The sequence below is a fragment of the Lacerta agilis genome, chromosome 8 (genome assembly GCF_009819535.1).
Source record: "Lacerta agilis isolate rLacAgi1 chromosome 8, rLacAgi1.pri, whole genome shotgun sequence".
Lineage (NCBI taxonomy): Eukaryota > Metazoa > Chordata > Lepidosauria > Squamata > Lacertidae > Lacerta > Lacerta agilis.
Genome location: NC_046319.1, coordinates 12,874,750 through 12,946,276, shown reverse-complemented (window position 1 = coordinate 12,946,276; position 71,527 = coordinate 12,874,750). Strand labels below are relative to the sequence as shown.

At 43.0% G+C, this 71,527-nt stretch overlaps 2 protein-coding genes across 11 annotated transcripts; one reads left to right on the top strand and one right to left on the bottom strand.

Annotated features, from left to right (window-relative positions):
• The first annotated feature begins 31,224 nt into the window (after nt 1-31,224).
• TARDBP (TAR DNA binding protein) lies at nt 31,225-69,102 on the top strand. 9 transcript variants are annotated; one of them, XM_033156186.1, is made up of 8 exons: nt 31,226-31,325; nt 33,680-33,933; nt 34,620-34,783; nt 36,135-36,275; nt 37,524-37,694; nt 38,654-38,756; nt 68,245-68,323; nt 69,005-69,102. In XM_033156186.1, exons 2-8 carry the CDS (start codon nt 33,696-33,698, stop codon nt 69,033-69,035), a joined length of 927 nt encoding a protein of 308 aa, XP_033012077.1. In that variant the 5' UTR covers nt 31,226-31,325; nt 33,680-33,695; the 3' UTR covers nt 69,036-69,102. The 9 variants fall into 9 exon arrangements, 8 of the variants coding, with proteins under 8 accessions (XP_033012083.1, XP_033012077.1, XP_033012076.1 ...); XM_033156185.1 differs by having other exon boundaries at nt 38,654-38,771; XR_004427104.1 differs by lacking the exon at nt 69,005-69,102 and adding an exon at nt 41,554-41,653 and having other exon boundaries at nt 31,227-31,325; nt 38,654-38,771; nt 68,245-68,354.
• MASP2 (mannan binding lectin serine peptidase 2) lies at nt 42,940-64,564 on the bottom strand. 2 transcript variants are annotated; one of them, XM_033156182.1, is made up of 11 exons: nt 64,344-64,564; nt 62,987-63,209; nt 62,045-62,222; nt 61,227-61,358; nt 54,569-54,765; nt 53,298-53,445; nt 51,753-51,871; nt 50,066-50,144; nt 47,796-47,933; nt 46,877-46,951; nt 42,940-44,122 (listed from the first exon to the last, which is right to left on the bottom strand). In XM_033156182.1, the coding sequence occupies exons 1-11, from the start codon at nt 64,346-64,348 to the stop codon at nt 43,344-43,346; spliced, it is 2,073 nt and encodes a 690-aa protein (XP_033012073.1). In that variant the 5' UTR covers nt 64,349-64,564; the 3' UTR covers nt 42,940-43,343. The 2 variants fall into 2 exon arrangements, with proteins under 2 accessions (XP_033012073.1, XP_033012075.1); XM_033156184.1 differs by lacking the exons at nt 42,940-44,122; nt 46,877-46,951; nt 47,796-47,933; ... (2 more) ...; nt 53,298-53,445; nt 54,569-54,765 and adding an exon at nt 60,150-60,306 and having other exon boundaries at nt 64,344-64,556.
• Nucleotides 69,103-71,527: the final 2,425 nt, after the last annotated feature.

The following is a 71,527-nucleotide window of genomic DNA, read 5'->3' as shown; positions in this document are numbered from 1 at the left end:
ATTAGAAAGGAAGACGCCAAAATGGTTATCCCCAACAGAGATCCTAACGGTGAAAAAAGTAAATATGGCAGAAATTTGGATTACGTATGAAGATTTATTGGTAGATTCAGATAAAGGATGGAAGCTAAAACCTTATGAGGCTGTAATGGATAAAATGACTGGATGGATACAATATCACCAAGTGAATGAAATATTCAAGGAGGATAAAAGAAAAGGCGGTTTTGAAAAAAGCAAATCTAAATTTCAAATGGAAATTGTGGAAGGGAAGGGGAAATTGTTGACTAAAATGTATGATTATTTATTAGAGTGGTACACAAAGGATGAACTTGTGAAAGAGGCCATGATAAAATGGGCGGTTGACTTGGGGTATAACATTCAGTATGATAGATGGCAGAAATTATGGAACTATAACATTAAATTTACGGCATGTATAGTATTAAAAGAGAATCTGATGAAAATGTTATACCGTTGGTATATAACCCCAACCAAATTAGCCAAAATGTACAGAACAGGAAATAAGAAATGTTGGAAGTGTAAGACGAAAGACGGGGACTTTTTCCATATGTGGTGGGGGTGCGAGAAAGTAAAGCAATACTGGGAAGCAATATACAATGAACTAAAAAAGATGTTGCAATACACATTCCACAAAATACCTGAAGCCTTTTTACTAGGACTAATGGGAAGTGATATTACAAAAAATGACCAGAAGATATTCCTTTACGCCACCACGGCGGCCAGAATCTTGCTGGCTCAAAAATGGAAAACACCGGACTTACCTACAATTGAAGAGTGGCGAAATAAATTAGTAGAATATTTGGAATTGGCTAGATTAACAGGGAGGATAAGAAACCAGAGAGATCAAAAGGTCATAACAGATTGGAGTAAATTTATTGAGTATTTTAAAAAGTCTGGTAATAAAATGATAACACCAACAGGATTTAACAAAATACTTGCAATGTGAGAACATTCGATAATAGATTTAGATAAGAATAAATTAAAAATGTACATATCAATGGTGAATGGACAATAACTAAAGCGAGAGAAGGATGAGAAGATTGAAACCCAGGGATGGAAGGGAGGGAAGTCACAATACTCGGCAGAGTATAAGGATATACAAAGAAAATGTCTGAACTCATAATGGTTTGTAATAAGTTTTGGAACTGTTTTTATTATCTTTATGTAAATTTGTTGATGTAACGAACAAAAGCAATAAAAAACACTTGGAAAAAAAAAAGGTGTGACCATGCGACAGTCACAGCCTCTCAGCCTAACCTGCCTCACAGGGTTGTTGTGGGGGGGATGTAAAACAAGGTGGGAAGAGCCACGAACACTACTTTGAACTCCTTAGAGAAAGACGTGGGATATAAATGCAATAAATAAGTAAATAAACGAATAAGAAAGTGGTGCCTTAATGCTGCGGGCAGTCCTTTAATGGGAGGTGGAGGTCTTGGTTGACCTTCCTAGTTCCTCCTCTCAGAATATTTTGGTGCTGCTCTTTACAGTGATGAAGTTCATATCCTCAAGGAGCAGAATTATGGACATTTCCCCATGAGCAGATCCACTGGCAAGGAGCTATGGTAGGGCGACATTGTCAATGCTGGTTTCTCCCAGTTTCTAATTTTTCCAATCTTAAATTCCATTTGTATTTTTCAGGAAATAAAAAGTCCTCGTGAAAACGAACCAGCATTTTAATGCTAACTTTTCCCTAACGAGCACATTTTTGTATGAAATTTGTCCTAACATAATGCATTTTTAATATGTTGTTTTCACTAATAGATGCATTTCTAGTGATACTTTGCCAAGGCACACACATTTTGGTATGCTTTATTTGGCTGGAGAACAGCTCTGCAAAATTCAGAGGTGTGCAAATTTCGAATACAATTTTTCCTGTTGCTTTGGGAAGTGTGAATGAGGTGGTTTGTCTTTAACTGCAAACTGAATCAATCTTTCTCTGCCATCCCTACAAAGGGTGCTACAGGAGAAAATGGGACTTTGCCTAGTTGCAGATCTAACTTGGCAGCAGATCTCTTCGCTCTGTTCCAGGATATGGGCTGCTGCTGCCACTGGTGGAATCTCCACCTCCACCACTAAATCACCTTGCAAGGAAAAGCACCTCAGGCTGTTGCTTCACATGTTAGGTGAGAGGTTGAATAGGCCTCATGTTCCCAGTGGAGAACATTGTGTTCCCACACAGTTTCCTCGTCCTACTGGGCCAAACCCAGCTCCACCTGGCATTTTGCTTCAACTGAGGGATCGTTCACACTTCCACTTGTCCTGTGCCTAGAAAGCACAGATCTAAGTGGGTTTCTGCTTGAGCTGTGTTTTCTAGACAATGGTCCGAGCAGTTTCCCCCTGACCCCCCTCCTTTCCCAGGAAAACCCCCACTATTTAGCTCTAAATTGGAGCACACATCAATCCTGGAGAAAACCTGGGGGGCATGGCTAGCTGCAAAGCTAAATGGTGGTATAATCTTATGTCTCTGAACACAACAGGGTGAAAATCACATTGAGACAGACCCATCAAATGTCCTTATTTTCCAGGGACAGTCCTGAATCTATAGCAGCCTCCCAGTCTCTTATTTGATCCCGGAATGTCCCACTTTTCCTTAGGATGTCCCTATTTTCATGAGAGAAATGTTGGAGGGTATGGAGTTATGCAACCTCCAAGCCAAGGAAATAAGTAACTATACATCCTTTAGAAAACATCTGAAGGCAGCCTTGTATAGTGAAGGTTTTTTTTAATGTTTAATGTTTTATTATGTTTTTATATATGTTGGAAGTGGCTGGGCCAAGCCAGTCAGATGGGCACGTAATAATAATAATAATAATAATAATAATAATAATAATAATAATAATATTCTTTCCCTATTTTCATCGGAGAAATTTTGGAGGGTATGCTAAATGGTGACATGAACTTATGACTCTGAACACGATAGGGTGAAAATCACATTGAGGGACAACCACAGGCTTTGGAACATCAGAAATTTTAAACATCGGGAACAGTAACGATTCAAGGACTTCAAAGATTTAAAAGCAAATCTGCACATTTATTTTTAAAAGAGTAAATTGAATTGAAGGCTCAGTATCTCAGGACTCAGGCAAGTCCTCAGACACTGATGTGCCTAATGAACACTCACTTGCAAAAGGGCAGGAAAGCGGCAGCAGTTATGGAGGCTGATAGAGACTCAGGTGCCTACACAAACCGAATTTGCCAAGCCCAAATATGTGACTGGACCACCTTGTTGACACCATTTGCGCAGAAATTTGATGACCTTTCTAATCAACTAATCCTAGAGAAAACCCAAATTGTTGTTAGCCGAGACTGAGTGTAAATGAGTGGTTTTCTGGGGTGGGTGGTGGGTGGGAAGCAGGAGGATAAGAGGAAGTGTGGATAAACCCTGAGTCAGCATTTCCTTGTAAACACCTTTGGAGAAAACAAGGGGGGGGGGGAATACTGGTGCTGTGAACACAACATAACTTAACCACAAGCTTGTTGTTCATTCCCCACCCAGCTGAGGTCCCCGCTACCAGTGTAAGCAGCTCTTCTGGAAAACCTCTTTGCCCGCCGCAATGGTCTTCTTGAACCCAGTTAACAAGGCCCTTTAAAACACACACGCACAACAACAACGCTGTAAGGAGCTAATCAGAGCATCCTTATTAATTTCCACCCCCCTTCCCCACAAGCTAATCATTGCATTAGAAAGATGAATATGTAACGAAGCCGAAACCACAGGAGCTGCGATGGCAGGAGGGGAGATGGATCTTATCGCAGGTGGAAGCCCTCACATTAGAGGGAGCGCAAAGACCCAGTGCGGTTTTCACAGCCGCAGGCAAGGGAAACCTCCAGAAAGCTTGACTGTTTTAGAGCTGCAGGAGATGGAGGTCGCAGTGGGGGGCTTAGCTATATGGGTCTTTTGCCCCTGAGGGTCAGATCAGCCTGCCTCTTGCTCTGCTGTGCTTAACGGCAGCCAAACACCACCATCTTGCATTGGCTGGATGTTTTGATGGATGTGCATTGCAGCTGGCAGGTTGGACTGGACAGCCCTCCACCCCCGAATATGATGCTAGGAGCATGACATTTTCCCTGTAGAACCAAGTGTCTGTTTGGAAGAGCAAACAGCTGTAGGGTGGCAATTAACCAGCCACATTTTTGTGGGAGGAGGCCCCCCATTCCCTCCCACTGCAACCAGTACTCTGCTGCCCCCTGCGGTGTGTGTGCCATCTCTGCTTGGTTGGTCCAGCCTCTGTCTCCCCAGCGCTGTTATGAACCCTCCAGCACACATGGTTAATTAGGGAAAATATCCTTTCTAGCAATTTAAATGATTTTGGCATTTTCAGGAGGGCACATGTAATATTCAAATTACTTCCACTCTGTGCCGCCTTGTCTTTGCTTGGCTCGTCTTCCCAGGTGAATTTGCGGTCTCTGAAATGCTCTAATTTCCCCACACAAGCCATGTCAAATATAATTTTGGTGCAAAGTTGGTAATTATACCTAACATCAGTCTGATGTTAAAAACACTGAAAAATTTAGCAAGAGGAGACGAAAGGAGAGAGACACACGGCTGAGGCCAGAGAACGAAAGGCGGGTGCAAAACCCCCCACCCCCCGCTCCAGTATTTGTGCTCTTTAATTAATAATAGCATGTTTTCAGGAACCAAATGAGAAAAAAAATGAGATGAGTTCTCTTGAACTGACTGAAATTTGCTTTTGTCCCAAATATACTTTCTCACTGAGGAATCTGGTTATAAGGTAGAGCCGCTGGAGACACTGCAGACAAAAATGCAAGGCCCCAGTGAAGTCCTATGAGTGTGTGACCACAAACCATTTCTCCCCTTTGGAGATAAACCTACCCAGTTTTTTGGTGCTTTCTAGAAATCCTTTTATGAGGCACTCACTGAATTTGCTAGCATATGCACATGCATCTACAAGAAACCTGGTTTAAAAGAATAATAATCTAAGACACCCTCTCTCAAATAAACATTTTTAGCAGATGTGATGTGACTTTACCCCAAAGAGAGGACTTAACATGCAGAATGAATTATCTCGCTGTCATCCTCAGCCCTCCAGCCCTGGTTTTGCTGTCCCCCAAAGATGTTATGCCTATTTTTGTAGAGTCCTTAAAACCCTGCCTTCTCTTATTCCTGACATGACCACCCCACACTCAGATCTGCCTTCCTGTTAGGGGGACTGCCGGGATCTCTGCCATTCAGAACCGGTCCAGGGTTAAGAATCCCAGGCAAGAGATTCCTTGCCTTGGTCAGGGTGGCATGGTGAATATTGTGGTGTGTTTAGTTATGGAGGAAAGCAAGTGAAATTTCCACCCCTGGAGGCAAAAGAGGAGGTTAAAGTATAAGCAATGGGGATGGAAGAAAAGTGGAAGAGCCAGCTATTGGCTCTATTGCCAGGGCCAGCTCTGTGCAGGGAAGTTGGTTCTTAAAAGGAAATTTATGGCTTTAGCCCCCATAAAGTATGTCTAGCAATGCCCCGGCCCATTCTCACTGCATACACAAGAACAGAGACAATCTTTTGGTTTGCCACAGCTGTTGCAATGATGTGCTGACCTCAACAGAATCCCTTGGATAGCCACTGTGCAGCAACCACAGAGTTTTGCACAATTCCTGTGCTGGGCTTGTTTTGCCAGCTAGCAAATGTAACAATCTCTGGGTGGGATTGTGCCTGGGAGACCAGGCTAACAAGGTTCTGCAGTAAGCCTCGTTGAGTCCTGTCAACACCACATCTCAACTGGCGTAATCTAAAACATGCCTGAGACTTAACTCTCCCACCCCAAGAGGATCAAATACAATTGTAAAACACAAGGGTGCTGACAAGGTCTCTGGCAATATGCACTGGATGTAGCTTTAGGGTTGTGTTCCTCACATTCCCACCCGCACCACTTGTGCGCAAGAGAGGAATCTCTGCATATATCCTTTGTGTGCCTCATTTCCCTTTTCCCCCTGCCCCCCATTCTACTGAAAAAGTTGTGTTGGGGACACAGCAGTTTCCCAGGAAAACAGGCCCCTAGGTCATTGTCACATAAGTTCATCCAGAAGTACTTCCCCAAGTAGAAAATGACTCACATTTAAAGATCAAGATCACCGGCCGGGATTCACCCAGGCTCAGCAGCAAGAAAGGCACTTTTTAACATAAATTTCAATAAATGATGGTCAAAGCCTACCACCCTTTCTCTTCCCCCACTTCCAGGGACAGGTGGCCACCATAATTGCTTCCTATAGATCCTTCCTGAACTACTGTCTCGTTTGGCTGGTGGTGGAGGTACATGAGGCAAGGAATGACTTTCTGGGCTAGACAGTACTCTCCCTTCTCTAATAGCTTTATTGATAATCTGCCATGCCTTTAAATTACAGGCCTTATCCACAGGCTACCCAAGATTCTCTGTGACATTAAAGTGCTCGCTCCATCCACGAAATCCTGGGGAGCTGACTGTTTCCAATGCTGAGAGCTAGTGTGGTGCAGCAGCTAGTGGAAGACTTGGATATGGAAGACTCAGGACTGAGTCCCTGCTCCCCTGCTCAGCTTAGCCTACCACAGGGAGTCTGAAAGATGCTCCTCTGGGGTTCTTTGAGGAAGGGAAGGACACAGATAACTAAAATTTCAGGCAGCATTGTCCACACTACACCAGGGGAGTTAAAGCAGGCAACTCAGACAGCACGTTCCAGGTTCCCTACTCCCTGCACCACCAAGGCAGCTCACAGGTTGGAGGTTTCAGTGGCTGCTTCTTCCTTTGTTGCACCACCACCCTTTTAATGGCCAGAAAGGACAATGCTCTGTGGGACACAGTGACCCAGCAGGGGTTTCTCATTGACCCTTTATAACTGTTGATCCAGACTTGAACCCTCAGTTGGAGCAACTTGCTGCATTGAGTAGCAACACAGACTCACTGGATAAGAACATAAGAAGGGCACTGCTGGATCAAGCCAATGGCCCATCAAGTCCAGTATCGTCCTCAGAGTGGTCAACCATATGCCCCTAAGAGAAGCCTGTGTGCAGGATCTAAGCACAACAGCCCTCTCTGCACTAGTGATCTCTAGCATATGGCATCTGACATTGAAGGCAGAGCATAGCCTTATCCTCCAGGAATTTGTCTAACCCCTTAATCCAAGTTGTTGGCCATCACCATCGTACCCCGAGCCCACCTGAGCCCATGTCTCCTGCCTCTGTCCCTTGGTGCCTATTTGCCTGATCTGGTATCCAACCTCTTACCCTTCTGTAACCATGCACTTCTAACCCAACTTCCCACTTTAGGATCTGTAACCATGCACTTCTAACCCAACTTCCCACTTTAGGATATGACCTCCAGCTTGTCTGGCACTGTGCCACCTGCCTCTGGTACCATTGACCATTGCTGATCTGTGTCAGATACAGACCTTGCTATAGCTAGAAAGCTAGATGGTGTGTCAAGACTTAGCAACCAGTTCAGCACCCGCTTGTTGCGATGGCTCCCAATGGAACTATGGAATTTTAGCCCTATGAAAAGCTGGTGTGGGGTCTATGTGGGCAGCTAACATGGTTCTCATTAACCACCCCAAACTACAGTTCAGTTCACAGTCTTGATTTTGCATCTTAACTGCGGGTTAGGCCACATAAGAGACTACCTCTTCTCATGTGAGTTGACCCCTTTATACTGGAGAAGCTCTCCTTCATGTCCTGCCAATATGAGAGTTGCATTTGGCAGGGGCACAGGTGAGAGACTTCTTTTTAGTCCCACTTATTGCCTGCCTTGCCTCTCTCTGGTCATTTTTTTACCATCTTGTAAAGGCTTTTCTTCCCCAGCAGGGATTTGGCTTGCTGAGCTGATTGCTGCTTTGTTGATCCTATGTTCTCCTTTTTTTAAACATCTGTTCTCCCTCTTGTTTTTCTAAAATTGTGAATTATTTATTTTCTTCTTGTGTCTTATTTTAATATTTATTGTAAGCCCCCTTTGATTGGATTTTAAGGGAAAGTTGGGGGTATAAATATTTTTATGAATTAAAATAAAATAAACTCTGTCCCTCTGGGTCCTGTCCATTGTTCCTTTAACTGTTCAATCACATTAATATTTACTCAGAAGTAAGTCTGATGGAGTCCAGTAGAGATCATACCCAGATAAGTGGGTATAGGAGAGGTCCCCCAGAATATGCATGACAGGGCACATTTTGAAATCTAAGAAACTATTACAAGCACCACCAAATGCCCATTTTGAAGAAGGAAAAATTGTGTTGCTCTTTGAAGAAGCAGACAACATCTACACAGCAGATAAGCTATAGACCCACAAAAGCAGACCCTCACCAAAAAACAGGCAACCCACCCACCATGCAACAATGACCAAAAAGCAAAATAATAATTAAAAACTGGACCTTGGCAGTTGCCAGCGAGATGTCTGAGGGCACCATGGTTCCTACAGATGCCATGTTGGGGACTCCAGGGGTATAGGATCACAACATAAAACTCTTATACAAGGATAGCAAATTGCTTTCCGAACACAAGACTACACAGTTCCTGAAGATGTCTTTTTATTGCCTGAAATATTTGGCCTCGTCTGTACTGAGATCTGGCAGCTGAGCATCCACTCTATCTCTTCAGCTGGGGTGGCGTGACTGGACCACCTTTGACAGACTGCTGGCACCCTCTTCTGTATCCTTCTCAGCGCCAGCAGATATGTCAAAGTGAAATTGCTGTCTTTCTAAAGCCTCTTTCCTTTTCTCCGCTGCATCCTCCCCACAGCACTCTGCAAAGGCTGCATCTGGTATGAGTCAGGCCTCCCATTTGGTTCCAATCTGCCAGTTTCCTGCTACTGTCCATAATAAAGGGAGACCGAAGCTGTGGCTTTCCACGAGTAGAACGGCCTAATTGGTGCCTTGTTGTGTGTGCTGGCGGTGGGGGGCTGGGGGAGGGTGGGAGTTAAAAGTGGAAGCGATAGGACGGGCTCTCTATGGGAGCAGATTTCTCTGCCCAGATTACTCCATGCTCTGTGCATGCATGTAATGCTCCTTTCATTCCATGGCTCCAAACACTCCAGTGCACATTTCTACCCCCACCCCTATCAATAGCTCTTCCAGCCTCCTAATTGAATTCTTCCCCAGCTAAGGCAGGCATTCCTCATTAGGAAGAAGCCAACACATGGATCTAATCTTGGTTTGTACTGAAGAGGCCTTCAGAGGCTTTTGTGGGTGGCTGACCTTGCAGGGGGAGAAAGGCCACCACAGCTACTGTTAACACTGCCAATAAGGTCACGGTTACTGGCCCCCCAAATAGGTAACTGGGTGAGAGCAAGGCTGCCCCCCACCCTCCACTGCAACACAACAACCAAAGCTGAAATCCAAATCTCAAGCCAAGGGAAATGAGAAACTAAAAATTCCAAGCTGAGATGAAGCCACAAGACTGAAATTGAGCTTAAATGCACACTGCATTGGCTTGCATCTATCTATCACTTGCTGCCCTTGATTCTCCCATTCATCCCCACAACTCCCTTGCATCAAACTCATGCTTGCCACATTAAAGAAATGCTTTCATGGAGCTCAGATTCCAATTGATGCCCACATCAGTTTGGGATGGCCGCTACAATAGGGTTCCATATGATGGCAGACTCTGCAAATGTGGCTAACCTCAGGTGGGGGACATCATATGCTACTTGTTAATCTGTCTTTTATATAGAGATCCGAAAGACTGATTCCTGGAACGTTTGCTAACTCCGGGAAACGGGATTACTATGGCAGAAAATGGTTCATTTTTGTGTGTGTGACACTAAGAGATTTGTGACACATAGAGTGGCACTTCATGCTCTGGGTACAAGAAAGGTTAGAAAGAGAGAGCTAGACAGTATTGCAACAAGTTGTGCCAGAGATTCAGAGGTCTAATGGAAGTTAAGCTAGGTATGAGCGAACAGATATTTATGGATTCTGACTCCCTTTCTTTATGTAATTGCTGCATGCTGTGTGTCATGGTTTGTAGTGTGGCAAATTGTAATGTTTGAAATCGTTATGGCCTTTGGTTAATGCAATAAACTTTTGATTGATTGATTGATTGATTGACAACTCCTTTGCTTGTTGTCCTCCCTGCTCTTTTCACCCCACGTGGCAAAATGTATATGTTAAGTGCCTTGAAGAAGGGACCTTTCTGCACCCGCACCCCATCCTGCGCTTTAAAATAGCATTGTAAAGTGTTATATAATAAAATGCAATGGTGATTAATAGTGATAATATTAGAAATGGTGTATGTGCTTATGGAAGTGGGTGCCGTCTTAAGGGGATGGGGAGGTTGTCAGCAGCACTGCCACAGAGGCTGTTGCATGGCAAACAATCAGTATTTGTTTGCGCCTCTTTGAAGACGGGAGATGAAAGGAGTGCCCGCCTGGGCTGCCTTTGATTAGCTTCTCGTTCTTAACATTGCAGCTGCAATTCTCTTTTCCTTCCAAGTCTCTCTCTCTCTCTTCCCCCAAGTGCCACAAAACTCTGCAATCCCCCTTGCTTCTCTGGGGAGGCTCAACTTCAAGGAAATGTAACAGAAAAGGAAGGGTGGATGTAAAGGAGACTGGACAAGATGGGGACCCAACAGAGATTGGTGCCACTTTTGTTTTCAATTCCCCACCACCCTCCAGGCCCCAGGAAGGGAGGAAAAATCACTGTTTCTTCTGCTTTTGAAATGGCAAAGAAAATAGAGCGAGTCCCAAGATTTTTACAGAGCTGTCATAGAGAGAGATCACGTGCATAAGAGCAGAGAGGGATAAGATTCTAGCGTTTCCGACTTCCGGTTAGGTGCCGGTCAATGGCGGACGGGAGTCCGACGGCTCCGTCCTCCGCTAGGCTTTAGGGACTTCTGTGCCTGCGCCACGGGTCCCTTAAAGCCACGGGAAGAGCGTCCCGTGGACCTGAGCTTCGTGGGTCCCAGACGTGCCGTCTCCGTTCCCGATTGACCCTCGTAAGGGGGAAAATCGGGCGAGCGGAGCGCCGGCACGGGACTGAAGAAGCATCTGCCTGCGGAGGATCAAAGCAGCGATCCCGCCAGACTCGAGCACCCGGCACTTCCTGCAAAGAAAACTCCAAAGAAACTCTGTAAGTTAAAGAATTGGATTACTTTTACAAGTTTAAAGAGCACTACTTGCAGAGGAATTGCAAAAGGAAGCCTGTTCCCTTTGTACTGTTCGTGCGAGCTTGGTAGCGCTAAAAGATCAAAGCCGCGACTAACGGAAAAGTTTTGCGAACTCTGCCAAACTTTTTAAAAGTGGTTTAAAAGTTGCTTAAAGTTTGTTTTAAGACTTAAAAACAGTTGATATGGCAAAAGAAGACGCCCCTCACCCTCTGGATTAGGATTCCGGGTCAGTAGCGGGCTGTGATACATTGTTGCCGTTTTTTCTTTGTTGGTGTCTCAGTGACTGTTTACCAGTGGAGACATTTTGACTTCTTTGTAACCAGATACAAGTTACTTTATAAACTTTGGTGGTAACACTGCAAGTTAAGAACTGTTACTGACTTGGGCTACATGAAAGTGGACTCTTCTTGGCTTTAAGGAATTTATACTTTGGAATGTAAACTCTTTGCCTAAAACTTGGATTTTCGGGACTGGTGTGGGCTCCTGGCTCAGCAGCCTCTTTGTTCTCAGAACTGATCTGCTGGCCACCTGGTGTTTACTTTTGGGACTGTTGGCCTTCCACTGTGAATGTCTGAGATTGTTACTACAGCAACTGGAGTGACCTTGAGATTACAGTTGCAGAGCCCACAGGGAATGGAAACTAGATCTAAAGGAACTGGCTCTGAGAAAAGAAAAGGCTCTGTTTCCCTAACCCTACAGGAACAAATGGAGAAATTGGTTGCTAGTGTGGCAGAAATTGCAGCAGGACTGAAAAGCGTTACTGATGGGCTGAAGCAAACACAAGATCAAGTTTCATCAGGAAATACAGCAGTGAATTCAGCGATAGAAAAACTTCAAGCGGATATAAAAGCTGATATTAAAAATTCTACGCAGACCCTAGAAAAATCAATTGGGCAAATTGAGGAGAATGTAAAGAAGAACAGAGAAGAGATCAACAGGATTGGGCAAGAGGTGACCACCTTGAAAAAGGACTCAGAGGAAATTAAAGTGGTCAAAGAAAAAATAAAAAAGGTGGAGGAAAAATTGGACAATTTGGACTTGGAACAGATAGAGAATATTGGAACACGACAGAGGTCTGTGGAAGAGTCCCTTGCGTTTCTGCAACTACATCAAAGAGAGGGCAACATCCGCCTAAGAAATCTTCCAGAAGTGGAAGGGGAAGACCTAAAAGACTACATAGTGAAGTTATTTTCAGGATTTTGGGAGATAGAAGAGATCAACGTCTCAGCGCGCATAGTGAAGGCCTTCAGATTTGGTCCAAGAGGTTCCAGAGGAAAGAAAAGTAACAAAACAGTCAGTGACTGTTTGATTGTGTGTCACGACCGACACGATAGGGATTTCTTTCTGGACTGTCATTACAGAAACAACCTGGTGGTAGAGCAGAACAAAGTAATTTTTTATAAGGATATCCCCAGATTTTTCCTTGACAAAAGAGTTCCTTACAACGATTTGGCAACTGAGATTAGAAAAAGGAAAATCCCCTACAGTTGGGAATTTCCAGAAGGCCTGGCATTTACGTTTGAAGGGAAAAAGATAAGAATAAGGTCCCTGGCGGAGAAACAGAAGTTCTTGGATAAGCATCTGGAACAATTTAAAGGCACACCACTCGACCCAGCACAACTCTACAGGTTTCCAGAGGTATTTCCACCACCGCCGGGACCTCTACCAAGTCCACCAAGCCCAGGCAAGGATCCAGAGGAAGACAAGAAAGGAGAAGCAATTGGAGGAGAAGACTAGAGAAAGGAAAATGGCGCTCAAGTTAATGACATGGAATGTCCGGGGATTGAACCAGAGGCCAAAGAGACGCAGAGTGTTTTACAGCATAGAAAAGAAGAATTTGGATATAATATGTTTACAGGAAACCCACATAGCCCGACGTCACAGAAGATTATTACAGAATAAAAAATTGGGCCAAGAGTTCATATCATCGGACAAGGTCAAGAAGAGAGGAGTAGTGATTTATGCAAAGGAGAAATATAGCCCAAGACAGCTATTCAAAGATGAAGAAGGGAGATACATCGCAATTGAAATTAACGTACAAGGCGAAAAATTTTTGATTCTGGGACTTTATGCACCAAATGATGGAAAGTCAATCTTTTATAAGAAAATACATGACTTGCTGTTGGACTATTTGGATTACAAATTAGTTTGCCTTGGAGATTTTAATGGTGCAGTTTCCACATTAATGGACAGATCTCAAAGAACTAAATTAACGAATGATGGGAAACTCCCAAAGACCTTTTTTGAAATGGTGGACAATTTGAATTTGGTGGACTCATGGAGATTAAAAAACCCCACAGATACAGAGGCAACATATTTCAGCGAACCTCAGCAGTCATGGTTGAGGATAGACTATATTTGGATTTCGAATGAATTGGCTCCAAAAATACAAAAGGCAGAAATTGGCCCTAAAACTCTTTCAGACCACAATCCTGTACAGCTAAATTTAAAAATGATTTCCAAGGACTCTTTTAGATGGAGAATGGATGACGCTTTGATGAGAAACACCAAGCTAGTGGAAAGAGCGGCGAAAAAGATGAAAGAATATTTTCAGATAAATTGGAGCTCCGAAGTGGAGAAAAGAATCGCTTGGGATGCAAGTAAAGCTGTAATGAGAGGATTTCTTATTAGTGAAAAAGCAAAAAAGAAGAGACAACAAAATGCAGAGATGGAGAGATTGTTGAAATTAATCAAAGAAAAGGAAAAAGAACTAAGAGGACATCCCAGATGCGTTAAAATTCAAAAAGAAATTAAATACTTGCAATCCCAATATGCCAACATAATGAACCAGGATATTGAATGGAAAGTGAAAATGATGAAGCAAAGAACATTCGAATCGGCTAATAAGTGTGGAAAATTACTAGCTTGGCAATTGAAGAAAAGACAAAAGGTAAATGTCATCAATACCTTGGTAGTAAACGGGAAAAACGTGGAGAAACCAGAGGAAATCAGATGGTGTTTTCAAAGATTCTACAAGCAACTGTACAAGGAGGAGAAGATAGATGAAGCAGAAATAGACCGATTTCTGGAAAAAAACGGATTGCAAAAGGTCCCAGAGGAAAAATTAGTTACTCTCAACCACCCAATAACGACGCAGGAAATAGAAGATGCAATAAATAACATGCAATTGGGGAAGGCCCCAGGACCGGACGGATTAACAGCAAAATATTATAAGACATTGAAAGACTGGCTATCGCAGCCACTAAGAGAAGTTTGCAACAAGATATTAGAAGGAGATAGGGCACCAGAGACGTGGAAGGAAGCCTTTATCACACTGATTCCAAAACCAGATATGGATGTGACGCAAATGAAAAATTATCGTCCAATATCCCTTTTGAATGTGGATTATAAGATTTTTGCAAATATATTGGCTACAAGGTTAAAAAGAGTGTTGAAAGACTATATACATAGAGACCAAGCAGGTTTCTTGCCAGGAAGACAAATTAGTAATAATACGAGAATTATTGTGGACATTTTAGAAAAACTGGAGAGAAACATAAACACAGATGCGGCATTATTGTTTGTTGATGCAGAGAAAGCATTTGACAAAGTTTCTTGGACATTTATGAAAAAGAATTTGGAAAGGATGGGAGTTGGCGAAAAGTTTTTGAATGGAATTAATGCCATCTATACAGAACAAAGAGCAAAAGTAATTGTAAACAGTGTGATATCGGAGGAGTTTGTAGTCGAAAAGGGAACAAGACAAGGGTGCCCTATCTCCCCTTTACTCTTCATTACGGTCCTGGAAGTCCTCCTAAATATGATACGAAAGGACAAACAGATAAAAGGAATTCGTGTGGGAGAGAAGGAATACAAATTACGCGCCTTCGCAGATGATTTGATGCTATCCCTGCAAGAACCGGAAAGCAGTGTCCCCAGAGCTTTGGGAATAATCGAACAATTTGGACTTGTAGCTGGTTTCAAGTTAAACAAGCAGAAAACCAAAGTTTTAGGAAAAAATATGAGTGCAGAACAAATTCAAAGAATACAGGAAGGCACTGGCCTCAATTTTGTCAAAACAGTAAAATATCTAGGTATCAACCTCACAACCAAGAATTTGAACCTGTATAAGGACAATTACGAAAAATTGTGGATGGAAATAAAGAAAGATATGGAAATATGGACAAGATTGAAACTGTCGTTAATGGGAAGAATTGCCGTGATAAAAATGAATGTCCTACCAAGGATGCTGTTTTTATTCCAAGCCATACCAATTTTGGATAAACTGGATTGCTTTAAGAAATGGCAAAAGGACTTATCAAAGTTCATATGGCAGGGCAAAAAGCCAAGAATCAAGTTTAAGATCCTAACAGACTCTAAAGAGAGAGGAGGCTTTGCCCTGCCGGACTTAAGACTTTACTTTGAAGCAGCAGCCTTTTGCTGGTTAAAGGATTGGTTTAAACTAGAGAACGCTGATGTATTGGACTTGGAAGGACATGATAATATGTTTGGATGGCATGCATACCTTTGGTATGACAAGGTTAAGATCCACAGAACTTTTAAGTCTCATATAGTTAGAAAATCCTTGTATCAGGTCTGGACTAGATATAAAGACTTGTTAGAGAGAAAGACCCCTAGATGGATCTCTCCAGTGGAGGCCAAAGCCTATAAGAGACCGAACATGTCTGCAAATTGGTTAAGATATATGGACATATTGCAGCAGGAAGGGGACTCTTTTAAGCTAAAAAGTTACGATCAGGTGAAAAGTCAGGTCCCCGACTGGCTGCACTATCATCAGGTATATGAAACATTTAAAATGGACAAAAAAGTTGGTTTTCAAGTAGAAAAATCAAAACTGGAAACAGAACTGATAGAATCGAATTTTAAGAACCTTTCCAAAATGTATAATCTTTTGCTAGAGTGGCATACGAAAGATGAACTGGTTAAATCGTCAATGATAGACTGGGCGAAAGATGTAGGACACAATATCATGATGGATGACTGGGAGAGATTGTGGCAGAAAGGTATCAAATTCACTGCTTGTCATAGCTTAAGAGAAAATATAATGAAAATGGTTTACAGATGGTACTTGACACCAGTTAAGATAGCTAAGATGAATACCAAAATGTCAGATGTGTGTTGGAAATGTAAACATGCGAAAGGTACCTTTTATCATATGTGGTGGCTGTGCCCAGCGGTAAATGCTTTCTGGGATAAGATTTACAATGAGTTGAAGAAGGTAATGAAAGTTACCTTTTGTAAGAAACCAGAGGCATTTCTTCTGAGCATGACCAACGAAGAGATACCCAGTCAGGACAGAGTGTTTTTTATGTATGCCACAACAGCAGCTAGAATCCTATTGGCAAGAACATGGAAAGGTGAAGAGATACCAACGGTGGAAGAATGGCAGATGAAGATGATGGAGTATATGGAACTCGCAGAACTGACCGTCAGAGTCCGGGACCAGAGGGAGGAGAAGGTGTCACGGGATTGGAAGAAATTTAAAGACTATTTAGTTAAATCAGTAAAATTGAACATTTGAGCAGAATCAAATAGAATAGCGGCTTTAGCAGGTTTATGTTAGATAAAATTGTCAGGAAGATATTTTTGTGTGAAAGATTTATTTGTTAGGAAATATGTTAAGATTTGGTGTTTAAGTTAAGATTTATATGCGATTAGGTATATGATCAAGTAAAGTAAAGCACATTAAAAATTGAGCAAATGTGAATAGAATAAGATACAAAGCTACCTAGGAGATATATATGACTTTGAAGACAGTGGAGGGAATGGGGGAAGTCCCCTAAAACAGAGAAGATAGTACCAAGAAAAGTAAGAGGATAAGTGTTAGTTTAAAGGTTTGTATATGTTTCTTTTTATTGTAATTGTTTGATTGTGTTTTTGTGCTGTGTTTATGTATTGTATTTTTGTATTGTTTTGTATTGTTAATGGTGGTGTTTATGTTATGTTTTTCTTTTGTCTTAATAGAAAATAATAAAATCTTATAAAAAAAAAAAAAAAGATTCTAGCGTTTCCTACTATTTCTTTCATTTCCTAGCAAAATGCTAATGGAATGTGGAGTTTGTGGAAGGAGAGCCTGCATTGCAGGAGGCCGGAAGTGTGCACAACTGTGCATTGTTATGTCTCTCTATGCTCTCTATGCTCTGCTGAGACACTGAGTGGGGGATGGGGAGGCAGGCCACCCACATTTAGGAATGGTTGGCAGGTTTTTCCTGTCATCAAAAAGTTGTCTGGTAGGTGTGATTGGTAGCCATTAACCTATAAGGAAGAAAGCAAATGGGTGCCCAAAGGGATGCTGTTGGAGTGAGGTGGCAGCACCTACTGTAAACAACAGGTGTATGGGCAGACCCTGGTATAGCCAACTAGAAGTTAAGTTTAGCCTATTTCACAGTGCAAATTATTTGGCTCTATAGGAACATAAGAAGCTGCTGAAAGATTCAGGACAGGCAGGAGAAAGCAATCCTCAACACAGAGCATAAACTACGGAATTTAGATTCTTATGCTCTACCGCATGGGTAGGCAAAATAAGGCCTGGGGGCTGGATCTGGCCCAATCGCCTTCAAAATCCAGGCCACGGACGGTCCGGGAATCAGCATTTTTTTTTTTTTTTACATAAGTAGAATGTGTCCTTTTATTTAAAATGCATCTCTGGGTTATTTGTGGGGCCTGCCTGGTGTTTTTACATGAGTAGAATGTGTGCTTTAATTTAAAATGCATCTCTGGGTTATATGTGGGTGTCAGGGAACTGCCACCTGGCCCGCTGAGGGGAATGGAGGCTCCGTTAGCTAACAGAGAGCCCCAATGCCTTCTGAGGAACAGCCCCTCTTCCAGCACGAAAAGCAGCCACACCTCCAATGGGGAGGAAGGGCAAGGGGCCAGCCGGGAGAGGAGAGGGCTCGGCGATGCTGCAAAGAGCCCCAGCACCTCACTTCGCCCGGCTGGTCAGGAATGAAGCACGCCAGTTCCGGTGCCCCAATTGTGCAGAGGGATGAAACGTAAGGAGGGTAGGAGGAGATTTGGGGTGCCAAAGCTCTTGTGTTGGGGAAAGAACCGGAAGGGGCCACTCCCGGATTCTGCCAGCGACTGAGACAGACATGCTTTCTGTAGCTCTGCACTGTAAATAGTTTACTCCAGTAAAACTGCCAAAAGACTGTTCGGGTTCCTACTTCATTACTCGTGACCATCATCACGCAAACTTCATAGCGGGGCATAGGAATTTGTTCTCCTCCCCTTTCCAAAATACAGTCCAGCCCCCCACAAGGTCTGAGGGACAGTGGACAGGCCCCCTGCTGAAAAAGTTTGCTGACCCCTGCTCTACCGTCTGAACTATTCTCTAGTCCTTCTTGTGGGCTCCCCACAGGCATCTGCTTGACCACTGTGAGAATAAAATGCTGGAATAGATGGGTCTTTGGCCTGATCCAGAAGCCAGGTTCTTCTTATATTCTTATAACTATGTCAAACTATGGATCCGTTTAGCTGTATGCTGTCTATACTGTCTGGCAGTGGTTTTCAAGAGTTTCAGACAGGAGTCTTTCTCAGCCTTACTTGGGGATGCTAGAGATTAAACCTTGCAGGCAAAACTTGTGCTTTATTATCACTGTGCTACAGCCCATGTGGAGGGGCAAAAAATCATGCAGGCCTTTGAATCTGAAATCCGGCTGTTATTGGCAGCTCCCCCCACCCCCCAAATAAGTGTGCCTTTGAATGCAGCCCAAGAATGAACAGGGGAACTTTTGCAAAAACCTATGTTAGTTTCCCCTTTCCTATCTCGTCACTGAGGCAGGACCTGGACGCCACATTTTAGCTCATTCCCTTTCCACATGTCACATCTGGCGAATGTAAAAAAGGAGAGGGGGGGAACCCAGTCCCACATGTTTTGATTGAAGCCTTTTTTCTTCAAAAATGCCAACATTAAAGGAAGGTTTTTGCTTTGTAAAACTGAAACTGTAAAATGGCTCCGTAACCCAATCTGGGGGATTAAAGGAACCACATGAAAAAGGGGCTAAATAGCTGGACATTTACTTCCGACACAGAACTTTGAGAGGAACATGTGCCTCCCAGGAGCCTGCTGTTGAGAAAGGGGACCTTTCACGAACATCTCCATCTCTTGGTTTTTTGTGGAACTAAGAAAATATATTTGGGATCCATCTATGTATTTCTATATATAGATGTATATGCCTTTGTTCATGCTTGTCCCAAGGAGACTTTCAGACAACCTAGGCCACAGACACCAGATGAAATGATCACATTAGGCCTATGGCTTTCTAGCTATGTGAGAAAAGAACTGCCTTGGGAAATGTGTTTAGAAAAGTGCCACAGAAATATAACTGCCCATTATTATGACAGGTAATGGGTGCTGGACAAAGGGCCTGTGTACTGCAAGGACCCAGAGGTCATAGGGCAACGTGTTTGCCCCCACCCCCACACTTATGTCCTAATACATCCCTGCCTGTACCTGGGACTAGTGCATGGCTTCCCTCAAAGAATCCTTGAAAAGTGATTTACCCCTCAGAGCTACAATTCCCGGGACTCTTCGGGGGGACCAATGTGCTTTCAACGTATGGCATGGATGTAACCCAAGAGTTATGCTGGATCAGACTGCAGCATTGTGTTCCAGGGTAGCTCCAAGACATTTTGGTACCTGAGGCAAACCACAAAATGATGCCCACCAGAGAAGAAGTGACGAGTGAAGATCAATGTTAGGAACAAGTGGGGAATAAAGATACGGTATACATTGGGATCTGATGCCCCTATGGATCCTAATGCCTGAGGCGGTCACCTCATCTTGCCTCATGGGTAGGCAGTCCCTGTTCTGTTCTCAACAGTGGCCAGACAGAGCTCAACAAGATAATGACAAAAATCTACCGACAGCATACAAATCAATATGGCTAACCTGATCCAAAACACCCACCCACCCCACTCACACAGAAAACCAAAGATCACCACAGCCAACCACAAAGGAACAAGCACACCCTACGCCAATCGCGACCTCCCACCGCCAAAGAAACACAAGCGAACAACAGAGAACCAACACAAACGATGCTGACACCAAATCCTACATATACTAAGGAAAATAGAAACATCGCCTCCCTGAATCTAATGTTAAATTGTAAGCTTCTCAAGACAGGGCCCTGTCTTCTTGTATTCTGTAAGTGCCATTGCACATAGATGGCACTGAGGTGGTCACATCCAAACACACATATTAAGCTTTCTTATATCGAGAATCCTTGGAGAATCATAGGAACTGTAGTTTGTTAAGAATGCTGGGAATTGTAGCTCTGTGCGGTCAGCACCCTTAACAAACTACAGTTCCCAGGCTTCTTTTAGAGGAAGCCATAACTGATAAAGTGGTATGTGAGTGCTTTATATGTATGGTGTGGATCTGACCTGAGTGCCTCCAAATTACCACTATTTTGCAGGAGGGATTTAAGCAAAGTAAAGTGAATTTGAGTGCTTAAAAAATAACAACCAGCCACTAGATTTCTTTTTTTGCAATAGGGAATGTGTTGGGGAGATGCACCTAAAAGTGTGGGATGAACGAATGATTAATGAACAAATGAATATGTGTAAACATGGCACAAGCAAATCAAGATGATGAATGCTCTTTGTCATGTAACTGCCCTGTAAACAAATCAGAATGAATGCTCAATAAAGCCCAGACATAATCTAACAACTATGTAAGCTTTGTGCAAACAAATCAGGATGAATGCTGAATAAGCTGCCCCCCAATTTCATGATATCTCAGGCAAAAGTAGGCTTAGCCACCCAGTGTCAGGCAACAATATTCATTCATGCCAGCACCCTGTACAAGAGGAAAAGAAGTAGCAGTATCTAGTGATAGAAACAGTTAGAAGATAAACCAGTCATATTGGAACCAGTTTCCAAGCGAGAAATTAACCGGCTACAGTATAACAAGAAATTGCTTTGGAACAGTAGCTAATGTTAAGGAGCCATTAGCAGAGCCTGTTGGGAAGTTGGCGGCTTTCGGGAAATCTCTGTGCGGAGGTCCCCCAGCCCATGTATATGCTGCCCCCACACATAGGATTCAGCTCTCAGCATCTCTTTCCATGCCAGAAAACGAGGCAATTCCAGATATGGTGGAAGGAAGCCATTTTCTATGTTAGTGAGTGTCCATTTTCTGAGTCAGAGATGTGAGTTGGATAGGTGTGTTAGTGCTTGAGTCAGCTCTTGGAGGAATACTTGGGTCTTGATCCAAGCTGCGAAGTATCACTATTGCATCAATAGTTTGGCACTGGTTTTTTTTGCCACTAAAGCTTCATTACAGTGCTCTCTTTCTCACCCTCATAAATTTCAATGTCCTCTAGTGTCTCCCAGCAATCACTTGATCTAATATTAGGATATAAAAGAAATGCAGAGTGATTTTAAGAGACTTATTAAAATACAATTAGCTGTGTGCATGACTTAAGCAGCAAAATCATTTTCGCTTTTGAAAAAGTAAAAAACAAAAAGTAAAAAAACAAAAACAAAACCCACAAGCTGATTGTGTTGAAAGCCATGCACCTTTCAGAGATAATAAAACTGCCAATCAAGGACATTTTCAAATATGGAAATGTTCATCCTTATGTTTTATGGCCCCCTCAGTGAACATTAAAACTTATTATGAAGCTCTCAATGCAGCAGCAGCAAACCCCTAAATCTGCATTCATAACTACCACAATAATATTCATTTTCTGCGAGAGCCAACAGTGTCCCAGTTTCGACTGATATTACCCCCATGATCCTTCCAAAGGCCAGTCCTCTGAGATTTGACCCTGTTGGCACGGAAAACATGTGTGGCGGGTGCTATTTTGGAAAAGAAAATGGCATTCTATGTTTCGCCATATAAAAACTTTGGATTAGTAAAAGATAACAAACTACTCCTTCCTCAATACAGTATCAGTATTAAAAGGAATTTCCTCCAGCGGTAAATACAACAGTTAACACTGCCCCCTCATGTCCAAAGTGAGAATCCCACAGATTTGTGATGGGATCAAAGGACCAAGAGAGACTTGGAGCACAATCCTGTGCCCACATACTCAAAAGTAAGTCTCATTGAACTCAGTGAGGCTTACCTAGCTGTAGGCAGATAAAGCTATCGGTAGTTAGTAGTCATTATGGCTAAATGTTCTGCCTCTAAGACCAGAGGCAGCTTGCCTCTGAATCAGAAGTCATCTTCTCTTTTTAAAATAATATTTTTATTAAATTTTCAACAGTAATAACAAAAATAAAAAACAAACAAGAGCAAACACAACAACAACCACAAATAAAGAAAAATATACACAAAAGTGATATCAAATCCATAAAATGGTCTTCTCCGAATCCATTGACTTCCCTCACTCCCCTCCCCTGGTTCCTTAAATTTCTTTTTCAGCTGCATATCATTTCTACTCCAAATTATTTTTCTACCTCAACTTTCCTGTATTATTTCTAAAATCCTTTAAATTCTGCCATTGTATTAACCTGTTTACAATACTTTTGTAAATACATAATAAACATTCCCCATTCTTAGAGGAGCCCTCTTCCCAAGATGATTGAGGGGGCCTGATGCAAAGTCCTCACATTGTGCAGTGTCCTGATGCTGCAAGGAGCCAAGAGGTGGAGCCAAACACCCTCTGAACACTGAGGGGGCCTGGCCTCCTAAAAAAAGGGGGTGCCAAGAGTGGCTCAGCCTCTAGGAGCTGGTGCATATGCTCTAAATAACACAGACTGAGAAACAGGGAGAAAAGGCTATTGTCCTCATGTCTACCATGAGGTCAACTTGGTTGGTAGGCATGAGAGACAAGCCCTTTCCTGTGGTGGCCCCCACAATATACAATTCTTTCCCCTCCAGGTGTTCAAGGGTTCTATGCTGTGCGTTTTTACATGGGTTTCAAAATCCCAACTATTTAGGGCAGCTATTTCTAACTAAGGCTTAACTGGCCTTTAAAATGGGGAGGGGCAATGTTTCTGCCTTTTTTGTTATAGTTATTTTTATACTGTGCATTTATTGTGTTTTTACGATACTGAGAGCTACCTATGCCTAAAAAGGCTCCATATACATACTTTTAGAAATGAAATAAAATGTCCTGCTTGTTGGCATAAATTTGCACCTATACATATAAGTAAACGCATGTAATGCTACACTGTATACAAATTTGTGGCATGGTCCCGTGCCCCCATATCTTTTAGGACCCTTGCTCTAGAGCAGAAGTACCATAATCCGACTCTGGTCACCTCACTTCAGAAAAGGTATTGTAGAGTTGGAAAAGGTTCAGAAAAAGGCAACCAAAAGGGTGAATGGGATGGAGTGACTCCCCTATGAGGAAAGGTTGCAGCATCTGGGACTTTTCAGCTTAGCAAAAATGTGAGTAAGATGAGACATGATGGAAATTTATAAAATTTATGCATGGTGTGGAGAAAGTAGATAAGGAAAAGTTCCCCTCCTCTCTAATAACACTAAAATGTCTGGACATCTGATGAAGCTGAAATGCTAGAAGATTCAGGAGGCAGAGATGGCCACCAACTTGGATGACTTTAAAAGAGGATTACACAAAATCATGGAGGACATGGCTATCAATGGCCACTAGTCACAACGGCTGCATTCCATCTCCACTGTCACAGGCATCATGCCTCTGAAGACCAGTTGCTGAGAAGTGTAGTTGGATAGAGTGCTGTTGTGCTCATGCCCAGCTTGCAGGCTCCCCATAGGCATCTGGTTGGCCACCATGGGAACAGGATGCTGGACTAGATGAGCCATTGGCCTGATCCAGCAGGTTCATCTTATGTTCTCATGCCTCTTAGAGACCTCATCATTTACAGTTTGCGCAGAGAGGTGAGCTATCCAGGAACTACCAATAAATCTCCTCAGACAACTCAAGGACTGAAGCATGAAACAATGTAGTGCAGGATGATATCACCTGGTCCCTTTTTACAAGTAGACCCCCCCCCAATGCTAGCTGAGTTAAATGCCAGGAATTAGCAACTTGAGTGGAATGTATTATAAACAAAACTTACATTGGGTAAAGCCAAAGAGGATATGTTCATTTTTAATGAGGGATGGTATATCATAATGGCTAAGAAGCTGAGCTATGACTCCAGAAGTTAATGGTTCAAATGTTGTCTCTGCTGCCAACTCGCTAGGGAACCATGGGCAAGTCATTCCCATCTCAGCCTCAGCTTACCCTCCATTGTATGGGTTTTCACTGAGTAGGCTTTCCTCCTGTCCTACTCCCCAGGGCTTGCCATTTTGGGATGCAATAAGGCACCATTTTCTGTTCTGCCCTGCAATTATCACATGCAGCACTGTTTCCATTCTGCTGCAGTCCATCTTCCACCCAAAATGTCACTGTCTCCAACATCCTGATTGCCATGGGGTTATATCCCACTAAATCTTCCTCAGAGTAGACCGATTGTAATTGATGGACTTAAGTTAGACATACCCATTAATTTCAATGAGTCTACTCTGAGTAGGTCTAACACTGGATACCACCCATTGGTCCTATACAGTACTTTTTGCCCTTTTTGCTTTCTTGTCTCCTGTGCTCCTCCTCCACATTCGATTCAGTGGTGGTGATGGGATTGGCCAAAATGCTCTTGGTAGGCACACCTCTTTGCCACTGTCACCACTGCCCATTCATTTGCCCTCTCCCTCTGGTCTGATTCTAAATCAGCACCACTGCCCTAAAAAGAGGTCAAGGCAAGAACTGCTTTACAGATATTTTTGCTTGCACATTTGGACAGGGCAGCAAGATAGATCAGGAGTCTCTGAAGGGTCTGCGGTAGTGCCATTTGCCTGGGTATGGGCTTCAACAGGTACCCAACAATGCCAACCTCTGAGGCTAGTGCTGCCTGCTAAGATAGCCAAATGAAACATCCATGTTCAGAGCCGGTATATCTCAGACCCACAAGCTGCAAAGAGACAGAAGGGAGCCAGCAGTTGCCTTGTGCTGACACTCATCTTGAATGAAGTCTCCCAAATGCTGATTCCTCTTTCTGCATTGAGGAAACATTTCTCTTACTGTGTGAGTAGCTTATGTGCAGTCCTGGCAAATCATATTATCGACAATTGCCCTGCAGGGGTCAGGCTTGCTCTTTGTATGCATGCTGTCTCCTTACAGCTCTTTTATGCTTGGCTTGGGGAGAGATGGGGGTTAGAAGCAACAACTCTGCTTCTCAAAGAGACTGTGGACCATCATCCCACATAAAAAAGAGAAGGTAATGGCTTCTGTAATTTGATTCTAAGGAAGAAGCTGAAATTACCTCCTCACAATAGGTGCATGGGGAATGGTGGGGAACATAACTGTTTACTATCCAGGACTATCTAACTTGGGAAGAATTATAGACAAGGTTCTCGGGCAAAATGACTTTATAGCAGCAATGAACACTCTCCATGGCTATTGGGCATTTTTAAAAGGATGTAGCTCTCATGGCTATCGTGTACTTTGGTTTTATTTTTAAACCCAGTGGTCTTGAGTGTCTGTTAGGGATGAGGTGCACATGCTGTCTCATTTCTAAAAAGAAGAGATGTAAGGGGTCATTCTTTGGCTACCTGGCCACCTCCTCTGGAAGTTCTACCCTTGCAGCCCCCAGATGTGGAGGGCACTGAGTGGCAAGTGAAAGATACTCTGTATGTGTTCGGAATAACTCTATAACTTGTCATTTCAAAGGAGATGTTTAATTCTGGAAGTATCATCCTGGGGCTATGTCAATGTTTATGAGCACCATGAGTGTAAACATTTCTGTGTGACCCTTGTTTGATTGCCTGATGAGGAGCTGATGATGTCTCCAGACATTTCAGGTTTTGCATAGACTTGCCAGTGTGGGGCTTGTGTACTGACAGCTGCGTTGTGCTTGGTGACACAAAGACTCTTCACCCAAGCCAGATTTTTTCCATGGCCTGGACTAAAGGGCTGTTAGGGGACCGTCTTCATCCATATACATTCACTTCCCACCTCCTGACAATGCTCAGGGCCACTGTCATGAACTGACAGGACACCGAGGAAGGGGAAGAGGATCCTGGCGAAGGTGTAGCCATGATTGGTACACACTGAGACAAGCTAAAGATGTGGAAGGGCAGGTTGGGGACTTAGGAGGTACTTACCAGGCATCAGAAGATGTTGCAGCAGCAACTGACAGTTCAGGGGAGTCAGGCGAGAGAGGCACATCACTAGAACCAGAGGTGCCCCCAACTCTGCAAACATAGGGGTCTCTGAGACATCAGGAACAGTGGAAATGCACTCCAGGAGACTGATACTGTACAGGCAAGAGAACACAGTCCAGCTCACTAGTGGACCAGGTAGAGATCATGGGGCCTGTTAGGTCTGAAGGAGTTTTGTGGTCACTCAGCTGGATTAAGCTCAGGGCAGGTGAGGATCACAAGCTTCATCAAGTGGCAAGGCAGAATTGCTCAGCTGCAGCAAACTCATTTGCAGCAATCAAGATTGGAAGCAAGCCAGAGACTGTTTCTGCTCAACTTTCTCCATTGATGTACCACAGCTTGGCTGTTTTGGGAACTCCACTGGACTTCAGGACTGACCCCTGGTGTTCCAACCCTGGATCTTCTGTAGAGGTGGGAACCTGACACTGCGGATTGACTTTGAATCTTGCTCGTTGTATTGGACCTGGACTGGTATTTTATCATTTGGACAGTCTGACTACTCTATAGTGTTGCCCTTGGGACTGTGTGCACTATCAGGACTTAACTCTGGGTATGTTGGGGTTCAGAACATCCACCTGATAAACTGCTTCTGGGCCTTTTTGGTCGGCAGTTGAAGTTGCAGGGAGAGAGAAGATGCTGCCACAAACCCTTGCTGTCTGGGTAACTTATGGAACTCACCCAACCGCAGATCCAACCAAGCCTTCACTGCAGTGTTGTTCTTGGATAGGTAGTGGGGATTAGGACAGAACACCCACAGTAATGACCATAACAAAGTTGGGAAACTAGTATAACAGGGTGGGGAACATCTGGGTTGTGGGCTTAACTAGGTCCACAAGGTCTCCTGATTTGACCCACCAAGACCATTTTGGTCAAGCCACACCCACCTACCCTACACCCGATATCATACATGACATCTGGGGTGGGGCAGGTAAAGGTATGGCTAGGTCAAAAGGGGGATTGCAGGCATTCCCAAACACCTGCAAACATTTTTCAATGTTGTGTGGACAAGGAACCAAGGTTCCTTGGTGGCTCATCAGTGTTCCTGCACAAAGAACAGCCTCTTGTATGAGAGAAAAACCAACAACAACACAGGGCTCCATCCAGACCATTAAAAAAGTCTCTAATAATCACTGTTCACCACTTGGACAATACTCACCCTTCCCCCTTTACAGGAAAAACTAAGAGACATTTATTCCTGGCCCCTCTGTTGATGTTGCTGCTGCTGCGAGTCCCTGAGTGCAAATGACTTTCTGCTTTTAATGAGAAAACAGCTGCGCTGGAGCAGCTCTGCTGTTGCTCTCCTGCTGTGGTAATTGCCAGCTCTTATATGTTATTTAGACTGGGATCTTTTAGCTGCTTATATCTTGCTGTGCTGAGGGAGCTAATGGCAGAAGAAGAGTGTGTGCTTGCAGCAGTCCTAGTGAGGACTGCTTTCTGCCTCCACATCTTGTGCACACCGACCCCTGCACCGCCTGAGTCATTCACTTAGTCTGAAGTAGGTAATCTTAATGTTTATCTAAAATTTTATGTAAACCGCTTTAACTAACTAACTAGAGAAAGGAGGAGGAACTTTGAATGCTGGTAGTTCCTTTTTGGATTTTGGGTAGGTCAGCCACAGAAAAGAGTGCAGCGCAGGGGAGGCTAGAGGTTAAAAGTGAGCAGAGCTACATCCTAGAAGCCCCAAAGGTATTACCATTTTTCATCTTCACATTCCCCAGGCTATAATCATTTTATTAGTGAATCATTGGAAAGGTGTTATCTCGACTTTATATGTGAGAAAAACCAAGAGTGAATTAAAGTCAAATATGCCACGCTAGGAAGTTACCTGTAGCTAACCTCTTTAGCGCAAAGCTATATTAAGATGCCCATTAGAGCTCCTTTGCCACTCCAGTGTAACCTTTATGAGGGCTGGTGACTAATCATTACAATGTGCTTGCTTGCCCACACGGGCACATTTAACCTGGGGCAACAAATCATTATTGAAGTGTGTTATGTACTGAGCTGGCGGGTGTACTTAGCTGAGCACACTTGGCGGCTACAAGTGCTGCTTTTGTTTATACCCAGGGGACAATCTCTGAACTCTCTCCATGGCATGAGGGTAAGCTGGCAAAGCACATATTTGTTTGCCCAGCAGTGCTGTTAGGCCGAGAGAATTAGTTTGTCTTAATTGCTCATCTTAAAATGGTAGGTTGAGGATATGGCGAAGAAGACAGCAATGCTACTGCGGAACAATTGTTAAAAGAACTCAAAAGTCGAGCTCAGTGTGGACTTGTGAAAAAGTGCCAGTTTTAGACTGTAGCTTTTGCAGAAATTATTAAACTGACTTGACAGCAACAATTGGAACCTCGAGAAATGCAGAAAACATTTTTTCAAAAGAACAGTGGGGGTTGGCATTTCAAACCTTTAACAACTGATCCTCTTGAAGCTGCCCAGCTAGTTGTTGCTCAATATTGGAAGGACCTAAAGAGTGCTATGTTAATTTTGCAAGTCGCTTTGGTGGAAAAATTAACAAATAAACTATGCCTGGCTAAGGAACAAAATATAAAGATTCTTTCGTGGCAGACTGGCACTCTTTTATTGTTTATGCAAGCAAACAAGAAACACAAAAACTAGCAATATGCACAACTTTCTGGCTGTGACAAACATTGTGGACTTGAATTTTGATACTTTCTGATGTGCTGATAGATTCATGTTTTTTGTTTGTCTTTTATTTTACTTTAGACTGCCTTTGTCTCCTCTTTGAGGTGAGGAGGGGATTGTTTTGTAGTATTAAAATTGTGTTAATAAAAAAAAATACTCTAAAGAAAGGTTAAGATCAGTACAAAACGTGAGTTGCCATGCAGTGTGTGTGCGCATTTGAAGCCAAACTATTGTTGACCCCCCCCTTTTCTGTTATTATTTAAGTATAGACTAGAAGAAGCTGAAATGCAGAGTGCCTGCTACCTTTTGGCAAAATGTGTGGCCTGTATGAAACCTTTTCTTCTGCAGTGTTGTTATTTGGCTCTCCAAAGCAGTCATCTCACTGCCAGGTCCTCTCACTACCATCTTCCTTAGACGGAGGTTGTTTCTGTCACATGCTGTGGAAAAATGGGGAGGAAATCTTTTAAGAACAATATTTGATGTGTATGTGTGAAACTCGCTCACAGTGCCAACAAAGTTTTGCAAAAATTTACAATTTGAGCTTCTACATGGACAGCTCAAATCCTCCCCTTGCCCCTTTTCAAAGCAAATACTTCAGAGCTTTGGAACCCAATTATAAAGAAAGGGGCTCCTTTGAGCATTTTATGATTGCTTTCCATTCACCTCTGAGTAACACCTCATATTACAAAGAGGAGGAAGGGCTTCTGGGCATGATAGGGCCCTCAGGTCTCCTCTTCATAGGAATATAGTTAGAGAGGATCCCAATTTTGCTAGCACTGAAAACGCACATTTCACATGAGCAAACATCAATGAACTGAAGCGACTTTGTAAAAAAGAGTGGGTCAAAATGCCGCTACACAACGAGGTGAAAGTCTGATAAAAGTCATACCATGTGTGAAGAACTAAGTTACATCCAATAGCTTACATGATAATTTGAAGTACTGTAATTGTTTTCTGTATGGCTTTTTTTAATTAAAAAATATTTTTATTATTTACTTAAGAAAATATTTAATATTTTTTTAAAAAAAAGTCATACAGAAAACAATTGCTTCGAGTTATTGCTCCTAAAGGCGGTTCTGCAAGCTACTGAATGTAAATTAGTTCTTCACACATGGCTTCTCCATTTTGGCTTTATTTTTGTTAAATACATCATGACCCAGTAATAGGTCATGTGTTGTTGTTCATTTGAGATTGTATTTACCTATTTTAAGAGCTGCTAAGAACAGGTGGTTGTTATTATGTCCCAATATGTAAAACCACAGAATCCAGAGTGTGCACTCCCCCCACCCATTGTATAGCAGACAGGATGCATTAGAATCCATAGTACAATAGTTTGGTGAAAAATGCTTTCTGGGATTTTTGTTTTGAAAGACTACCCAACAGCACTTTACACATGTTCCTGTCAGATGTCACTTGCAAGCTGTTTTCATTGATGGATCACTGGAGAAGGAGGTTTATTATTTGCTGCTTTGGAAGAATGAACAAATAAATGGAAATGCAGTTGTTTTAAAGGTTGTATGTTACTGTATCAATTACTTTTGAATCTGTTAATTGCCTGTATAAAGTTTATGAGGCAACTAATATAAGTAACGTCTCTACATGTGTAAACTCCTCAAGGGTTTTGAAAGAGGTTTCCTGGCCTGTCTGGTGCGGAGGAGAAACAGAACAAAATACCTCAAAATCAAGTTTGGACAACAAAAATTAACATTTTTTTTAAAAAAAATACAAAAAAAATTTCCTTCCAGTAGCACCTTAGAGACCAACTAAGTTTGTTCTTGGTATGAGCTTTCGTGTGCATGCACACTTCTTCAGACTTTTTTTAAAAAATTACCTCACAGAAACGCTTTTATTTTTAAAAAAATTACCTCACAGAAACGCTTCGGCTGTTGCGCATGCGTTTCAATGGAACTTTTCCCTCACCCCCCTCCCCGCCATATTGTGCAACGGTTTTCTCTCACGCTTCACCGACAACTTCTGCGCACGCTCACTACCAACCACCGCTACCCAGCGAGCTTTCCTCGGGTCTCTTTTTTCCTCCTCCCCTTCCTTTAGCTCAGTTTCCTCGAGCGCACGCGCAGTACGCAGCCGAGTGGACCATACCACTCGGTTTATGGCTAGAGGAAGGGGAGTGCCATCCACTTTCCTCTCAAACAAATTATTTAAACGGGGCCACCCCCGACAAGCACGGGCTGGGAAAGCACCACCAAACAGGAAGCCTACGGAGTCTACGGAGCTCTCCTCGGAGCGGATAACTCCTCAGCGTCTCAAAAAGACCACTGTCGCCTCCCCGCGTGGTCAGGATGGACCGTTCCGAGAACGCGCTTTCGAGCCTCTTGCTTTTGAGGGGAAAGAGGGCGCCGCCATTTTGTCGGCAGGGAGGGAAAAAGCGCGGAGGCCCGAGAGTCCCCCTCCTCTTCCTCGCACTGCACACGCAAGGGCTGGAAGTCACCGGCACCGTCGCCGTCGTCGTCCTTTGATCGGTTGTTCCCTCAGGCCTCGAGCCGACGGTAAGCGAGCGGGATCCGAGGCTGAGAGGAAACCTGGACCCCGCTCCTGAGCCGCTTTGGGGTGGGCCGAGGCGGCCTAGCGGAGGCCTCAGGGTGGCTTTCGGGCCTAGCGCGGGAAGGCCGGGAAAATGAACGGTGAAACGTGGCGAGGGCCGTTGTCCACACGGTGTATCTTTTGTGGAATAAACTAGGCTCAGGACGTCCGATTCGAAGCACATATATAAGTATACAGTATATATATATATATACGTGTATAAAGGCCGTTGGCCGCAGTCCAGCTTACCTCACAGTAAACGAGCGCAGAGGGTTGACCTGTTAAACGCGCTGGGGGGGGGGAGAGTCGATCTTTATTACTATTTATTCTTTACAGTATTAATAATAGCAAATGTAATCTTTATTATTGGTAGTGGTAAGCATTAAATTTATTGGTAAGATTTATATTTAGTATTAATAGAAAGCGTTATGTTAATATTGGCAAGCACAGTCTTTATTGTTGTAAACATTGCGTTTGTTCTAAGCATAGTCTTAATAAGGGCAAGCATTATATTTATCATGTCTTTACAGCTGAACGTTCTGTGTGTGTTTACTCGGAAGTAAGTGTTAATATTATGTTGATGATTATGATGATTTCTGATTCTTACCCATGCTACACAATGAGGTCTCAGGATGGGTTACAATAACTTAAAAATAAAATATCAAAATGTTAAAATACACTGCAGTCAAGAGAATAGGGTGGGCCAGGTTAAAGAGGTGCATCCATGCAACAAATGTGTACTTAAATATTTAAATTTTTTATGTTACTGATGTTTTTTTTTATTGCAATTAAAATTTTGTTAGGTGTGTTGATAATTATTTCCAACTCCTAATATTTGTGGTGGTGGTTATTTATTACCTTAATTTATAGGTTACTATTTTATAATAACAACACAACAAATAATTTATTATTTATTCCCCGCCCATCTGGCTGGATTTCTTTTCCTTTTTAAAAGAGTAACCCACCCCATCTGTACATCCCAAGGTGGGATTCATAACATCATAGAATTGTTGAGTTGGAAGGGGCCACTAGGGTCATCTAGTCCCACCCCCTGCAGAAATATTTTGCCCAGTGTGAGGCTTGAATCCATGACCCTGAGATGAATAATCCTATGCTCTACTAACAGAGCTATCCTAGGTTTATAAGCAATAAAATATACAACAATTCACTAAAATGCACAACTTGAAACAAATTATGGTGCATTTCCTCTAATGATCTCAAAGTATTCTACATGTTTCAGGTTAGAAGAAAGGAGAACTTTCTGACAGTAAGAGCTATGGACTTCCTCGGAAGGTGGTAGACTCCTTCATTGAGATTTTTAAGCAGAGGTTGGATAGCCATCTGTCATGGCTGCTTTAGTCGAGATTCCTGCATTGCAGGGGGTTGGACTAGATGACCCTTAGGATCCCTTCCAATTCAACAATTCTATGATTCCAAAAATAACTTTTCTAGGGATATTCATCCTTGTTTTCTAACATTATTTGAAAGGGGAAGCACATTCTGGGTTCTACCATTAGACAGAGGAGTAAGGGCCAATGAAAGGTTGTATATTCTGTACTTTAGAGAAAAAGTATGTGAGGTCATTTTGGCCCCAGCGATTGGCTGGAGACATAATAATTACAGAGAGCTCCCCCCCTCCCTGGCAGGAGGAACTACCACTTGCCTTGGGAGAAAGTGAGAGAAAGTGCTGTCTGACTTAATGCTGCCAGCCAGAGCAGTAGAGGCCACAAGATAGTTGAACCATTGTTTTTAATTTTATTTACATTTGTAAGATCAGGTCAGGACCTGAAGATTACTGATATGAACTGATTTTGGAGGCTTATTTTTAGCTGAAAAGCAGATCAAAATAAGAGTTGGCCGAATCACTCAGTGGACACGACCAACTCTCATCCATTAATTTCAGTGGGTCTACTCTGAGTAAGACTTTGGTGGCTGTAACCCACAATGTGTATAAGAACGTGGGAAGCTCTCTTACACCAGTTCAGACTATTAGACAAATCCAGCTCAATATTATCTTCTTTGAGCGATAGTGACTCTCTAGTCTTTCAGGTAGAGGTCTATTACATAACCTAATACCATGTTGTTTTGGCTAGAGATTCTACAGATTGACCTGGGACCTTCTGCTTGTGAAGCATGTGCTCTACCACAGAACTATGATAATTGTTTATCTGTACTGCTTAATTAGGGAAATGGAGGGACAACTGTTTTTACTTCACAGTGCCATACATATAGTAAACCACTTCTACAGTAACTTTTACTACTGACAATTACAGTTTTAAAAAACTAGATATTACTTGTTTTTCTCTTTTTTATTCTTTAGTAACACCACGGCAGAAATGTCAGAATATATTCGGGTTACTGAAGATGAAAATGAGGAGCCCATTGAGATTCCTTCAGAGGATGATGGGACTGTCTTGCTCTCCACAGTTACTGCTCAGTTTCCAGGAGCATGTGGTCTGCGTTACAGGAACCCCGTGTCTCAGTGTATGAGAGGGGTCCGATTAGTGGAAGGAATTCTGCATGCACCAGATAATGGCTGGGGAAATCTGGTGTATGTTGTTAACTATCCCAAAGGTGTGTTGCTTTGTTTGTATGTGCTATATTTTGCTTTATAAAAAAAAGAATAATGGAATATTTTCGAAAATGAAAACCTATATGGATAATTTATTTTCTTTTAGTTTGCCCTAGAATTCCAAATCCTTATAAGTTGCTCAAATTGTTAGGCAATTGGGCAACTTTTATTTTTTTATACCCCACATTGATCAACTAAATTATTATTTTTTCTTGTGAACTGCCCTGAGATCTTTAGATGAAGGGCAGTATATAAATATAATAATAATGTTAATAAAAGTAGTAATAATAAAATAGTAGTAAGCATTTTTTTTCATCTTTTAGATACAAGTTACCGGTAGCAGCAGTTTTAAAGGTGAAAAGGGTTAAAATAAGACTTCCCCCCAAAATGCAAGTGGGAGCAATTGGTATATTTATAGCAAATACACTAAGGCTGGAATCCTAAACACGGTTACTTGGGAATTAGCCTCATTGAACACAGTAGTACTTGAGTACATGCATTTTAAGGGAAACATTTAAAAAGCCTTACATTGAACACTAATGAGTTGGCTTCTGAGTAAACTTAGGATTGGGCTGCATGTAGCTCTCAAATGATCTGCTCCACTAAAATGTTAAATTGCAACTAATGGGATTATTTGTTTAGTTATTTTTAAAAGTGCTGACTGTTTGATGGACACATCTATCTTTAGACAACAAGAGGAAAATGGATGAGGCAGATGCCTCATCAGCTGTTAAGGTGAAAAGAGCAGTACAGAAAACATCAGATTTGATAGTTCTGGGTCTTCCGTGGAAAACAACTGAACAAGACCTGAAGGAATACTTCAGCACATTTGGAGAAGTTCTTATGGTGCAGGTATCTAGTTTTCTTTTCCATAAACAGTTATGTCCCTGGACTTTAGGGTAACTGTTGTACTCCCTATCATGAATGCTGTGCTGTCCCTCAGTAAAACAACTGACCATTGCTTCTGGTTATGCAGAGGAGGAAGAGAACTCAAGTCTGTTTCTTCTGTTTGCATTTAGGCTGGCAACAGGAGTAACTACCCTTTCATGAGCCACGATTAGTTAAGCCATAGAAGTGCAACTACTGTTGTGTGTAGGGGTTTCTTAAGCAGATATTGCTTGACCCACTGCAAAAATGGTAAAGTTAGCGATCTATTTTCTTCCCTTACAACTTGCCACCCTGCCTAAGTTCTCTGAAGTGCTCCCCACTGGACTGCCTAATTCAAATATACTAAGCTGCTGTACATTTATTTACTCTAGTGCTGAGAGGCTCTCAAAATGACTTTTCAAAAATTTTTCACAATAAAAATTGTATCCCAACCTGGTAACGAGAACAGAAATTTCTTGGTAACAAAATTGTTGAGGTGCCATTTCCTATCCTCAGACTTCTTTGGTGTTTTCCTCTGAGGCAAGGCAGTGGGACTGAGCAGCTGTATCTGTTTCAGAATTTGGCTCAATTCCTGGTTTTAGCCCGTTTTGGTATTGAGTTTTGTCAGTTGAATTCAATGTTGTAAAAATGAATAGTTCTGACCTTTTTCATGCTGGTAGCTGGACTTCTTCATCTAAATCTGAGTTGTGTGTTTGTGTGTGAACCTTGAAAGTTAAATGGCACACGCCACAAATTTAACCTTTCTGCTTGAATGGAAACTTGCACACCCTGATTTAACTTTGATTGTCAAAATAACATTATTTGAAGCTTTTTATACCCTGTTCTTCAGCCAGAGAAGCTCAGAGCAGCTTACATAAGATTTGTAACAAACAAGCCAGTTCTTTCCCTCAGGCTTACAATATAAAATGCATGGCTCAAGCTAACAATGAATGAGGAAGGAAGAGGCAAACAAGCCAATTTGGACACCACTTCTTAAAGTTACAAAGCTCATATAATGATCAGCTTGAATGGAAACAGTCCAGAAAGAGCCAAGCTGAGCTGGTTTCTCAGTAGAACTGATAGAGTGGCCCCTCCTCCATTGTCTCCCTCTGCTGCAGCCAGATAGAATGATTGTTGAGGGACAGAGGAGCCTGGTTTCTATGCTGTAGCTGTTAGCAAGGAAATATGATTAAACCAGGATGAAATCTTCTTCTGAACTTTTTTTTGCACTACATTTTGAAATTCAATCTATAAAATAGCTGAATAGAATTAGTACATAAATGCCAGCACATTGTGATTGTTGTTCTAGCCATGTAATCTCTTCTCTTAACTCCAGGTTAAGAAGGACATCAAAACTGGCCACTCAAAAGGGTTTGGTTTTGTAAGATTCACTGACTATGAAACCCAGGTAAAAGTCATGTCTCAGCGCCACATGATAGATGGAAGATGGTGCGACTGCAAACTTCCAAATTCTAAGGTACTTAATGTCACTTATTCTAGGCTTTGTAAGTACTGTATGTAAAGCCAAACTTTTCAAGAATGAGCCCCAAATAATATATAAAATGAGATTCTCTTTGGTTCTAAATACATTGCCTGGGGTTCAAAATACTGCATAAGCATCATCCCTCCATGCCACATAGCAGATCACTTTTGAAACTGATGGAACTTTTCGAAATCAGTTAAAGAGGAACAGCAAACAAGTCCCTTTGATCACACCTGAAATAGTTATTTGGGTTCTGGCTAGTCACTCACTGTTCCATATAGAACAGGGCTTAGGAACCTTCTTCAGATCACCTGAGCAACCTTTCAGGGGCCACATGCTTGTGGTAGGAGGGGTTAGTGGCAAATGCAGCCTGAGTACAGTGGTACCTTGAGTTACAAACGCTTCAGGTTACAAACTCCACTAACCTGGAAGAGTTCCCTCGAGTTGAGAACTTTGCCCCAGGATGAGAACGGAAATCGTGTGCTGGCGGCGCAGCGGCAGCAAGAGGCCCCATTAGCGAAAGCACGCCTCTAGTTAAAAACAGTTTTAGGTTAAGAACAGACCTCCGGAACAAATTAAGTTCATAACTAGAGGTACCACTGTATTGCAATGTTGCCTTTTTCAATGGGATAGTTTCTATACATCTCACATAGCCTCCTGTATTCCAGGCAAGCAAAAGGCATTATCAGAGTTCAAGTGCACATTTCAGCCAAGTAAAAATGCTCAGTTTGGGGTGCAAAGCAAGGCTGATGAAGGATATGGGCTGCCAAGTATGGGTATGGCATGGTGAGATCTCCAGGACAAGGTAGAGGGGCTTGGAGGGCCACATTTGATCCCAAGCCCGAGGTTCCCACTTCTGAAATAGAACTTCAAGGAAGTGTTCTTACCATTTGAGCCAGCGTGTCATGTTAATCTCTTGGAGTGCAGATAAAACAAGAAATGGTTGTGCTGCTTCTCCCAGTTTCTCAAAAATGTTTACAGTATAAATTAACTGTTTCTTCTAAGCTTGACACAAATTCTGTGTTTAGATTGTAACATTCCTTGTTTGTTAGTCTGTTTCTAATCCTATGTTACTACAGTATACTTTTGAGCATCAAAAGATACAGTTACAGAATCTAGAATGGGTTTCATGGTTAGTTTCTATCTGTTTAGCGGCTCTTGTGCATCGGCATGTTGGTTATTACAATAGCTAGGCAAAAACATTTGTATTAATTGACATCTTTTGTTCTGCATTGACACCAGCAAAGTCCAGATGAACCTTTGCGTAGCAGGAAGGTGTTTGTTGGGCGTTGCACCGACGACATGACTGCAGATGAGCTCCGTCAGTTTTTTTCCCAGTATGGAGAAGTGGTTGATGTCTTCATCCCCAAACCCTTCAGAGCTTTTGCCTTTGTTACGTTTGCTGATGATCAGGTATTCATCCAGGGCCCTGATTTTTCGCTGATGTGTGGGCAACTTGTTCTTAATCATTGTTCATTAATTTTATATATACTTATTGTGTATAAAAACCTAAGTGCAGCGGGTTTATGAGTGATAAGACAGACTAATTGTCCTGTTGGATGGCCATCTTTCATAAATACTTTAGATGAAATTCCTGCATTGCGGGGAGTTGGACTAGATGACCCTTTCCAACTCCACAGTTCTATGATTCTATTAGTAGCATTCCTATTGGGTGCATATCACTTTCACTCTTAAGTTGGAAATTTGTAAAGCTTGACCCTGGAGGTACCCCTGTTCACTGACTTGCTTAACAGATGTAGCTGAATACTTATCCAGCTTGTCAGTGTTCAGTTGCAGAGCTGGACACAAGACAAGCCGTGTCCAGTGGAATTAGTAGCCTCTAAACTTACTAGCTTAATTGTCTGAGCATACATATTATGCATTTGTAGCACACCAACTGATTGAAAGGAGACTGAGGGATGAAGAGGAAAAAACTCCCTAGTTTCAGAACCTTTTGTTCGGCTTGTTGCTGAGAAGCAGTATGTTCTTGTCACAGACCACCTGTTGAGTCACTGTTTACAAGTCTGTGCAAAGTAATCTTACTGAACAGTAAACTGTATAAATTGTCATTGATACAAAGATAGCATCTTTGTCTCAGAAATCTTAAATGAAGGTGATGTGAGCAAATGTGCTTCTTCTTTCCTTGGCTGTTAGTTAATATTGAGCAGAAACAGTAAAGACGTTCAGTGCACTTAAATTGGAATGTTCTCGTTCTACAGTGTCATTCTTTAAGAGAACTGAATTGTCCATTGCAATGCTGTGTACATAAAATTAAGCCCTATAGTTTTGTATGTTGCTTCTGCTTAAAATTGCTTGCTTGTGCCTGATTTTTTTTCCAAAGTTACTCAGTCTGTATACCTTATTTCTTATAGGTTGCCCAGTCCCTTTGTGGCGAGGACTTGATCATAAAAGGAATCAGCGTCCATATATCCAATGCTGAACCTAAGCATAATAGCAGTAGACAACTAGAAAGAGGTGGAAGATTTGGTGGTAATCCAGGAGGCTTTGGGAATCAGGGTGGATTTCCTAACCGGGGGGGAGGTGGTGGAGGTGGAGGGTTGGGAAACAACCAGGGCAGTAACATGGGTGGTGGGATGAACTTTGGAGCCTTTAGTATCAACCCAGCCATGATGGCAGCAGCTCAGGCTGCGCTCCAAAGCAGTTGGGGGATGATGGGCATGCTAGCTAGCCAGCAAAACCAGTCTGGGCCATCGGGGAACAACCAGCCACAAGGCAACATGCAGAGGGAGCAGAGCCAGGGCTTCAGTTCAGGGAGTAATTCTTACGGAGGCTCTAACTCGGGTGCAGCAATAGGGTGGGGCTCATCAAATACAGGCTCTAGCAGTGGTTTTAATGGAGGTTTTGGCTCAAGCATGGAATCCAAATCATCTGGCTGGGGAATGTAGGCAACCTAATAACTGACTCTGTGGTGGGAAATCAGATTTTTTTTTCTAGAGCTCCTGGTAAGTATATTATAAGATGCATATACTGAAACAAAACTAAACAAAAAAAAATTCCAAATTTGTTCAGCGTGTAGTATATTTCAACAATATTTTTGACAATTTTTTCTTTTCTAATGGGGAATAAAAGGAAGATTAAATGGAGTTTTATAGGTTTTGTTACAATGAGTTGGAATACATGAGTTGGGATATTGAGTGGTTTGAAAGTGAACTGCTGTTCGCCTGACTGGTAAACGGACGCTCTGCAATTTGATAGGAATTCGTAAAAATTTGATTCCTCATTTCCTAGTCAGCTGAGATCTTTGCATGTTTCAAAAATGGAAGCCATTTTTCAGAAACAGCATCCTTTCCTTGTTAGTTTTTTTTTCTTTAAAAATTTAATTTGATCCCCCGCCATAAGAATTTTTCTCTCTCTTTCTCTCCCTCCCCCTCCCCCAAATGTCCTGTGTGGAGAATGCAATGTTGGTGTCGGCTTTTTTTCCTTTTAACACTGTCTCCCCTCCTCATACTAAAGTACGGTATGAAGACCTCATTTAATCCTTGCAGTTCATCTCATTTCAAATGTGTATGGAAGAAGCACTTCATTGAAAGCAGTGCAGTTAAAAAAACCTGCCTTAGGAATACTCCTGTCTCCATGCTTTCCTCATCCAAGACTCCTTCATCACACTGCACATGCTACGTCTTAAGACGGTGGGTGTCCCATTTTTATCCGCTACTCTTTTTATTTCATGGAGTCGTATTCAACGCTATGAACGCAAGGCTGTGAGATGGAACCAGAAGGCTTGTTTGAACTTTTGAAAAACCTTGTGTGGGATTGGATTGGATTGGTGGTGCCGAGGCATGTGAGGGCTTGGTATGTGCGAGAAAAAGGAGGAGGCGCATGCAAGAGAGAGACCTGGTGGTGCATTTTGGGATTTTTTAAAAATAAAAACAAAAATTCTTGGCACGATGTCCCTCGATCCTGTGGCTTTGGTGAGAGTGTGCGGAGAGAGCATTGGGAGCGGACGTACGAGTGTTTTTCTTGCATTCAGAAGGACATCGTGATCTGGAAGAACTTAAGTGGGGGGCTTTTTACTTAGTTAACCGATTAGTTGGATGTGTTAAGTGAAATGAATATCTGTATATATATTTTTTCTCCTTTATGTCAACTCTGCTGTGAATGCTGTATGGTGTGTGTTCTTTTCTGTTTAATGATCCTGTAAGTGTGGTAACGTGAACTGAAGGTGGGGCTTTTGATGGGAACATCCAGCTTGTGTGCTTTGTGGGTCTTTTTTCTTTTTTTCTTTTTTCTTTTTGTAGCAAAGCTCACTTCCGAGCTTGGGGGTTCCCTTATGGGTGGAAGATTTTTTCTGTCTGTAAGATATCCATATGAATGCTGTTTGCTGCAGTTCTGTGTTTGGATGCTTTTTATAAGATTTGTCAATGTAGGACATTCTTAAATAAAACTGATTTAAGTAATATGTGTGTGTGTTTGACAGCCCCCAAATGCAAAAAAGTTCATAGCAGTTAACTTTGGTTTTTTATATCTTATGTTGGGATAAAACTTGTAAAAATTTATTTGCTGTTTTAAGTTTGCTGTTCCATCAATGTAGTTGAACCCTGTAGCTCCACTCAAGTCCCATCTGCGTAGCATTTTGTGATGATACACATCTGAAATCCGGTTCTGCCAAATGAGGTATCCCATCCCTGATGAGCAGTTCCCTTTAGAAGACTGAGTGTTGGAGACAAGAGCCAAAACTCTCAGCATACCTGTGGTATTGAGGCTCCAGTGTATTCTGTTTATGTGACTGAATTGGTGGGCTACAGTATTAAGTCATTTGGTTTCGCCATAAAGGACACCCACTTAACCATGTGTTAGTAGGTTTTCCTGTGTGAAGGAGCAGAATCGACAAGGTTGTCGACTCAGTAGTCCTAAAAACTTGTTAAATTTGTTAAATCACGAGAATCATTCCATTACTTGATTTAAATTTTACAGCTTCCATTTTGCAGACTCTGGAAAACTGGTATAGTGCTGTTTCATTGTGAATTTTCCCCAAACCCTGGAAAGTTAGCTTCCATTTTCCCTTCAATCTGCAGCTTATATTCTTTCTTTTTAAAAGACTGATATGGACACTTAAAACGTGTTGTTGGGTGTTCATACTGGCATTGCTGTTTAATGCTAAAATCCACACATACTCCAGCACCTGCCTCTCATTGTAAAACAAATCTGACTATTCCAGAGAACAGATATTCTTGAATAAATTGCTTAACCTTTTCTGCACCTAAGTCACATCCATTGCCAAACTCTGTACCATCTGAATTTTGCATTTTAGCACTTGCAATAATACCAGCTACTGCTGCTGAGTAACACTTAATATGGTATTCTCGGACCTCCAAAGGCTAAACTGTGTCATCTCGGGAAGGATCATAAGGGTAAGTTTAATACATCACTGGCATGGTTTAAATTATTTTTAACTTGTTTTTTTTAAAAAAAGTTTAGGGCCAAGGGGGAACACATGCTGTGATATTTTAATCCCATTAGCTCACTAAGGGTTTTTTTCTCCCCTCCCTGAGATACCTAAGTGTATTAAGAAATGTTTTCAAACATTATTCATATCTTTAATTTTATTTCCACCAGTGTGTTAAAGCAAGTTAATAAAAGGTATTCTCATAACTTGAGTGTCTGGAGTCTTGTTTTGCTTTAACTTTCAGTAGACTTGCATCTATTATGCTAATGTGATTTAAAGTGTCAAATAAGGAGCACAGTCAGTTTAACACTGCTAGAAGGATTATCTTGCTAATGAGCTTCATTTAGTAATAAACAGCATAGTAATTTAACAAAGGCTCTATGTGAGCAAATGTGTTTGTGTGTTTCGGTCACCTACTGAGCATCTCTTAATTACTGAGGCGATGCTACTCAAATAGATGTAGTATTGACAATTTCTTCTTGCAGTCCAAATTTGTGTGGGTGTGAATTGAGTCTTTGAGTGCTTTGGTCTCAGCAGTTGCAAATGTAATGTTGCAGCTCATTAAACAGCACCTCTGGGGGTCTTGTCCTATTCCTCTGAGCTGTATGTATCTGTTTTGGCTGTCAGTACATCCTGCTTATAAGAACAGAATAGTTTCTGAAATATTTTCTCAGTAGTATGGCACAGGGGGGTTCCATGGGTGCTGCAGCTTTGTCAGAGTTTGCATAATTTTGGGGAGCTACTAGATTTAGATTGACAAAATAGAAAACCAAGCCCTCGGACTTAATTGGCTGGTGATTAAGATTGGGCTCTTTAATCTGCTACGGAAGGAAGTTTAATACCATTAGGACCAAGGCCTGCAGTTTGGACAATGAGTGGAGGAATTCGTAGAAGGTACAGTAATATTGTCAGTGGCAATTGAAGTGGTAAAAAAAAAAAGAATCTTGGAGTATGTCACCAAGAGATACTAAGTGAATTTAGGGAATGGATTCTTTTACAACTTCTATGAAGCATCTGGTTCTAGATGATCAACATATTACATCTCTTATAACTCTTTGTTGAGGATCATTAATAGGAAACTTTTCAGATGGTCATTAAGACCCACTCGTGCACCCCCAGAAGGAACGGAAATCCTGATGTACCTCTGCTGTGGAGAGCAATAGAGGGCACACACTTGGTTTTTTTATTAACATTAAATTTTGAAAAAGAAACATGTTGCTTTGAACTTGTGATACTCTTGTATGACACTTGCTCTGGGGGAGTAGGGAAGAAAACAACTTTAAAGATCCAGCTGTTTTAAAGAAACAAACACCCCCCCCCCATATTCCCCGAAAGTAGAACAAGCACACAATAGGCAGGTGAAATGATACCTAATTTTACATGGAGTGTGTTTCATTTTCTTTGAAAACATTCTGCCTTCCTGCTTTGGTAGCTCACAGCACTGAATTCCCTCAGAAGCATATGATTTTGAGTAAACATGCACAGGGTTCTGCTGTACATTGAATAATCTGGAAGCGTTTACTGCCTGATCTTGGGCATATTTACCTAAAATTTAAGTCCCAGTTAGTGTACTATATTTTTTATTTCTTGGGTAAATGTAATTCTATGTAAAGCTTTTCTTGGCAATGTGATACAAATGAAATGGTAAAAAATAATCAAGAATTTTGGGAAATGATGTCTTCAATCCAGGAAATGTAGTTGATCACTTTAGTGTATACTCCATACAGCTCTGCAGAACCACACTCTGGAGGACCCCAGGACACAATGCCGCCTACAAACCACCTCTTTGTTTCGGCATCAAAAAACACCAATGACCCGCCACTATCACCACTGCAGGAATCTCTTCCTCCTTGTTCGTATCCAGCACAGAACATGTTTTCTGTCAACACTAGTTGTTTCCCCTCCAAAGTCTGGTTTGCATAAGCAGCTTTACACTTCTCTGGATCAACCACATCTAGCTCAGTGTACATCAGGCTGTTTGACTGCATCCTTTTCTCTGTTCTCCCCCACCCAGCTACTACACCAATGTTGGTTGTGTTTATGTGGAACCTGCTGCTTTGTCCTGGCAAGCAAATGGGAGTGATGTTTGCATTAATGGGGACTTTGTCCTTCAGTTTGATCAAAGCGATATCGTTGTTAAAATTGATGCCATCGTTGGTAAACCCTGCATGCACAAAAGCAGATTCTGCCCAGGCCTGGTGGTAGTGAGGGCTTCGCTTTCTTAGAAGCCCCAATTTCAGCGTCAAGGATGAAGCGTCTGCTGAATCTGGGAGGACGTGGGCAGCTGTTAAGATCCAGTTATCGTACAAAAGAGCTCCACCCCCAGTTGCTCCTTGTCCATCATTAATCAGAACTTGCCAAGGGAACTGGCCGGGCAGTGCCTTCTTTCCACCAAAAATGCGCTTCAGAGTATTTGAAGTTTGGACTCCGCAAACTTGGGGGGGGGAGGGGAGGAAGAGAGAGCGAATAGTGTTTCATTAGAGAAGCAAGAGTTAACTGTCACGAATATTGCTTATGGCTCAAAGTGCATGTGTTTCTGAAAGAAGTCCTGAATTTGAAGTGAGAACAGCTGTAGAGGGGTAGCCTGATCCAAATGGGGGAGTGGCTTGGGTGGGTGAGGGACAGCCTGTACTCTGTCCTTTTCAAATTCTCTGCCCAGAGAAAGCTGGCATGTCAGGCCAATTTCTTACAGGCTAGTTTACCCTATGCTGGGAGCTTCTGAGTTGGGAGTAGTCAACTCTGGTGTTTTTCCTACTTGTGTTAACACAATTGTGGGAGGGCTGCATCGTGTGGGTTTGGGGTATTTTCATAGGAATAATATGCATGCCTTGTGTGCAGCTAGACATTTGGTCCATTTAACGCAATACTGCCTGGAGCAGGGATGAGGAGTGTCAAGGCCAGGGGTCAAAATGAGAGTGCACCCACCCAAAGGTTACATGGTCATTAGCCTAAAACAGTTTCCCTACATCTAGTGTCTAGTATAGACTTTGATTGTCTGATAGTAACTCCAGGGTTTCTGTCAGGAGGCTTCTCATATCTACTTGGATATGTTGGGACTTGAATATAGGAACCTCTGCAGGCAAAGAAGTCAGTCGTCAGTGGAATATATAGAGCTGAGCTAAAGTTGGTGTGTAGATGTGATGTAAATTGCCTTTATACAGTATGCTCAAATTTACACAGTTCCTCTTTATTTAGGGTCTTGGCATTTTTCCTCTGTGGCCCTTCTGACTTTCATTTTTGTTTCTGTTCTGCTTTTCATTTGTGTTTGTTCGAGTTAGTGTATGGAGGTTTTCTCAAAGCTATGGCCAAGATGGGACTGGGGAATAGGTTCCCTCTTCCTGAGGGCCACAGTAAACACCCTTTTCTGTTGTTGCCTCTGTCTTTTAGAAGAGGATTTAATCATTTCTTGCATGTTCTGGGCTCCCTGCTGACCAGAAGAACACTTCATGGTAATCCCACATTTCCATTTTGAATTTACAACTCCCACAATCCCTGACCCTTGTCCAGATTGACGGGCTGTTGCGAGCTGTAGTGTAAAACATGTGTAGGGCAGCAAGTTGTGGAAGGTTGGTCTCATTTGAAAGATGCAGTATGCCTGAAAAAAAACAACCAGCCTCAAGCTGTCAATTTTACTGTACAGTGGTACCTCTGGTTATGAACTTAATTCGTTCTGGATTCCGTTCTGAAGCTGAAACTGTTCTTATCCTGAGGCACGCTTTAGCTAATGGGGCCTCCCACTGTGTGCACACCTCTGGCGTGCGATTTCTGTTAGCATCCTGGGGTAAAGTTCACAACCAGGAGCAGCTACTTCCGGGTTAGCAGAGCTCGTAACCTGAAGCGTTCATAACCAGAAGCATTTGTAAACAGAGGTACCACTGTAGTATGGAGAATAAATTGCTAATTCCATTGTGGCATCTACTTTGTAGAATAATCTCTTGGAGATAAGGGAGACACTGATTTTTTGTGTGTTCCTGTTGGTAGTAACATCCTTATGGTGTTAATGCCAGTTCCTGGCATTTTTGGCTATTTTAATTAACTGATTGCAATGGGTGTTTTACTGCAGTTTTGGTGATGACTTTTTAAATTATGTTTTTGATACACGCTATTCATTTTGTTGTAGATCTCTTTGGCATTACTTTGAAATGAAAGGTGGCACACAAGCAATTTAAGATAGGCCATTCTCCCTTCCTTTTTTGCAGGGAAAAAATTTGTATTACCTAGAACTGTTTGGTAACTGGATACTTTTTAGCCTGAGCAACAGAAGACTATGGAGTCAGCTATACAGCTGCAAATATAACGTTTTAAGTGTGCTGTAAAGTGCATTATACAAATGTGACACTAGATGGTGATGGGGAGCTGTGGCAAATTCAATATATTTTTCAAAACTTTTTAAAAAGCATTTTCACAATGTTTTTTATATGGTCTAGATTCCATCTGAGTGGAACATGATAGCTCTCTTCAGATACCTTGAAGGGTTGTATAGAAGAGGGTGGAGATTTGTTCTTGGTTATCCTAGGGGGCAAGGCTAGATCTAATGGTTTTATGTTATACTGGAGGGTGGGAACATTAAGCGACTGCTCTTGGTGGTACAAGCAATTTAGAAATGGAACCAATTCCCTGGAGGGGGCAGCCATCTGTTAAAGATGCTGTACCTTCTGATTTTCTGCACTGAGCAGAAGTTGGGCTAGATGGCCTGCAACATTTCCCTTTTAAAGGCTGTAGCTTTCTCTTTTGGGACATGGCATGGTCTTTGGTCAGGAATGGGGAAGATGCAGCCCTCCAGATGTTGGACCTCTAGCTCTGGACAAGTTAAGAGAAAGGGGGCTGATGGGTAGGATAGGGTACAAAGGCTGCTTTGCACCATTTTAAAATCTGAAGACAAAAGTCAGGAATGGGGAACCTGAGGTCCTCTAGCTGCTGTAACTTCCGCTGTCCCTGGCTGTTGGCTATGCTGGATGGGGCTGAAGAGAACCACAGGTTCTCCATTCCTGGTCAAAACTGAGGTGGGAGGGAGGGTGACAAAATGGGATACAGTACTTCATACATTCAATATCAGTCAAAAATATTCCGACTTCTGAAGTGAATTTGGAGAGAGGGAGAGAACAAGATGTTTCCAGGCCATTTATCATGTGAAGTGTCGTCTGGCTATGTATGGCAGGAGTGGGGAATCTCTGGTTTCATACATTACCTGGCTCACATACAGGAGGTGCTTTGTTTCCCATGGAATCTCTCCAGTAGCCATCAGGGGCGCACAGGTACCTGCCTACATTAAAAAGTTAAGCAGTTGAGATGTCTGCACAGAGCAAAGCATGCTACAATGAAACCACTTGGAGGTTTTACTACAATTAAGAGGTATATAAATGTTAAATGCGCCCCCAATATACAGCTGGCTTCTTCAAATTGCTGAAAAATCCAGCTCTTTCAGACTTTTTGCTGTTCCTATGTGTGTAAATCTACTTCCTACCAGTTTTGCGTTTTTATCTTCCCTAAATCCCGTGAGGTATCTTGGCTGGATAATCATGAGTTGCTTGGTTGAGGAATACTCAGGTATGCTGCAGTGACTGGGTTATGTGTGTGAACATGCTGTGACATCACAACAGCACAACCACTTGCTTGGGTAGAAGGTATGCATGCAAATGTCAGCCACTGTTGAGCCCATTAGATACATTTATGGCCCTTTGCTTTTACGTCAAGAGGCATGGCTAAACACTGATGTGATAGCATAAAAGGCCAATAGAGAACTCTGCTCTCAAGTGTTGATTCACTGGTAGCCAAAATGACATCATACAAGCTCAAGAGAGGAGGTAGCTGCAGGCTTGTTAGGACTAAACGTTTGGAGAAGTAGGCAGAACATTTTGGAAGCCGGGGAGAAGTCTCTAAATGGAGAAGCACCGTAAAACAGCCAAACGAAGAAGGCTCAGTGAGCATGGAATGCTGGCTGACTGCAGAGGGAGATAGAACGGAGTATCCCGAAAGGGGTCATGGCTGGCTAAACAAGAATACTGCAAAGTAGGTCCTAGTGCGATTGTCCCATTTGGGACAATGGGGTTTACATTTAAAGATGTGTGTATCAAGGCCATGTTCCCTTAAACTATCATTTCTCTTACCAGAATGTCCTGCTTTCAGAGCATAGTAGGGGCTCTTGCATTTGTATTTGATCTCAGTTTGGTATGTAGTTCTATCAGGCCCTGTGACATACACAAGTGCGCCGTTTGCTGTGTCCTCGGCTGGACCACAGTCAACAACTGAAAAGAATGGAGCAACAACAGTTTTAAAATGCTTTGTAAGACTGACTGAAACCTAGGACTAGCTAGACTGGAAAAGAACCAAAGCTCAGTAGCAGGTTACCTGTTTTGTATGCAGAAAGTGCTATATTCAATCCCTTGTATCTGGAACAACCTTCTGCATCTTAGCTACCTTATGGATGTTTTGGACTACAACTCCCATAGTGTGCTGATCAGGGCTGATGGGAATTGTAGTTCAGAACCTCTGGAGGATGCTATATAGAGGCAAGCTGTCCTAGTGCAAGGAATTGGAGAGTTGACAAAAAATATCCTTGCTTGAATCTACTTGGATAAACAGAAGTACTATTGGGTGGCTTCCTATGTTCTTAACTCAACCTGTATCTTACAGTACAGTATGAACTGGTGCTAGTGAAAATGCAATTTTGCACACACATTTTATGTGGGCATTGACTCCCTACACCTGCGGTGGGTTCATAGATGGGCTTACCATGTTATCAGGTCAGCCTTTGAATTTAAAAGTAGACCTGTGGAAAGTAGGGGGTCACCGTGTGTGAGCGAGCCTCGCTTGTGGGACCATTGTATTCTTGCAAGCACATCCTTTACCATTGCAGACTGTAGGCTACACATCCAAGTTAAATAGATTAAAAGTCTGCTGAAGAAAGTGGTACAGTTAGATACTACCCCTAGAGTCCATCGTCTAAAGTTACCCTAACATCATAGTTCTGTTAACTGCTAACTAATGGAACTCCTTCATTGCTTACTGCCCAATGATCTTACAAGATGTTTGTTGAAGCACCATGTCGTGAAGCACACACTTAATATTTTCCCCCCTTCACTGCCATTTCATGCTTTGCAACAACACCTACATTTCTGATTATGATTTTAAAAAAAGTTTTCCAAACGTAATGGAACACTGAGCACGTGTAATTTAAACATGCTCCAGTGAGCACCATCATGGCTGCAGGAATAAAATGGAGGAGCTGGCTTCTGCTGCTCTCATGCTAATCACATTCGAGTTGAATAAACAACCATTTTGTTGATAGGAGGGCTAAAACATATTTTAAAGTAATAAAAACAATCTATACTCATCCATTTACATGCCCAGTGGGCGGCCCCAACTAGAAAACATATTCTTTTGGGGAAATATATGGCAATCAATGTCAGCCTTGGTGGTTCTTAGTGTGCCCATGTTGACCCAGGTGCTGGTGGTGCGTGGGGCCTGTTTGCCTCACTTCTCCTTCCTTGTTCATCATGCTCTGGATGGCAATTTGAGAGACCTCTGTCCACTCCTCCTCATTTTGCTGAATTGTGCCCTTGATATCTACCCCGGAGTCCTGTCCTTACAGAACAACTGAACCAGTAGAATCCAAATTCAAAGGGGAATCAGCAGATATATTCTAAAGACCACAAAGCTTTGGATTTCTTCATTCTGAAGGCTCCAATCCACAAAGTAGGGCTGCCATATTTCAAAAAGTAAAATTCCGGACACCCGCAAAGTTGAGGGTTTTTTTTTGGAATCTAAACCAAAAATAGTGATTTTAAACTTTTTGAGCCATTTCTGCTGCTTTTTCCATTGTGTTGCTGATTTGACAAAATTCCTCCCGGCGCTATTTTTACACTCCAAAACAGGACATATGGCAAGCCTACATAAAGTATTTAAAATATAAAACATTTTGGAGCTGCAATGAGAACTCTTGTTCCTGGGCAGCCTATAAATATTGTCAATAAAATAAGTTTACAACTTGCTACTTTTTTCCATCTCCAAGGTGGCTTTTGGATATTAAAATCAAATTAAAGAAGAAAAACAAGTGGGAAAATTCAGGTTTTTCCATTAAAAGCGTAGGAGCCCTGCCAGAAGAAAATGATGGAAACTTAAAACCCTGATGGCAACTCTACAGCTGAATTTCGGGTGCCTGTTGATCTGTACTACCACTGAGAATATTCCAATTAAAACAAATTTTATTCTGCTCTGATTCAAACATGCTTTGCCTCCCACGCTTTTTGTGTGTGCAAGACTGCTTCATTCTGTCAAACACAATATGGATTCCCACAAGAAATAATTAAACCAGTAATCCATCTGAATATTACAAATCCAAAGACCTCCCTCCACCCACCCCTTCGCATTGACTTACTGATGCATTGAGCCATTGGCTTGTTCCAGGAACCGTCCTTTTGACACGTCGCCATGAAGGATTCCACAATCGTCTCATTCTGTGGGAGGGAAAGAGGAAAACAGAAATCCTATTTATTTTCTTGAAAACAATCATAGCTTTGACAGCCCAAATGGATTTTCCCCGGTGGGGAAATATGTCTAGTTCAGCTTGCAAGAATGTGTTTGCCGTTAGTTTTCAGTAATGGGTTAGTTATGTCCAAGATAGGGTTCAGAGAGAATTTTGATTCACTTTTCATTTAATGGCAGACTTACTTGATTCACACTTTCTGAAACAATATGTGAACTGAAACCTGTCTCTCTTTAAAATCTGCACTTCTCTGAATTATGGAATGTAGTTCTCCAGCCAAGTAAAATGCATAGACTAATGTAAAGGGTGCTTATAAATAAATTACTAAAAATAATGCAAAAGAACACATTGCATTAGGGAAATAGCTTTGCAAAATGCACATTAGTTTTAATTGCATATAAAAAATGTGTGTATTGGGAAAGTCACACTTAAATGCTGATGAATGTTCCAATGGCCTTTAAATTAATCACCAACTTATACGGTAGTGAGGAAAATGAAACTTAAGACTGAAAAAAAATGAGAAACAGCAAACAATATTTGCCCATCCCTAATGCAGAGTAGACATATTAGAACCAGTGGTCCCCCCAAAAATGTTTAGGGGTACTCTCATTTTCCTCATATTGAAATACTGCCCCTCAATGAGGCCAAACTTAAGATTCACAAAATGTTTAAGGGTATGCATATCCCTGCCTACCCCCCCTCCCAAAAGCACTGATTAGAACCAATTGGTCTACTCTAAATATGCTTTAGTTGGATCGATATGACAAAAACTTAGAGGGGGTTTGTCAAGTGCCTTATGTTCAGCAGGGGAGAGCCTGTCTAAACTCAGCCACAGTGGGAGTTGCAATAGATTTGGGTCCACAATACTAAACGTGTGACTTCCGATAGTTACAAGCCTTTCCTCTGAGCCACGCAGAGCCGTAGCTAGGTGATCTTGCACCCCTGGCAGAACTGTCCAGATTGCACCGCCTAGCCACTGACAGCTTAGCTCTTCTTTCCGCCTCTCCTTCAATTCACCCTCTATTAAAAACCTTTTATGAGGCAATAATATTTTTATTTATAGACATATTAATGGACATATTTTTAGCTGATTTTGCGCACCTCCTCGCCTGTGCCACTGGCAGGGGCCCACCTTGCCACGGGGAGACCAACTAACAGCGATTTCCCTGAAATATATCTGTGATCCGGGAGGGATATAAGAGATCAAGCGGTCCTTGAGGTACCCTGGATCTGAGTTGCTAAGGGCCTTGCAAATTAGTGCAAGAAACTTGAACCTTGCCTGGTAACATGTGCAGCCAGTGCAAACCTTTATGCATCAGTGTTAGGTGCAGGTATGCTATCTAGCCAGCCATGCTCTCTTCCAGGATGCTCCATTCCATACCCCCTGATTCTACACCCCCAGTTGCCCACTAAGTATTCTCCCCCCCCTCTCTCCCAAGGCTGCCGTTCCCTCAAGTTGTTTTGACCATGGCAATTGGACAGTCATATTTGCTGTGAGTACATAAAACTGCTTTGGTTCCTCAGTTAAATAGTATACCCATATGCTCACGCGTGCACCACAAGAGATGGTTCTACCTACTTCCAGGAGTGCGTAGCCGATATCGCAGGAGAGATTGTAGGACTCTTTCATAATATATTTTTCTTGCACTGGATAGATGTGGCCATTGGGTGGCGCTTCAGGGTTGGGGCATGGCAATGCTGCAGAAAGTTGAACAACAACAACACAAAAACTCATTGTCATTTCCTGTCAAAGCGGATTCAAATCTCTTGCATCCATACTAATATGTGGGGGAGGTGGCGCTCTCAACACTACATCCTGCTTAATCCCACAGTTGAAATGATGGCTAATTTGTTCCTTCTGCGGTTGCTTGTGTTGTGAATAGGAAGGTGCCTTAGAAGAGCATTAGTCCATCTAGCTTTGGATTGCGGCTCCGCTGTGGCCCTTGAACTGTTACTGGGCTCCATCAACCACACCAGCGTGACTCAATGGTCAGAGATGATGGGAGGTGTAATTCAAAAAATGCAGGAGCATATATAAATAATAGCCCTACTGGAGCTTGCCCACTACTCAGATTAGACAATAGTGAGCTGGATGGACTTTGGCTTGTGTGGGGAAGGACCTAGCTCAGTTATGTAACACTTGCTTTGTATTCAGAAGGTTCCAAGTTCATTCCTGGGCATGCCCTGGAGAACTGTTGCCCAGAGCCGTCAACCTTCCTTTTTTTGCATTGGGAAACAGCCATAGCTGTCAACTTTCCCTTTTTTTGCATTGTTTTTTGCTGGAATAAGGGAATTTCCCGCAAAAATGGGGAACATTGACAGCTATGATTGCCATCCAACGTAGACATTACTAATCTTGATAAACTCTGACTGGGTATAAGTAGGGGGGGTTTACAGCCAGAACTTGGGGGGGGGGACTCAGTTCCGGCATGCCTTAGGTGGGTTCTGGCAACTCTCAGGTGGGAGCCATTGCCATTTTAAGAGAACAAGGAAGGCATTGATGGTGAGTTCTGGCACCTCTTTTCTAGAAAAATAGCACTGGATATAGGACAACTTTTTAAGGTCCTATACCAGTTGATAGTTAAAGAACTGGGGAGGAAAATGAGCATCCTTAGAAGGCGCAGACACGAGACAAGTCTCCAGCTAGCATTATTTCTTAAAACATCCATGATGGGGAAAGACATCTCCTGTCTGGGAGCCTGGAGGGCTGATAACACATAGGTGTAGCAGATGGTGGAAGCTGATCTAATAGGGGAATTGGGGCCCAGCCCCAACAGCCTTGGTCTGCTCTCAGTCAGCCCACACCTGCCTTCCTCCTTACATACAGCTAGTCAGCAGGTGGCTCTGCCTGCCATTGGCACTTACTGCTGGTCTCCCTCCTGCCTTACCAGTCACAATGGTAGACAGTACTGAACCAGTTGGCCAACAGCTAATAAAAAGCAGCTTCCTCAGGATCCTGTGGCTTCCTGCAGCTTGGCATCCTTGTGCCCCAGAGCTGGAGGACCATAACTTGGTCCCCTCACAGAGCTACCATTCCTAGTGCTCCCTGGGAGCCAGGAAATGATATGTGTACCTAACAGAACTTCACTGATGCCTGCTCTTTGGTTAAAAGCGATAATCTTACCTGTTGTTGTATATCTGATTTTCCATCCTGTGTGATCTCCAGAGAGGTCCGTGGTGAACTGTATGTTGACGGTGTTGCTACGGGTTTCAATTTTCATAGGGAGGGTGTCCCCACAGAATGGGCCAAATTCTTGCTTGGGTGTTTTGATCTGAAACAGTGAAAGGGGAAACATCCCAACCTTTCTTCCATCATGGGCTGATTGAGTATCAGCTGTTTGGTTCTTAAGCTCCTTGCCTCAAGAGGCCAAAAGCTGTTTTCAGGCAACCAGGGGTGACCCAATAGCACTTTGCTGCCTGAGGCAAAGTACAGTATCCCCCCCCCCCCCCGTTTTGATCTACTGTTTATTTTGGAAAGTGGTTTGTTCGCTATGCATTTGGGCACCTCTTAAGATACCGTAACCAAGTTTTGAACGATGGTTCCTGAGATTAATGAGCAGGGTTTTACCTTGGATAAAATTGGATGCCTGTTTTGAATCAAGATGGCAGACCGAGCCCTTCAAACCTACACTGATTTTATCTGTGTTTTTTTCTTTTTTCTTGTTAAAGTTCCCGAGCAACTCCGGGGATGAGGCTACTAGTTCCAAGTATAGAAGCTTCCCGGTTTGGCACCCAAATCTTGAAACACTGGCAGTGGGACAGTATCCCCACCCCCCACCCATGAGGGGACAGCAGACTAGCTTAAAGGGTCCAGGGTATACTTTATGGTAGACACATCTTGAGCTTCCAAGAGGGGAATGCCTGGGGGCTGCTACCCTGGAGAGCCACGACCAGCTAGAGTAGATTATTGGGCTGGATGCACAAAGTACCAGTTTAGCCATCTACCCCAAGTCAGTTTTGTAGCTACCTGGTCCGTAAATACATGCAACCAACTTCAACATTCTCAGTACATGTGATTCTATTTTATTTTATTTGGATGGAGATTTAGTGTGGATCTAAGAGTATCTGAATTCTTTGGAATGGGAGGCGGATGTGAAAACTGATAACAGTTCAAGCATTCCAGTTAGGTGCCCCCAGAAGTAACAGCAATTTGCTGCCATGCATTGGGGCATTGCAGTGTCCTCAGCTCTTTATTGGTGTAGGATTGTATCCAGCCAAGTCCTACTCAGAGTAGACCCATTGAAACTGATTGGACCTAAGTTAGCCATGCCCATTAATTTCATTGGTCCTGTTCTGAATAGGACTACTAGCATTGGATACAACTTAACTGGTGCCGACTGTACAGAAAACAAGTTTCTTTAGTAATAGAAGACCTGGTGAGCAGGTCCAACTGACCTTAAGGATGTCATAGGGGCATTCCACTTCTGGGTGGGTCTCTACATCAAAGCTTCCCACAAATTCAATGACGACCATGTATCCATCTTCCACCTGGATCCTATAATTGCACTGGGAGAGTTTGGGATATGGGTTGGGATAACGTGGACTGGAAATCTCTCCAGATCTTGCAGTCAGCACCTTATCTACGCAATTGGCTGAAAAGTGAAGAGAGAGAAAATAAATGAATCCAAAATTCTTCTCAGGAAAGCAAATGCATTTATAAAGTTATTTATCAAAAGAGCAGTTTGTTAATAAGGCCATTTTTACCCTGCTTTTCTGTTGCCTGCACATCCCTCATGCTGTCTTCCATCAGTTCAAATGCATTTGTACAAATGTATTTAAGGATTCCGAATGTGTTTTGAACACAAGGAATCTATAACGCCCACCAGATTTTATCAGACTACAACTCTCATTGTCCCTTACTCTTGAGGGCATGCCCAAGCACTGATTTTTAGTGCTAGTTCTTTGGGGAGTTCCTGGATATGTGGCATTCCTTTTTAAAAAATATCTGATTGTTACATTGTTTTGATTTCATTTGGTAAGCCACCTTGCTATTTTATGATGAAAGGCAGTAAATAATAATAAATCCCTAAGTATTGGCCATGCTGACAGGTTAATGAGAGCTGTAGTCTTAACAACATCCGAAGACCCCACAATAAGCAAATAGTTGTTCGATGTAAGGAAAAGGGGAGAAAGCTATGAACTTGTTAATTCACTTCTGAAGAATTTGGCTAGGCCTCAGGATTATAGCAGGTCTGATGAATTTCTGAAATCTAGTTGTTCTTGTACTGCTTTTCAAACAATTTCATCTGTTTTTATGGTATATTTGGAAATCACATTGAGATACATGTAAATGATTATTCATAAATTCTTTAATAATGGTGACTAGATAATGTAGCTCAGTATTGTCAGCGCTGACTGGCAGCGATTCTCCAGGGTCTCAGACAGAGAAGTCTTTCCCATTATCTATTTGCTGATCTTTTTAATTGCCGATGCCGCAGATTGAATTTGGGACCTCCTGCATACAAAGCAGATCGTTTTATCACTGAGCTAGGGACCCTCTCCCTAATTAAAATTTAGTCTCTCCCTATTTTCCTACCCCCCCCCGACAAAACATACAACAAATAATACAACAAATACATAAAACCCCCAATGCCAAATAGTAGCGTTAAGGTAACTAATCATTTGCTGAGATAGCTGTGCTGTGTGGCATTTCAAGCAGTCCTCCATTTGGCCCTAGCACAGGGTAGGAATATACTGCTTCTCGATGAGCTTCCAATTCTTACCTAAACCTTTTTTTTAAAAAAAAATCAATTTAACCAATGGCCTTTGCTGCAGCATCTTTTGGTGGCGAGTTCCATAAGTTGTGCGAAGGATGTCACTTTCCCTACCCCCAGTTTATTGCCTATCAGTTGCTTGAGCGCACCCCAATCCAAATCTTAAAATGGGAGGGGAGGGGAAAAGCTTCATGATTTTAAAAACACTTACAGCAGCCTCCACCAAACTGGTGCCTTCCAATTGGCTTGGAGCATGACTTCCAGGTGGGAGTTGTGATCTACACCATCAACTCCAATGATGGTGGACCTTGGCTATCCGGCTTTGCTCAAGAACTTTCCCAGAACTAAAATGCTCCAGATGCTTTTAGCATCTCCATGTGGGGAAGGTGCTTTAATTCCTCGACCAATTTAATTGACCTCTGGTACACCTTTTCCAGCTGGGCACCAGCTACCAGCACCGCACCTATAGCTGCAAACCCTGCTACCTATGTGGCTGCCCTCTTTGAATCGGCCTTCCACTTGTTTAAAGGGGAAGGGCTGTAGCTCAGTAGCAGAGCACCTGCTCTGGCTGCAGAAGGCCCCAGGTTCATTCCCTGGCATCTCCAGGTAGACAGAGAGAGACCCCCTGTCTAAAACTCCACAGTGCCATTGCTATTCAGTGTAGACAGCACTGAGATGGACCAGTGGTCCTACTCTATAATGCAGTTCCTAAAGCCTTCTCTTTACATCAGGGGTGGGGAATCTTTGGTCTGACTACAACTTGCATTATCTCTGATCCATTGGCCATGCTGACGGGCAGGCAGGGGGTGTTGATGGGAGTTGGAGTCCAGCAACATTTGGAAGGCCAAAGGTTCCCCAACTCTGGTTTACATGTGCAATTCTGATGGCAGCTGCCCTCCCTGTTTCCTTCCCAAAGCTTTCAAAAATACAACCCACCCCTCAGCGGCTCTCTTGGTCGCCAGGCGTGTGTAGGAGTGGAAATCATCCTTGCTCTGCAAAATCCAGCTGTAACTCTGGCTGGCATGCTCGGAGCCATGGCATCTCCCGCTGGACACAGCAGGCAGGATTGATCGGTTACCAAGTGCCTGAAGGAACTCTTGCTTGTTGACAGTGCCTGGTACTTGGCTAGGGCCAGGCAGCTGCAGGTTCTGAATGTGAACTGCAGCAACTTCCTTGCTGATTTATGGAGGAGGATGGAGCAAGGGGTTGACACACGTAGGCCAGGAATATTTTTTGCCTTCGCAGTGGTGCAGCTTGAGATGACTCAAAATCAGAAAGGCATTCAAGTACTAAGCCTCTTCTCTCCCACTCCCTCTATTTTGCTTCTTTCCCCCTTGACCATATAACCTTGGAAAGAAAAAGTTGCATTTTCTTGTTGGCAGGCATGTAGCTAGCTCCTCCAACAACTTGACACAATGCAGATATGCACTGAAATATATAAGTGCAAACACTAGCCTTCATAACAACTCATTAATACTGCTTTGAATTAGTTTCAGTGAATTGTAGCAGTAGATATCTAATCCATATCTACTCATTATAGCGCTTGTAAATAAGACCCAATAGTGCTTCAAACTTTCTGAGATTCCCCTCCTGCTATTGTGTAACTGAATGTATTCTGCAACTTGTGCCATTTCAACAAGCTTTATCCAACCACATTTTAAATGCTGGTGTTAGCTTCTGTTTTGTCTCTGATTTTCTGACAGTCGACAATCAGACAGGTCTTTCTTTACTGTCTTTACTGACTTTCAAATATCCTGCCAACATCATAAGACGATTTAGTGCAGAGTCTAGGAATCTTTTTTTTCACCCTGAGGGCTGCATTCTGTTCTGAGCAACTTTCCGGGGGCCTCAGGTTCAATGCCTATCATCTTCCTCAGGTTCAATGCCTATCATCTTGAAAGTCTCTCCAGCCAGACCTTAAAGAGCCACTGGTCAGTCAGTGTAGACAATACTGATACTAAGTAGAGCCCTGAAGGCGTGAGGCACATGTAGTTCAGCATCCTGTTCTCACAATGGCCAACCAGATGCTCTAATAGGAAGCCTGCAAGCAGGTCCTGGGTGCAACATCAGCTCTCACCACTTGGGATTCCCACCATCTGGTATTCAGAGGGTAGAACATAGCCATCATAAAAAGTAAAGGGACCCCTGACCATTAGGTCCAGTCGTGGCGAACTCTGGGGTTGCAGCACTCATCTCGCTTTATTGGCCGAGGGAGCCGGCGTACAGCTTTCAGGTCATGTGGCCAGCATGACAAAGCCACTTCTGGCAAACCAGAGCAGCGCACGGAAACGCCGTTTACCTTCCCGCCGGAGCAGTACCTATTTATCTACTTGCACTTCGACGTGCTTTCAAACTGCTAGGTGGGCAGGAGCTGGGACCGAGCAACGGGAGCTCACCCCGTCGTGGGGATTCGAACCACCGACTTTCAGATCGGCAAGCCCTAGGCTCTGTGGTTTAACCCACAGTGCCACCCGCATCCCATATAGCCATCATAGTTTGTAGCAATTGTGTAATACATGCCTGTTCCATCACAAGTCATTCTTGAAACGGCACTAATGAGGCGGGGACATCACAGATGCTACCCAGTTGGCACAAGTGGTGTCACAGCATTCCCCGATATGTGCCTGTGATGTTCATGCTGCCTTGCTCGGTAGAGCACTCCTTGTCACAATTGATGGGACAAGGTGGGATGAGCTCTCCCCGGCTGTTACACAGTGAGAACAGACAGCTTCTTGCGGTCACGACAATGGAACGGCTTGAACTGACTCTCCTGTGTTTTATAGCTCTTTGGATATGGCCACAGGGAGCTGCCTTTATTAAGGGCTGTATTTTTATTTAACTGATCTGCAGGCGAGAAAAATCTATAAAGCAGTTTTTGAAAAAAGAAAAAAGAAAAAATGGCTTGCGCAAGAGGAATGGGACAATTTCCCACACCGTCCTTGGCTGTAAACTCTAGCTGGGCTTTAGGGGCGCCGGGAGAGTGTTCAATTACACTTAGGCCTATATTTTTATTAGAGTAACACTATACTGCCCACGAGAGACTTGAACTCTGAGGAAGGAGCCTGCCTCAACCGGTGAACTCGTGATGGCTGGATCATTAGATCCAAAATTAACAGTAGGCTGTGAATCACGTTAGTAAGTAACTGGGAAGTTGCTGCGAGTTTGAAGAGTGGAAGCAAAGTGGGAGTGGGTGGGTGACATGCATGGCTTTTGCCATTCCATTGCAGGCAGGGAGAACTTCCATGTTTAAATTATCTGACTGATAATAGATAGCTGGTGCATATAAAAGGCTTCTCCTTGACATGCTACTTTCCTCTGTGTGTGTGTGTGTGTGTGTGTGTGTGTGTTTCTGTGTTTCTGATTAAAGACATGACTCTCCACCTGTTGCCCTGAAGACCAATTCGTGAAAAAGAGCAAAGTTTTAAAATGAACACATTTTACATTTTCAAAAGTGTCACTGCTTCTCAGAAGCTTCCTTAGATCAGACTATTTGTTGATGTAGGCTAGCATTATCTTACTCCATCTTGCAGTGGACCCTCCAGGACATCAGAATAGTGTTTCTGTTAATCTGATCCTTTTAACACAGATAGGGGAATCTCATGCCCTCCAGCTGTTGTTGGGACTACAACCCCCATCATTCCTAACTGCTGAACCCAACAAGGCCACAGGTTCACCACCCCTGTTATAGCTGGAGATGCCAGAGATTGAACTTGGGACCACCTGCATGCAAAAGAGGAAGTTGGAAAAATGACGCCCTTTCCCGCTTCTCTTTTTTGGCTCCTTGTGCTTTTCAACGCTTAGATTAATTCTACTGGATACAACTTTTACCCAGATCTCTTGGGGAAATGAAGTTGTACTTGTACGCTTGTCTCTCTGTAGGGTGGCTTATCCAGAGGAGGGGAAGGGGGGAGAAAAGTGATGCCCCAGGCAGTCATAATTTCCAGTGTGCCCATGGACTTTAAAAGTTTTGGCAAACAATGTCTACTAACCATGATGGCTACATTCCACCTCCACTGTTGGAGGCAGTCTGCCTCTGAATCATAGCTCCTGGAAGAGAGTGCCAGGTAGGCCTGGGAGAGACTCTCTGCCTGAGACAGTGGAGAACAGCAGCCAGTCAGTGTAAGCCACACTAACTTAGATGGACCAATGCATCTGGCTCAGTATATTACAACTTCCTATGTTCTTTCAGAGGCTGCAGAGGAAAGGTTCGCAGAAAGCTTGGGGAGAAACCGCGAAAGCCATTTTATTTGCTGCAGGAGACAGGCAGGAGGAAGAGGAAGAAGACACAAGCTAGTCGCGGATCAAGCATAGCACTCCGTATGATTGCGCACGAGGCTACAGGCAGTTCAGAAGGGAATGTTGACACGCTTAGCTCCATTTCTCCCTAAGCCGCGAAGAAGCGAATTTATTTATTTCATGCTGGAAAATAAAGAAGGGAGGAGAATGGGAGAGGAAAGGAAAGAGAAAAAAGAGCTGGTGAATAATAAGCCTTCCTGAGTGGGTGGCAGAAAAATCAAAGACTGTGCCTAGCATACTGCAGACTTAAAACATAGGGCTGCCGTTGGATGCAACCTATTGGCTGCTGATTGGTTTCCCGACACAATTCAAAACTTTTTTTCTGGACCTCAGGTATTCCAAATATCCCTACAGTCTTAAGGCCTAGAAACTTGATTTATAAAACAAAAATGAAACTGGCAATGAACCTGTGGGTTTTAGTGTAATTCCATGTATTTTCTTTCTAAATGCTAAGATTTTATTTGTGCTAGTTTATCTGAATTTTGTGGAGTGCCTTGGAAGCTCTGCTGGGGGGCACCATATAACAATTTTGAAACTGGAGTGGAAAACCTTTTTTCAGCCCGAGGGCCACATTTCCTTCTGGGCAACCCTCCAGGGGCCACATGCCCCTGGTGGGCAGGGCTGGAGGCAAAAGTGGGTAGAGCAACAACAACTGTATGTTTGACTTTAGTACAGTAGGCCAGCTTATACACATATTCACACACCCCAGTCTCTATCCATCCAGTCAAGCAAGAGGCATTATCAGAATCCAACAGTACATCCCAGCCAGGCAAATATACTTGCTGAGCAAGGCAGGGCCATTGAGAGGTGTAGGGTGAGTTTGAAGGGCCAGACAGAACAGCCAAGAGGGCCACATTTAGCCCCCAGGTCTAAAGTTCCTCATCTTAATTTTAAACAAAACAAGTAAACAATAAGCAAATACCTGATCAATAAGATGATCAAGGAATCAGGTTTATTATTATTATTATTATTATTATTATTATTATTATTATTATTATTAACCCCACTTGTAAGCAGCTCTTACCAGCTCCCAAGAGACTCACCTGTACAGGTCCTTTTGTCTTTGTGTAGACGGTAGCCGATTTTACAGCTGCAGTAGAAGCCGCCCAGGTAATTGTGGCAATGATGATCGCAAAGTGGCTCGCTGTCAGGGAGCTGTTCACACTCATCAATGTCTGGAGGAAAGGGAGGAGAAACAGGGGTTTGGATGTAGCTCTCCCAAAGCAAGTTTCAACCATTTTGGCGAGGGATTTCTGGGAACGGGTGTGGACACAAATGTGACGCAGGGGCTGAGATGGTGCCATGGGTGGAAAGACCGAGGGCTGCACCTAATGCCAGCCCCGCTAAGAGCTGACATGGCTAATGACCTTGAATTTCAATGGGTCTACTCTGTAAAATGTAGTTGGGAGATTTTTTGCACGTTTAGATCTGCATTAGACCTGGAAAACATGGTGCATGTATCTTTTCGTCTTAGACCACATGAGAATAGTGTCTCAGGTCCCTTTGGAAACGGAGTAATGGCAGAATCAGGCCTCTTCTGGGCAAAGAAAAACATACGAACACCCAAAGCTGGGTCTGAGTACTGAATACTGTGTCTAGCTCAGTGTTGTCTACGCTGACACGCAGCAGCTCTCTGGGATTTCATATGGATGTCTCTTCCAGCCCTACCTAAAGATGCCAGTGAAACTCTAGGGTTTCAAGAAGAAAATTCTAGTCCTTCCTGGAGATGCTAAGGACTGAACATGGGACCTCCTAAATGCAGTGCATGTGCTCTACCACTGTACTTTGATGACCTCTTGCCGTTGACATGCCCATTCTGCCTTGCTTGCGTGGAAGAAGAACATCACCTCCAACCTCTCACCTTCAGCAGCATAAAAGGCCTCAAAGCCAGTGAATTCTTTCTCATTGGAATAGTCTGATCGGAAAGTCACAGCTAGGTTGTTGTTGACGGAGTGGTACGTCTTGTCCTCTGGGGCTTCCTCGGTGTCTGTGCTCTGATGTCCGCACAGGGTGGCCAAGACTGTTCCTCCTGAACGCAACTGGAAAGCAGGAAGATGAATGAGATACATATCTATATATAAATGCAACGTTACCACCTTTTTGCTGATTCTTTGCCTGCCCTTAAGTGGACCTGCCAGTGGTTATCCCAGGAAAATGGGAAAGCTGCCTTATACTATAAGAACATAAGAAGAGCCTACTGGATCAGGCCAATGGCCCATCTAGTCCAGCATCCTGTTCTCAGTAGCCAACCAGATGCCTGTGAGAAACCAAGGAGGACCTGAGCATGAGAGCACTCTCCTGTAGTTTCCAGCAGCTTGTATTCAGAAGCATTGCTCCCACTGACCATGGAGACAGAGCATAAACATTATAGCTAGTAGCCATTGATAACCACCTCCATGAAGTTGCCCAATCCTCTTTTAAAGCCATCCAGGTTGGTCATTACTGCTTCCTGCGGGAGCGAGTTCTACAGTTTTAATACATGCTGCATGAAGAAGTTGAGTTAGATTATTGTACCATACAGCACAGTATAATCTACACTGACAGATGGCAAGGTATATTCTGCCTGGACATGTTGCTTGGGATTGAACCTGGGACCTTCTGCACACAAAGAGGGTGCTCCTGAAGGGGGATGAACTTGCAAGAACTCAAGAGATCAGAGAAAGCAAGAGTCCTCTGGAAGTTAACCAGGCATGAAGGATATCACTTTGGTTGCTTGCTTGGGTCTGAATTCAATGAGCTTCCTAAGCAGCAATCTTGACACTACCTGTTAAAAGCATGCTCGCATGTCTGTGACGTCACATACCTTCACATAGTCATATTCACACTGGTAGGAAAGCTCTAGATTGAAGTGGGTAAAGTAGAGGCGGATACCATAGCCAGGGGGCACAGTAATGTTCCACGTCCTCTCCTTGCCATTGGGGTATATGTTCGGGAAGTCGGGGGATGCAATCCTTCCATACATTTTCTCCAGATGGACGAGGTCACTGAGCACCCCATGGGAAAAGGCGAAGAGGAAGAGGCAAAGTCTGCAGGGGAGACAATGAAGAAAGAGTGGTGAGGCCAAACTGACTCAACCCAAGATGCACATCCAAGTAGGCTGACCTATTAACACCGTACAATTGCACCCAGACTTAGGCAGAGTTGGCAACGGACTTCAGGGGCTCCCTAGCATAGTGCTGCTGCAGGGCCCCTTCATGGGCACAAGACCATGCAGTATTTTCTTGCAATGGCAGCAGCAACCCCCCACTCACCCTCCCTGCTGCCCCCCCGGGCAGTCTTTTAGCAGTGGGGTGGGCACCAGCACTGCTTTAAATAGAAGCCGAGCTAAGCTCTCACCCATGCTGGCTGCCCGAAATGCAGTGCCCCGACCTACAGATCTGTGAAATCTATAGAACAATTAAAACGTGAACCAAATGGATTTGCTCCTCGTTCCTGATACGCATGTGCATTTTCTTTGGAACTGTTTACACCAGGAGCAGCCAACATGTTGGACTACAACTACCATAAAACCGATCATTTTTTGCCAAATATTGCCCTTCTGTCAGTTGAAACATTGCTCTATTGTTTTGTGACAATGGTTAAAAAAAAAAAGGAGCAGAAGGGCCCAATATGGTGAGAAATAAGAATATTAAAAGAACCTAACTGCTGGATCAGCCCCGCAAAGCAGGGCCTAAGCACAACAGCAACAGTCTCCCAACTGTGGGGAATCTGGTGTTCAGATGCATACACCATAATTATCATGACCAGTAGTAGCTATTAATAGGCTTATACTTCACTAAAAAGGAGATATGTCGGTTAATTCTTAACAATAACAAAAAGAGAGATTTGAACTACCAGTTCCGTTTTGCAAACTGCATGCTGAGCTGCAAAATTGGATCTTCCTTTAGTGTGCTGCTTACAGCAGAGATACAGTCCATCCCTTCACTTCAAGAAACAGACCACTGCTCTGCAGGATTCTCAGATTAAGGGCTTGCCCAAGACATCTGAGTGAATTTAATCCGTGCAACCCATACTTCAATTTGCCACAGAGCAGACGGCAAAGTCCTGATTGTCTAATAATTTTGCGGCAATCCTACAAGGATCAATTCCACTTTGCTGTCAAAATTACATCAAGTAGTGTTCCAGATCCCTTTCAGAAGGACATCTTGGATAGAACTTACCTCATTTTTGCAATGTCCCTCTTTATGTCCTTTTGTGTTCTGGAATCAGCTGCTGTCTCTTGTATGTTTGCACTGTTTTGGGGGGAAACGCACACCAAACCACCCTTCTGTTTGTTCAGCAGTTATTTATCTTTCTTTTGAACTCCAACCTTTATCTCTTCCTTTCCCATCAGACTGGTCAGCATGTTCCATGAAACACACTGATAGTTGGAATTAAGCATGTGCACTTCTCAATCTGCTTTCTCTCTTAGAAAATGAAAAGTTCAGGTGGGACACAGTTGAAGGGCAAGTGCCGAGTTAAAAAAGTTTTCAGAGAAAAAGTTGAGCTGAGCAGTGTAGTGTTTGTATTGGAGTGGAAAGCAGAGTCAGAAGGGTAAAAAGGTGGGGAGAGATGTAGAGAAGCATGTGATTTGTTCTGGTGGTTGGCTGGGAGAGGACAAGAGTAGAGGCGTATGAGGCAATAGCAGCTCTGTTTCGCCAGCCGGGTCTTCCCCATTCTTGTGCAAGGTGGGTAAACACAGGGAGAAATATATCCAATGTTCAGCAACCAAGTACAGGAAAAGCAAAAGAAAAAAAAAATAAGGAAATGAGACAAATATACCTGACGTCAGGTTATTTGTGCACTCACACTTAAGAAGTTGACTCCCTTCACGAAGCCTGGGAATAAAGCCCTGATCTTTTCAACCACCATGAATCTTCTGTTTTAATGGGCAATGGGGGAGGAAAAGCTGATTGTGTAGCCTCAGCTGTGCAATTCACAACCGGAAGGCAGACTTTGCATGTTTAGCTATTTTAAACACAGTACTTTCAGCCCCTGAATTGAGAAAAAGGAAGAAAGGGATTGTATTGAGCTGTGAGTGAGTGAGTGAGTTATCACATTTGTATCTTCTCTTTTTCTCCACAGAGCCCAAGTGTGGTGTATGTGGTTTCCCCCCTCCTCAAGTAATCCCCTCAACAGCCCTGTGAGGTAGGTTAGGCTGAGAAGGAGTGACCGGGCCAAGGACACCCCAATGAGCTTTTTGGCCGAGGGAGGATTTGAACCCTGGACACCCAGGTCCTAGTCCAGCACCCTAACCACTACATCGCACCGGTTCAGAGCAGATCCATTGAAATGAACGGAACTAAGTCATGTCCATTATTTTCAATTGGTCTGCTCTGCGTATGACCCAAGATTGGATGCAAACCATGGCTAATTTCTCCTACAGAGGGCAAACCTGCCTGGGAATTAACCTCAGGCCATGCTCCTCACTGCCTCAGCTTCACACCCTCCATGGGTGGAAATTGTCCCTGAACTTTGATAATGCCTCCTGCTTGCCTGGAGGAAGGAAAGAGGGGGATTTGTGTGCATGTGTGTATAGAGACTAGCCTGTTGTATGAAGGTAATGTTTACATTTGTTGCTCCACCTCCTTTTGTCTTTAGCCCTACCCACCGCTGACATGTGGCCCCCCGGAGCATTGCCCAGAACAGAATGTGGCCCTCAGCCTGAAAAAAAGGTTTCCCCGTTTATGCACTAGATCCCCTAATAATGTGCTGACAGTGTATTTGAAAGACAGTAAAGAAAGAAGATTACGAACTGGTATGGAACCTATGATCAGCTGCAAAAAGTCTGAAGGCTACAAAGCATAGGCGCAGTGTAGCATCATCATTAAAAATGGGTTGGTTAAACCCTGGAATATTGTTGAAATGGCAAAAGATACAGAGTGCATTCAGTTACAAGGTGGCAGGGAGCCCCCTTCCCAATGCTTTAAGGGTGATGGGGCTTGATTTATAAACTTTGACAATCAGATATGGAATAGATGCTAACTGCCATAATTTCTTCAAGCTAACTAAAAACAGTATTAATGGGTTGTTACGTCCAATGATTGCATTTATAATCTTGGCCTATATGACACTTTACTACATTATGCTTGTATTGTACTTGGTAGTATTTGGTGCTATCAGTTGGTACTAAGCTAGAATTAATAAGGAACTATGCAGTGATACTGGCAACGTATAGCTATGATCTGGGTTTTGAAAATTGAGTAAACAGTGTAAGCATTAACAATTCCTTTTTACATGTAATGTAATGTACTGACTAACTACTTTATTCGCCATTGATCACAAATCTAGCTGGGAATTAAGCATAATTACATGTCTATATGCGTACATACCTACAAAAGAAAAACTAAAGTGAAAATATTAGTTCTGCCTTATACCGGGTAGGGATGGATATGTTAGTCTATTTCTCTTGCATGCCAGAAGCTCCACATCCCTGTGGCAGTCCTCTCTAGCCTGGTACATTCCAGATGTTGATGTACTACAACTCCCATCATCCCCAACCACTGTGGCCAATAGTCAAGGATGACCAAGGTTTCAGACAGGGGTCTTTACTCGCCTGGTTTGGAGATGTTGGAGATTGAATCTGGGGCCTTCTGCCTGCAAAGGAGATGCTCTACCAGTGAGCTGTGGATACGTCCAATAAACAATGGAACCTGTCTTATACCAAGTCAGACTATTGATCCATTTAGCTCAGCATTGCCTGCAATGATTGGCCGTGGCTCTCCAGCGGACATTACATGGAGATGCTGGTGATCGAACCACAGACCTTTTGTGTGTGAAGTGTGATCTGCAGGACACCTATGATCCTTCGTGCATTGAGTAGATCCGTCTAGCTCAGTATTGCCTTTCCTGACTTGTAGCAATGGTTCTCCAGGGTTTAAGGCAGGAGACTTCCCCACTCCTACTTGGATATGCTGTGGATTGAACCTGGGACCTTCTGCATGCAAAGCAGGTGTTCTGCCACTGTGCCCGCACCCCTTCTTATTTACAGAGGCCACGTTTCTAATTACTTGAACATAATCTCTTGCGCATTATCGCCTGTTTCCTCTCTACGCCCACATGCTCAGAAGGTCCGATGGAGAGAGATTCTGACTTACAGTGACAGCTACCGCCTTGCTCCAAAGATGAATTCCACCGAGATACCCTGTAATTACACTTCCAGCTTATCACAGTCAGCCCTCGTTATCCGAGGTGTCTGTTCTGTGAGGCAGCAAACACTGCCTGTCACCTGCAGATTTGTGCCAGCCTCCTTCTGCCCTTCAACTCGGAGAAGCAAGTTGATATTTTTCACCAGAGGGAAAATATTTGAGAACTGATCGCTAATAACGATGCCGATGATAAGCAGAAGATTCCGTTCCGAGGATACAGAGGACTACGTTTCCAGATAATTTTCATGCCTGAAGCAACCATTCGCAACCCAGTGCCCTCCAGGTCTTCTGAACTACAACTCCCACCAGCCCTCGACAGTACAATAACCTGTGAATTTGTAACATTTGCATTGAGATATGCGGGCATTTTAAGTTTTGTTATTCTGTTCTGTTGTTGAAGCAATAAAGACATTTCCTTAAAAAAAAAGTGTTTCAAATGTGTTTTTTTTTCTCATAGTGTACATTTCTAAGCACATTTTAAATTTTTATTTTGCGTGTCTTGCTATATTGGGTTATGATTCATTTATTTGCTTTTGCTGTTTGTAGCATTGCATTACTTTTAAAAGGCAACTAGTGGTGGGGGGAGGGGAAGGTAATAGAGCCCATATACAAGATTTTTGTGAAAGGATGCAGTTTTCAGTTGTGGGTTTTTGGGCAGATACTAGGTTGTATCTAAGTTTTACTCAGATAGGCACAATGAAATTAATAGACCTAAGTTAGTAATGCCCATTAATTTCAGTGGGTCTACATTAAATACAGAACATAGTTAACTTTTTTCTTTTTTTGGGGGGAGGATGTTTTTATCTGAATTGTAACATTGGCAGCAAGAACAACACATTATGAGGGAGGGACTTAACAATGTAACATTGGCATGACCTTGTTTGGTCACAAGTTCAGTTTAGAAATTCATGTGCATCTCTTTGTGTTTTTACAGGAATCGCCCCTGATCTCCCCACCAAAGTTGTCCATGAGCTGCCAGTGGCTGCCAACTATTTTCTTCCCTATTTGCACAAGTAATAAAGCAATAACAAGTCTTCTGAAATATGCTTGCCTCTGTTCATTTTATTAGTGCTTTTGGTTTATGTGTTAGTGCTGATCTCCACACTTATTGGCACCAGCTTTGTTTTATTGATTGATTGATTGATTGCATATATATTCTACCTTTCCTCCAAGGAGCTCAAAAAGGCATACATGTTTTTCCTCTCCCCATTTTATCTTCACAACAACCCTGTAAGTTTAGGTTGAGAGACAGAGGCTGGGCTAAGGTCACCCACTGACCTCCATGGCTGAGTAGGGGGACTTAGCACCACAGTCTCCCAGGTCTTAGTCCAACATTGCAAGCACTATACCACTCTAGTGTAGGAAACTTGCAATGCGAAACTTTGTCTCTTTTGCATTCCATCATCGCTCACAGTTGGTCTCTGCTCACACACGCAAACTGCACACAAACTGGGGTGGGGTGGTGGAAACTAACATGGAAGCTCCAATGCAGATAATGACATTTCCAAAGTTAGGAGACCGGTTCAAGGACTTTCCCATTTGGGCCATAAAAAGTCTTACAGCAGTTAACAGACAGAGTACCAAGTCTTTGTGTATTGCTGATTTAGATTGCCATCAGATAGAAGCAGCAAAACTAGTTGTGGATATAGCTGCAGTGACTGACTGGCGATTTTGTTGATTTCTTCACTATACAGCATTCTGGAATGGAAGAACGCCATTGTATGACTACCAACATATGGAACAAGGTACCTCACTCCCCACTTTGCTCCCCACACCTCCTTCCAATGCCGGGGGGGGGAGCATATTGTTTATTCTGCTCAGAGTGTGGGGAATGAGGTCCCGGAGGAACACTGTTTTTAAGTCATTCTCTCTCAACTGGCAAAGACAGATTTAAACGGCCTCTTCCCCCTTCTACACCTCTATAAAGTTTCACCAGTGTTTAGTTGTAATTCCTGTTCCCAGACGACTTAAAATCCATTGCGAGTGCTTATACTTTCACCCAACAAAATGTTATAGATTGCCGAAACTATACCCTTTCCATTCTTTGTGGTCTGAGTAATAAATGTCTCACAAGTTGAGAGGAGGTCTAGTGGCTTGGCTTATGACACTGTGTACTGTTATAAAATGTTTGACTTGATGTAATTGAAACCTGGTAATTGATTATTCCTTAACAAGGTTTCTAACAGCTTGTTGACTTTAGAGTTAAGTCCTATATACAAGTCCATTGAGTGGTATGGACCAGCTTCTTCCCAATGCACGAACTGCAGAAACGTACCACGTATTATTTTTTTACTCCAGATTTTCCAAACTGTTGAGTTGTTATTGAGGTAGGGGGTTTGCTATTGATTCTGTATCTAACCCCTCCCTCCCAATGTAGTTTAAATCCTCTATATTTCTTTACTGAAGTCTCTGCCCTTTCTAGGTGCAACCAAGATAGCAGAGCGCGGCAGACTCTAGAAACTGAGCCTGTCCTGTCTCTCCTCTGGGTTCTGAGTTCATGGGGACTCAAATTAAGCCTTGTACCCTTATGATCTGCTACTGTAAGTCAGAATCCAGCTCTGCAAGCTTTCATCTCAATCGTTCCATCATCATAAAGCAGAGCGCAGGAGCAAACATCACACTTGCATTTGATCTGTTGACTTGGCTCCCACACCAGACTTGGCATACAGGTTTTAAACAGATGGATGCTTTTGATGGGAAGTCGTAACATTGAAGCATGTGGAAGAGGTGCCTCAGAGTGCCAAGTGTCTGATGGTCACATAAATACTTCATGCACAAACTCTATAGATCACCGCCCGAGAAGCCAGGCTACGTAGTGCAAAATTTCAAAGGGGGTGGGATCCAGACCAAGACTTGTGCCTGATTTCATATCACTCCTTCCCTCCCTCCCTTCTGCCTGCCCCCCACTTGGTTGTATCCAATTAAGTCTTTCTCAGAGTAGACCCACTGAGATTAAATGAACTAAATTGTGAAGTGGCTTGCCTGTTCCTGCTCCAGGTGGATCACATTTAGTCAAAAATCTCCACTATGACATGTCCATCTTGGGTGGCCCTGCATAGCATAGCTCATAGCTTCTCTGAGTTGTTCAAGCCCCTTCACCACTACAAGGCATGAATCCATGAAGGAGTGAACTAAATTAGCCATGTCTATTAGCTTGGATGGGCCTGCTTTAGCAAGGCTAGCATTGGATACATTCCATTATTCCACCTGCTATTTCTGGGAGCTGTAGTCTGTTAAGGGTGATGAGGGTTGTTAGGAGGCCCCTGTTCCCCTGCCAGAGCTACAGTTCCCAGAGTGATTTAAGAATTGAAGCCTCTTCACAGGGAACTCTAGGAATTGTAGCTCTGGAAGGGGAATAGGTGTGCAGAGAAAACACCGAGGAGGAGTTAGAACAAAGCTTTGCTCCAAAGCTAAGCAATTAAGGACACTTTAAACACAGGATCCTTCAGTTTCAAGAAAAGGATGTGTGTGAGTTCTGCTATGCACAATGGAATTACATGAAAAACACAAATTAATTCACAACAGAAGAAGATATTGGGGCACTCAGAACCATTTGCCCATGTGTGCGCACAGAAAAAAGCTGCAGCTGAAAAGGCAATATGTGGCGATCTGCTTTGATTGTTGCAATGCATCCCTAGTTATTGTATAATTCTAAGAATATTGTATAATTTTAGAAGGTTGTATAATCTTAGAAGGGGGTGCAGTTATGAAAGGGTGCAGTCAAGACCAGCCCAATACATTTTGCTGCCTGAGGCAAAGGAAAGAATGACACCTGCACCTATAGTTGTGTATTCTACTTCAGTACTAGCAGCATGGCACTGCACTGGCTCTGAGGGAGATCAGCAAGGTGGAGGTGGAGGGCAAGATGCAAGTCACATGAAGGTACAGGGCAAGATGCAAGACACAGCTCTCTTCTCCAACAGAAAGGTATGGTTAATGAGCTCAGGAGGAAGAGTTGAGGAGGACCACCATCTCCGAGCATATGCCGCCTGAGGCAATCATCTCACTGCCTAATGGTAGGACTGGTCCTGGCTTCACCTGCGAGGGTGTGTGGTTGTGGCAATCCAGTCAGATGGGCGGCATATAAATAATAAAATCATCATCAAGGGACTCTGCACTTCTGAAAGTTCCACTACCCTACTGCTCACCACCTTGGTTTGGCAGGTCAAGGAGATCCAGACTGGCTGAGAGAGAGGCTGTTTCTTCCAAGTTTTCTT

Excerpts from the sequence above, each read along its gene's own strand:
- TARDBP (XM_033156192.1), top strand. The coding sequence starts at position 33,696 with ATGTCAGAATATATTCGGGTTACTGAAGATGAAAATGAGGAGCCCATT. Across the intron at positions 33,934-34,619 it reads TGTTGTTAACTATCCCAAAG|ACAACAAGAGGAAAATGGAT; the intron begins GTGTGTTGCTTT and ends ATCTATCTTTAG. Across the intron at positions 34,784-36,134 it reads GAGAAGTTCTTATGGTGCAG|GTTAAGAAGGACATCAAAAC; the intron begins GTATCTAGTTTT and ends TCTTAACTCCAG.
- MASP2 (XM_033156182.1), bottom strand. Across the intron at positions 61,359-62,044 it reads GGCCTTTTATGCTGCTGAAG|ACATTGATGAGTGTGAACAG; the intron begins GTGAGAGGTTGG and ends CCTTTCCTCCAG. Across the intron at positions 50,145-51,752 it reads TCGGCTACGCACTCCTGGAA|AATGAGACGATTGTGGAATC; the intron begins GTAGGTAGAACC and ends TCCCTCCCACAG.